This window comes from Ruditapes philippinarum, unplaced genomic scaffold, assembly GCF_026571515.1.
Source record: "Ruditapes philippinarum isolate M1 unplaced genomic scaffold, ASM2657151v2 ctg1495_1_1_1_1, whole genome shotgun sequence".
NCBI classification, from domain to species: Eukaryota; Metazoa; Mollusca; class Bivalvia; order Venerida; family Veneridae; genus Ruditapes; species Ruditapes philippinarum.
In genome coordinates, this window is record NW_026862737.1 from 1,552 (window position 1) to 73,640 (window position 72,089).

General features: G+C 32.3%; 2 protein-coding genes and 1 long non-coding RNA gene across 4 annotated transcripts in view; 2 read left to right on the top strand and 1 right to left on the bottom strand.

The window, feature by feature from the left end:
- Nucleotides 1-2,437: 2,437 nt before the first annotated feature.
- On the top strand, nucleotides 2,438-19,827 carry LOC132720038 (annexin A4-like; the record flags this gene model as incomplete). 2 transcript variants are annotated; one of them, XM_060704024.1, is given in 10 exon segments in its annotated part: nucleotides 2,438-2,532; nucleotides 3,005-3,118; nucleotides 4,631-4,721; nucleotides 5,656-5,735; nucleotides 6,253-6,309; nucleotides 7,270-7,459; nucleotides 10,203-10,261; nucleotides 11,385-11,507; nucleotides 13,754-13,827; nucleotides 17,389-19,827. In XM_060704024.1, coding segments are annotated over 9 exon segments (869 nt in total), but the record flags the coding sequence as incomplete, so codon positions are not given.
- A 2,856-nt stretch (nucleotides 19,828-22,683) lies between these two features.
- Nucleotides 22,684-57,018, bottom strand: LOC132720039 (WD repeat-containing protein 90-like). Its single transcript, XM_060704025.1, has 39 exons — nucleotides 56,881-57,018; nucleotides 55,730-55,821; nucleotides 55,011-55,323; nucleotides 53,890-54,060; nucleotides 53,212-53,403; nucleotides 50,985-51,103; nucleotides 50,215-50,364; nucleotides 49,492-49,554; nucleotides 48,540-48,608; nucleotides 46,336-46,446; nucleotides 45,927-46,072; nucleotides 45,205-45,262; nucleotides 44,607-44,725; nucleotides 43,899-44,060; nucleotides 43,196-43,320; nucleotides 42,330-42,517; nucleotides 41,783-41,947; nucleotides 40,872-41,011; nucleotides 40,351-40,612; nucleotides 39,878-40,042; nucleotides 39,186-39,314; nucleotides 38,583-38,710; nucleotides 37,639-37,856; nucleotides 36,915-37,021; nucleotides 36,113-36,310; nucleotides 35,003-35,105; nucleotides 34,636-34,757; nucleotides 33,868-34,024; nucleotides 33,252-33,493; nucleotides 32,364-32,514; nucleotides 31,577-31,776; nucleotides 31,070-31,159; nucleotides 30,370-30,489; nucleotides 29,641-29,845; nucleotides 28,607-28,737; nucleotides 27,691-27,864; nucleotides 27,163-27,285; nucleotides 26,324-26,408; nucleotides 22,684-23,921 (listed from the first exon to the last, which is right to left on the bottom strand). The coding sequence occupies exons 1-39, from the start codon at nucleotides 56,888-56,890 to the stop codon at nucleotides 23,767-23,769; spliced, it is 5,658 nt and encodes a 1,885-aa protein (XP_060560008.1). The 5' UTR covers nucleotides 56,891-57,018; the 3' UTR covers nucleotides 22,684-23,766.
- Nucleotides 57,019-69,796: 12,778 nt separating this feature from the next.
- The window catches only part of LOC132720036 (uncharacterized), a 2,807-nt gene continuing 514 nt past the window's right edge, over nucleotides 69,797-72,089 (top strand). Inside the window, exons 1-2 of the long non-coding RNA XR_009624296.1 lie at nucleotides 69,797-69,856; nucleotides 71,373-71,570. This is a non-coding gene — a long non-coding RNA (uncharacterized LOC132720036). The remainder of the gene's footprint in view (nucleotides 69,857-71,372; nucleotides 71,571-72,089) is intronic.

Consider the following 72,089-nt stretch of genomic DNA (forward strand, 5'->3'; position numbering starts at 1 on the left):
ACCTTGTTAACACTCTAGCGGTCATATTTTTGCATCAATCATCATCAAACTTGGTCAGGATGCTTATCTAGTTGATAGCTTGGATGAGTTCGAACATGGGTCATCTCGGATGAAAAAGTAGGTCACCGGAGCTAAAAATAGAAAAACATTGTTAACACTCTAGCGTTCATATTTTTGCATCAGTCATCATCAAACTTTGTCAAGATGTTTGTCTAGGTGATAGCTCGGATGAGTTTGAACATGGGTCATCTCGAATGAAAAACTATGTCACCGGAGCTAAAAATAGAAAAACCTTGTTAACACTCTAGCGGTCACATTTTTGCATCAATCATCATCAAACTTGATCAAGATGCTTGTCTAGGTGATAGCTCGGATGAGTTCGAACATGGGTCATCTCGGATGAAAAAGTAGGTCACCGGAGCTAAAAAAGAAAAGCCTTGTTAACACTCTAGTGGTCACAATTTTGACTCAATTGTCATCAAACTTGGTCAGGAAACTTGTCTAGGTCATTGCTGGGAATAAATCGAAACATGGACATCTCGGATGAAAAAACTAGGTCACAGGAGCTAAAAATAGAAAAAATCTTGTTAACACTCTAGTGGCTACTGTTGTGATCCAAATATTCTGTTAATTGGTCTGAAAGTTTGTTTTGATGATTTCTAAGTCAAGATCGAACATGGGTCATCTTGGATGAAAAACTAGGTCACACCGCCCAAATATGGAAAAACCTTGTTAACATTCTAGTGGTCACATTTTCGACTCAATTATCATCAAACTTGGTCAGGATGCTTGTCTAGGTAATTGCTTGGATGAGTTCGAAATCGCATGTGCTAAAAATAGAAAAATCTTGTTAACATTCTAGTTGCTACTGTTTTGATCCAAGTATCCTGGAAATTGGTCTGAAAGTTTGTTTTGATGATTTCTAGGTCAAGTTTGAATATGTGTTACCTGGGTAAAAAACTAGGTCGCACTGCTCAAATATGGTTAATCCTTGTTAACACTGTAGTGGTCACATTTTTGACTCACCTGTCATGAGACTTGGTCAGAATGCTTGTCTATGTAATTGTTTGGATGAGTTTGATAAGTCAGGTGAGCGATCTAGGGCCATCATGACCCTCTTGTTTATGAGAAGATGTTTATAGAGTAATTTTAGGCCAAACTTGTTATACAGTTTGTTTACTGTGCACCCACTGTATTTCAATGCATGAAGAAAAGATAGGACATTAATAAGGCAGTATCTTATTGCAGAATTGAAAGAGATTGGTGCAACTTTTAATCCACTTTTTATTTAGTTGCAAGTTAAGCCAATTACATTACTTACATCGCAATATCATGTAAATTTCAAAAAAGTATTAACTATTATCAGAAAAGTATGTTTTAGGGTGATCTGAAAATTTTGCTTATCATACAAATTATGTGTATTTAGTTTTTTGATGTGTTGAACTGATTGGACTACCTATATTGGTAAAGTTGTGTTGGGAGACTGAAAACAAGTACTTTTTTAAGAGGCCTAAATATAAGTAATTAGTGTAACTCATTAGTTAAACTTTCACTAATAGCTTAGTTGACATGTCTGAATTGTAGTTAATTTATCAAACTGTATGTTAGTGTTGCAAAACTTATGAATAATTTAGCCTTAATTAGGTGAATTAGGTAAAATAGTAAACTGTAATTAACTTATTTATGCAGAATGCATTGAATGTAGAAATAGAGACATGCCCTTGAGAATAATTGTCAGCTGTAGGTCTTTTTTTTTTCTTCAAAATACTGGTATGTGGTGACTGAATAATGAACAGTGCAGATCATAATCAGACAGTTAATCTTGGTTTGTCACTGGTTACATGTGTAGAATCATTTACCTCCAGTAGGGCTTAGGGTTTAATATTGAAAATTGTCTAAACATATCTAGTTATATTTTAATGTATGAAGTAAGGATTGGAACAAGGCTTTAAATACATGTTATCCGGAACTCAGCAAGTATGGGTTTTCCCCAGCTAATCCATAGGTACAAACTTTAACTATTATCACTTCACGATGGACTTCCAGGTCAACCTTTTATGCTTATTTTCGAACTCTATAAGCTTGTTACACCTACAGATTAGCTGGGAAAATGCAAAATTTTCTTAATTCCGGAGTAAGTCTATTGAAGTAGATTAGTTTGGTTCAAGCCTTGCTAATATGACACCAGTAATGTTTAAATACAGTCAAGAGTATAGTGCCTTACTTTTCTAAGTAAATTCGCTACTGACATTAAAGTACTTACAATAATATATAATTATTATTATTTGTAACCATACTAAAACAAAGACAATCATTTTAAAAAGTCTACTCAGAACTATACATATTTTAGATACCATTAAGCCACCTTTATGGGTTACTGAACTTACACATTTCACAATATACACATATGCATTCACATATTTCTGCATATTTTCAGGCACTGATGAGAAGGCCATTATTGACATATTGGCTTATAGAACAAATAGTCAGAGACAGGATATTAAAAAAATGTTTAAAACTTGCTTTGGAAAGGTAAAATATGAGATTTATCATTTGCATATTGATCATATAAAAGAAGATTTGAAAATATGAAACTGAATGGATTTTGTAAAATTTGAAAATATGAAACTGAATGGATTTTGTATTACTGAGATAGTTTTGTCTGGCATTAAAACTACTGATCTACTGATCTAAAAGTAGTTTTTATTAAACATAACAGTTGAGTGGAGTTTTGATTTGATTATTACACTGTGTTATTAATGTCTACACACATGTAAGCATTTTCACAAATACTGAATGTTGGAGTCAACTTGAGCCTTATGGATTAAATAGTTTTGTTGACTGAATGAAATTAATATGTTTTTAGCTTTTTTAATGCCTTATTCAGCATAAAGGAAAATATAGAATATACATACATCATCTATGTATTAATTGCTAAATGTAACTTTAAGTAAATATCACTAGCTGTTCTGACATATTTCTCAACTATCATATTTTATCATAGGATTTGATTCAAGAATTAAAGAGTGAGTTAGGTGGAAAGTTTGAGGATGTTATAATTGGTTTAATGATGACACCTGAAGAATTTGATGCCTATGAACTCAAGAGAGCAATGAGGGTAAGTGATAGTAAGAAACATTTAATTTAGATTCCTTTAAAGCAGCATGCCTCCAGATTCATGTTACTTTTTTCATACAAAAATGAATTTAAAAGTGAAATATTGTCAAGTGAACAAAGAAAAATAATTTACACATTGCAAACAGCTCTTTCAATCTACATAAATTACCAAAAAAAAAAGAGTTCTAAATAAGCAAAATTAGCCCTTACTACGTACGTAACACAGTAGAAATATGGTGATAGATACCGCTTTAATCAGCCCTTAATCGCATATAACATGTAAATCATTATTTGAATCTTGAGGGGGCCTCCATAGCCGAGTGGTTAAGGTCGCTGACTTGAGATCACAGGTCCCTCACCGCTGTAGGTTCGATCCTCACTCGGGTCGAAATCTTTCATGTGAGGAAGCCATTCAGCTGGCTTAAGGAAGGTCGGTGGTTCTACCCAGGTGCCAATGTGCCTGAAATAATGCCTGGAGGGGCACCTGGGGTCTTCCTCCACCAATAAAGCTGGAAAAAATCGACAAAAAAATCTGGGCGGGAAGCTCTAGGATGGCCCGACTTGAGTGTACGGTCGCCCATATGGGCTTTTTGCCGGAGACCTTAAATAAACGCAATTTAAAAAAAAAAAAAATGAATCTTGAAACATTCTTCGTTCCTTAACATGTCAGCAGAATTTTCTCAAATTTAATTTTCTTGAAATATTTTGGCTCATCTGGAGGCATGCAGTTTAAAGTATTGAAATAGGCCTCTCCGGTGCAATTGTTATGGTCATTGACTTACAATTACTTGAACTCTTCACTGTTACAAGTTTGAATTTCTTTTATTTCCAGTATGAAAGCTGTCCTCTTTACTTTAAAGAGATCAGTAGTTCTACTTTAAGCCCTACATTGTCAGAATTAATGTACATGTATAATAAGGGCACTTTACTTTAAGTGCCCCTCCAATATTTAAGATGAAATCTCATCATAGCTCTGACCTTAACAGTGTGATTGTAACCTAAAACTAAAAGTTCATTTGTTAAGTTGTCTTGACTGCAAATTAAAGCCAATTAGCTGTTGCTCTTTCAAAATATCAACTAGAGTTATTACCCGCTAACATAAATGTTGATAAGTCTACAAAGAATTACTGTTGGTTTTCACTCTAACAACCAACTGAAACAGTGAACAAATTCTCTTAAACAATAAATTGTCTAACTGAAGGAAAGTTCACTGGAAATAGTAACCTATTTGCACACAGGATCCAGGATTTAGTTACCAGAAGAAGAACCAAATGTCAACAAGGGGTAATGCATATTCCAGAGGTGGTTTGACATTTGATCAGTTTTCAAAAAAAATGGGGTCATGATTCCAACCTCATTAAAAGTCATGAAGTAATATTAAAACTTTATGTAATATTCTATTTTAAATCATACATCTATTTTGAAACAGAATAACCAAATCCCAGAGGTACCCATTAAGAACCATTCATTCTGGATACACAAATATGTATATATAAATGATATATATTTTCAGGGTATTGGTACAGATGAAGATGCTATGATTGAGATTTTGTGTTCTAGAAGTAATGCACAAATACAGAGAATCAATGAAGCATACCAAAGAAGTAAGTGCTATTGTACCTGTGTAATCTCTTTTTATCTTCCTATTCTGTAAGTGGAAGCATGGCCGGGTGGTTAACACAACAGAATAGTAATCTAAGGATTGCTGGCCATGTGGGTTTCAACCCAGTCAGGGGCAAGTGGTTGCTTCAGTGAGCAAGACACTTTACACTTATTGCTAAGTACTGATTGGTTCCAGGAACGGATTTGTGAGTGTTTCAATAAGTGTATATATAGCTTATTACACAATCAATCTAGAAAAAATTTCGTATAAATTAACCTTTCTTATGCTAATTTTGTATAATGAACTAGTCCAGTGTTGATTTTGAACTATCCATTATTAGTTTAAGGGATTGTAGGATCAAAATAATGCAATTTACTGTTAGTACATTTAGTCTAGTAAAATATCAAGGACATCCAGATTGGCTTTCAAATGTAAATAATATCTCTTGATGAATGGCAACATTGTTATTATTTTATTGTTTTACTTCACTATGGAAGTTGATAACTTAAAAAGCTTTATTGAAAGAAAGTGTTTCTGAAAAAGGTAATCCTGAACAATTAAAAAAAACTCACTAAAATGTTGGCAACGATTCATGCCATATTTACTACAGATATTCTTCCTGTAACTCTTAGACCTGCTACCTGCTACAGAATCTACTCCATGCAACAAGTGTCAACCAACGCCAGCCAGCTTAGCTGTGCCATCTGATTTTGGTCTGCACAGTTTGTTATTCCGTTTGTTCATAATTTGAAATTTTTCTCGAAAATAAGGAACATTCTTGTCCAGATTGAAAGATGGACAAGTCCATTAAAAATATTGGGCCAGGTAAGGGTAAAAGATGGTGTTTAACATAAATTTGGCTGCATATCAGATGACATTAATGTTTATTATGTTTCATTAAGTGTTTTCTTAATTGTTTAATATTATAATTTCAGTGTACAGGCAGAAATTAGAAAAAGACATTATAAGTGATACATCAGGTCATTTCAAACGACTCATGGTCTCCATGGCAAATGTAAGTGTGTGAATAAACATGTTTTATTATATATTACCTTAAGTTTTACACTAGCATAAGATGTGAAGTCTCTTAAGTTTAATTGCTTTACATGATGTTCTAAGTCTTGGCCCCTCACTACTAATTAACAATTCCCGCTAGTAATAATGGATTCTTTATGTGACATCAGAATACTATTCATATAGCTTAAGAAAGATTATAGAATTTACTCAGGCACCTGATTGTGCCTGAAAATATGTACATTGGAAAGCTGATGTGATGAAACTTTTGTATGACCTTTGCAGACTGTGTGGCCATATAATAGAGAAAAATAAATATTTGTATTTCCTAATGGTTTCAACATTTGAATTAAAGGGATTTTGATACAATGTACTTTTCAATCTTGCAATTTAAGATTATAATTCCATTAAAATTGCAGTGATATTTGAAAGCATATGTAAGAACTGTGTGACAACATATAGTTATGTACATGATAGTTATTTGTATTTTGTATGTTTTTTTTTATTTATTTATTTAGGGTGGAAGAATGGAGAACCAGGCTGTAGACATGAACAAAGCTAATTCTGATGCTCAAGTATGTAATCTCCTCTATATATTTATATAAAATCATCAGTTTGCATAACTATATTGAATCTAAATCTATAAACCGAGAGATAATGCATAAAATATGTGGGAATTTTAAATAATGTTGCAAAGGCAGTTTCATAAGCAGCAGGTCAGTTGTAGAATTTTTGTATTTTGACCAGCAGAATCTATATAGACCCTGTAATGATGGAGGCCTTTGACATTTCATGAAATTTAAAAAAATCTGTAGGATAAGTTTCAGCAATGAGAGAGTTAGGTCTCTATAATTTTATTTTGTTGGTTTTATATGCTAGAAATGTCACATGTATTTTCTGTGACATTTTCACTGACAAAATGTCTGATACCATTCAATCTTCACTGTATTTGCTAATAGTTTAATTATAGTGATTATGTAGATAAGTTTGCAATTCCTAACAGATTAATACTGGCACAGCGCCAAAAATCACTAAATGCTTGTCATATATATAACTGAACTAATGTTAAACTGATGGTAAAACCTACCAATCAATCAAAAAATCATTTAAGGACATATTTTACGTAAATAATCATTGGTATAATTTAATGGGAATGTTATCAATCATGGTAAAGATGATATAGATGCTTTTCACACAGCAAATTATTACCTCCCATGGCCACCACATTGGGGGACAACAACATTTTTAGGCTCACTACCTATGAACTATGTGAAATATACATGTTCAATGAAATATGTTAGGTTCAACTTTAGCAATAGGCCAGGAATGGTGTAAAGGTGCCAGTCTGTTAATGGGATAATGTACAGTGAACCAGACTAAGTCAGCTATAGTTGTTTTAGGAGAATCTGTCGACTTTTGTGAAGTATGTTAATAAAAGCTGGAAAATTGCCAAATTTTAGAGAAAAAAATTAATTGATTAAACTTTGAACTTAACAATAATGTGACATTGAATAAAAACAATTATATTTCCACAGGCCCTATATCAAGCTGGAGAGAAGAGATGGGGTACGGACGAGTCACAGTTTAATATAATCATGGCGTCACAAAGTTACGAGCAGCTGAGGGCTGTATTTGATGCATACTCAAGAATCTCTGGCCGAGACATTGAAAAGGTTATAAAGAGTGAAATGTCTGGTAACCTGGAAATTGGAATGCTGGCTATTAGTGAGTATATTTATTTTTCATTTTATGAAAAGTTGTAGGAATTTTTTTAAAAATCTGTCATTGGTCAATTTTATTATATTAAAAGTATCATGCAGTGATGTGACACTTAATGGGACTCTAAATATCTATACGTGATTTGGCCAAAGGATGAGGAGCTAAGGTAGTCATACTGTAATGCTTTTCGCTAAAAAATTCTAAAATCGGCCAATATCGTAGCAAATCGGTTATTTCCGAAAAGTTATTTTTTCAAAATCTTAGATATTAGATTATTTACTATCACTCATTCCTTATTGATATGTACTCAATGTCCTTATTTATATGTAGTAAATTCAGGTTATGAATGGCTTGGATTTATTGAATAACAAAGAATGTAAAAAATAACGTTCTGGAAAAGACCGATTTATTGCGACATTGGCTGATGTCAAAATTTTTTTGGAGGGAAAGCATTTCAGAAGGACTACCTTAAATATTGTTTCTGTAGAGGCTTTGTGGATAGTGAATGATGATGAAGGCTACTTTTAATTAGTATTTTTGTTGCTTTTTGAAACTTTGTTTTCCTATGAAGAAAAGATTGGTGTCTTATTTAACTGTGAGCATGTTACAACAGGAAGCTTTTATATTTTTGTAAAACATTGATTATCATAGTAATATTTCTTTGAGTGGTTATATGGCATAAAGGTTCCAGTATAAATGATTGTAGGCTTATATTGCTTGAACCATTAGGTTAGGGTTATATTACAAACAGCCATATATACACAACCATATATCTTGTCAAAAATTTATGATACTGTTATTATACAGCACAAAGCTGGGGAAAAATGAAATTACTTTATAAATTTACAAAAGCCAAGTATGTAAATAATATAAGTTTCTGTACTATTTTATGGAAATAAACATTAACAAATGCTCAGTACAATGAAAGATAATTATGCCCCCACTTCGAAGAAGAGGGGATATATTGCTTTGCACTTGTCGGTCTGTTGGTCCGTCGGTCCGTAGACCAAATGGTTTCTGAGTGATAACTAAAGAACATTTAGGCTTAGGAACTTCAAACTTGGTATGGTGATTGGTCATGACCAGTAGATGACCCCTATTGATTTTGGGGTCAAAGGGTCAAAGGTCAAGGTCACATTGACCTCTTGGGTAAAAACGGTTTCCGATCAATAACTAAAGAACCCTTAGGCCTAGGAACTTCAAACTTGGTATGGTGATTGGTCATGACCAGCAGATGACCCCTATTGATTTTGGGATTAAGGGGTCAAAGGTCAAGGTCACATTGACCTTGTAGATGAAAACGGTTTCCGATCAATAACTAAAGAACACTTAGGCCTAGGGACTTCAAACTTGATATGGTGATTGGTCATGATCAGTAGATGACCCCTATTGATTTTGGGGTCAAGGGGTCAAAGGTCGAGGTCACATTGACCTCTTAGGTAAAAAGGGTTTCCGATCAATAACTCAAGAACCCTTAGGACTAGGTACTTCAAACTTGGTATGGTGATTGGTCATGACCAGCAGATGACCCATATTGATTTTGGGGTTAAGGGGTCAAAGGTTAAGGTCACATTGACCTTGTAGGTAAAAACGGTTTCCGATCAATAACTAAAGGACCCTTAGGCCTAAGAACTTCAAACTTGGTATGGTGATTGGTCATGACCAGCAGATGACCCCTATTGATTTTGGGGTCAAGGGGTCAAAGGTCAAGGTCACATTGACCTTGTAGGTAAAAACAGTTTCAGATCAATAACTAAAGAACGCTTAGGCCTAGTAACTTCAAACTTGGTATGATGATTGGTCATGACCAGCAGATGACCCCTATTGATTTTGGGGTCAAGGGGTCAAAGGTCAAGGTCACATTGATCTTGTAGGTAAAAATGGTTTCCGATCAATAACTAAAGAACCCTTAGGCCTAGAGACTTCAAAGTTGGTAAGATGATTGGTCATGACCAGCAGATGACCCCCATTGATTTTGGGGTCAAAGGTCAAGGTCACATTGACCTTGTAGGTTAAAACGGTTTCCGATCAATAACTAAAGAACCCTTAGTCCTTGGAACTTCAAACTTGGTATGATGATTGGTCATGACCAGTAGATGACCCCTATTGATTTTGGGGTCAAGGGGTCAATGTCATAGTGACCTTGTACTTCATGACCATTTCTGACCAATAACTCAACAACTCAAGTTGCCTTGGTAGATATTTTTATGTGCTTTTGGTATACACATTTGAAGGTCTTATGTAATATAACAACTTGGCTGTCATTAATGAGGCCTATGTGATTCATAAAATTTATGTATATATTATTTTGTAAGTTTTTTAATAACTTTAATTGCTGCACACAACCTATGGGGTCACAATTATATTACCTTGTGACTAGTCATGACCAGTAGATACTAGATAACCCTTATTAATTGCTTGTTCACTTGGTCAGAAGTCATGCATAATAACCTGATCACATGACAAATTGGCTGCCGATAGGGGGCATACATGTTTTGCAAACATATCTTGTTAAGGAATAGAGTTCTAGCTCACTAGAACAAAGACAACAGTTTGAGCAATAAAACTAGGGTAATAAGCATTCTTTATTGCTCATGTTTAACTGCATTATAGGTTTTAAAATAGTTCTAATTAGCAACTACTGAAAGAAGTTGGTTATAAAACAAGCCATTATTCACTATTGTTATTTGATTAATTTTGTTATTGTTTAAAAATTTTAAATATGGGCCAACTTTTTCTTTCTTTACAGTTAAATGTGTCCGAAACAAGCCAGGATACTTTGCAGAAAAATTATACAGATCCATGAAGGTTTGTACAATAACATATTGTTTTGTCTCTTTGTTTTACAGCCAAAATATGTTTGTTAATTTCTAAAGACTGACTGAAGTAAAATGTTCGTAATTCTTGTACATGTACTTTACCTGCTTGCAACAACTGAAAATACTCATGCGACTGGTGCAAATTAAGATTAGCTGGCATATCTGTGCCAGCTAATTATGATTGGATGTCGTCAATGACGTCATTTCCATATACATAACATAGTGTAAGATAAGACCTGTAAGAAGATAAATATCTGATTTGTAAAAATAAACAGAAACTTCTTGAAAAAGATTGGTTTAACCCCTCGAAACGGGTTGTCATCACAGACGTCATTTCTGTATACTGGTACATTACATAGTGTAAGATAAGACATGTTAGAAGATAAATATGTGATTTATAAAAATAAACAGAAACTCCTTGAAGAAGAGGGGTTTTACCCCTCGAAACGTTGGAGATAGAAAAGTTTGTGTAATAGATAATTATCATCTGTTTATGGTCTGCAATGTTCCATGTGTACAAGTTTTCAGGTAAAATAGTTTTTAGGCATTTGCCTTAAGTTTCAGATTTTAATACACTTCAAAGCATTCTTTTTCTTTATATAATCATTAAAGTAATGCTCAATTTAATTTAGGGGTTTCAGGTATCTTACATTTTGAAGTTGGACCTGTGCTGCTTCAGTACATGTAGTTATTTTGAAATGTCCCTAAAGATTATGAGGGGCGTCAGTTGCTCAGTGGTTAAGGTCGTTGACTTAAACCCAATCTTTCATCCGGCTAGCTTATTGAACATCATCGGTTCTACTGAAGTGCCTGTTTGTGACTGAAATAATGCACTGAGGGGCACCTGAGGTTTTCCTCCACCAGTAAAGCTGGAAAGTGGGCATATGACCTACACTGTGTTGGTGCGACGTAAAAATGAAATAAAAATCAAAAATGATATAGATGGTGATTGTTTTGTCCAGATTGAAAGATGGACACATCCATTTAAAATATTTATATCCAAACAATACAGATAATAATAATAATAGTAAACCATACTTTTTAATAGCACTATGAATGCACATGTTACTGGTATAAATGAGAATTAATGCTAAGAATATTGACTATTACAGGGTGCTGGTACAGATGATAGAACATTGATTCGAGTCATGGTAACAAGGGCAGAGGTTGATATGGTACAGATCAAACAAGAGTTCCAGAAGATGTATGGTCAAAGTTTGGAACAATTTGTTAGGGTTAGTATAGACTGTATTTATATTTTAACTTGAAATAACAGTCCTGTGTACAAATAAAACCTGTAAACAGGTCTACAGACTGTATTTATATTTTACCTTGAAATAACAGTCCTGTGTACAAATAAAACCTGTAAACAGGTCTACAGACTGTATTTATATTTTACCTTGAAATAAAGTCCTGTGTACAAATAAAACCTGTAAACAGGTCTACAGACTGTATTTAAATTTTACCTTGAAATAACAGTCCTGTGTATAAATAAAACCTGTAAACAGGTCTACAGACTGTATTTAAATTTTACCTTGAAATAACAGTCCTGTGTATAAATAAAACCTGTAAACAGGTCTACAGACTGTATTTAAATTTTACCTTGAAATAACAGTCCTGTGTACAAATAAAACCTGTGAACAGGTCGACAGACTGTATTTCATGTTTCGGCTTGAGAAAAAAAAAACAATAAAAAAAATTATGTAATTTTATTATGTATGTATGTATGTATTATATGCTTAATGAGGGTCCATCCACCCTTTCAGGCACTAAGATTGCAAACCCCAGACATGTTGCCATTCATGTCCTTTCTGTTAACCTCTTCAGGAAATTTTTACTGACACATTCAAGGACTGTTTGATATTTTTAGCCTGTAAAACAGAACAATATGAAATATTTTTTGTTAACCAGTCTACATAATAGAATATTTTCATGTTTTGTATATTGTAAAAGTTTGAAAGTAGTATTATATTGAATATTTCTGTAGAAAAAAAAAATTCTTTGAGATGGTTTTTCAAAATGAATATATGAAATATAGGCTCATTTAGAATTGTACTTCAAATCAGTTTAAAAATGCCAGATATTTCAAGTTTCTTTTCGGTATAGGTGTTATGTATTATTTTATTAGGGGAATGTGGGAAATTGTTTTGAACTTTGTTTTTCAAAATATCATAAAAGTTTCTACTTGCTAGGAAATTGACCATAGATTGTTCTGACAATGTATTCTGTTAGTTTTATGAGGTCTTATAAAGCCGGTTTATTGCCATGAAAGTTGTCTACCTGTACTAGGGTTTTAGTTAGACAGTTAAGCTTGACTGATTCCTGTTACATTATAACAGGTTCATGATTTTACATATTCAAATTTCCCGAAAATGCAGACAAATCTGTGTTTAAGATTAAAATTGCTGTGACTACATGAGGACAAAGTGCTGAGACTTTATGTGATTGCCTATTGTCCATCATATATTGTGTGTTGTTATCCTCAATGTATTTAAACAAAATCTCCTTTTAAGCCAAAGGTGCGAGCGGCATAGCTCAATCAGTTAAAGCATGAGACTTGTAATCTCAACATTGCGGTTTGGATTCCCGGGCTGGCCAACTTAAACTACTAACGAATCTTTCATATGAGACTTTAAATCGACGTTCCATGTACGTTCCATGTACTAGTACTTAAACACTTGGCACGCTGAAAAACCAAGAAAGCTTCTAGAATTGGGGCATCTTTCTGCATCTGTATCTTGCAATATCATACAAAATCTAAATTGACTAATATGCTTCTGTAGGACTCGCCCATATGGGCAACTGGTGGCAGGTATAAATAAACTCAAATACACACATACAAAAAAGCCAAAGTTCTAAAATGGTCTTACCACTAGGATAATGTTGTCCACTTTACAGTTGACTTAGGTGAGCGATACAGACCTACATGGTTCATTTGTAGATTGGTAACTTTAAATCAGATTTGCCTGATTTGGTGTCAGTGTTGTACTTGTTTATTAAGATAGACATATAATTTATAGATATTACCCATATCGTGACTTACTTTTCATTCTAACCAAGTGCTTCAATAATTTATTTGAAGTTTTAAGAAAATGTAACATACTAATTTAAACATTGCTTTCACTGTATAAAGAACCACATATTTCTTGAGACAAGTATTTGAGTTGCCTTAATAATTGAAATAAAAAAAAAAGATAAATTATAAAAAAAAAAGAAGAAAAAATACGCTTTGTCCAAATATTGCTAATGAGTTAATAATCAGTATGCAGAGTTATGCCCCTTTGAATTTAACTGATCTGTTGGATTTGGGGGTTTAGTAGAAGTGGAAGAGATACAGGTGATGGCCTAAAAGCACATTCCTAGTAGCTTGTTGTCTATGCCATGTTCCCCACATACATTCCCTGTATATTTTCTCCATCTTTTGTATGTTTCTTTTTGTGATTTTTCTTAATTGGCACGAAGCACTCTCTGTAAATTTCAGGACGATATTTCTGGAGATTACCGTCGTGTAATACTTGGAATGATTGGCGCAGGCTACTAGAACCACTACTTGATGTATGTGGTTCCTTATATTTTTTACACCTGTCTTTACTCTGTACCTTGTTTTAGTTTATATGTATATAATTATCTACATGTATTGAATGGGCTGTTTACATTATTTTTACAAATAGATACTTGTGTGGTTTCACAGACAGAAACAGTAATTTTGTATTCATCCTTTGTGTAATGGGTGACAGTTCAATTGGAATTGTTTTCATTATTGTGAAATTGGGAAAAAACAAAACATGACATCATCCATGTTACGAATTGTGACACCATTTATGGGAATATAGCATTTTATAGGCATTGTGAACTGGACCTGTATTAGGACTGTCTAAGAAAAGGAAAAGCAAACAAATTAACTTGAAAAATAATGATTAACAATTGATCAGGCAGTTTTATTGAATTTGGTCTTAAGTTGGTTTCAGACCACTATCTCCTGTGTGAAAGTCCATAGACTCCACTACTACACCATACAGTGACCATAGTGGTCAGTAGAGGTTTTTTGATAGAATCAACGGGTAACCATTCTTTTAATGGCAACCTCCTTTTGAGTCATTGTAAATCTGAGATATTTGTACAAGTTCCCTCACTTTGTGCTCTTTAGGTTAAATGGGAATTATATTGTAGAATGGTTTCCCTTATGTACATGTAATTGATTAGTTAATCGAAATGCCAAGATAAGTTACAGCTGTACTGCATACAATTAAAAAATTAAATTATTTGTATGATTATGCTTTACTGATCTTCAAAGATAAATTCCAGCTTTTGTTTTATTGTACCATATTGCATATGGAAAATTATTTTTATAAAACCTTCATGTAATTATTTTATTGTCACCTTAGTGCAGTAAAGGGTTAACACCAATTAGAATTTTAAAGGAGTTAACCCGTTATTGCACTAAGGTGACTTACTACTGCTGAAAATAAGCCTACACTTATTGGATTATTTTAACTGAATTTTGAAGTCATGTATTTTCAAGATGGTTTCAAAATTGAAAGATATGATAAATCACATAAGTGTCAATTTGTGAGAATAACCAATTAATAAAAATGTATATAATTACATACATGTAGTTTTGTAGCATGCTTACTTTCTGCCTTGCTTTTCTGTGTACTGTTACTTAATTCTATAATTTCATAGAGGTATTCAAGCAGAGCTAGAGGATTTTGAAACTTGGGGAAGAACAGTGTTTCTTTTTCATTTCTTTTCTGACTTCACTCAATCACTGGATTTTTTTTTTCATTCCTAAAAAATGGGTTATTTGATAAGTATAATTGTCAACAGATTGGTGAATAAGAATTATCATAATTGGTGACATTTTATGTTATATACAAAATGAATTATCATGGGCCAGGTTTTTTATATGACAATTTGTAAACAGTTAACTAACAGTATTCAAAAATAAAAATAAAAAATTCAGTTTTGGTACCTTAATGAACTAAGCGCTCTTATCTTTTTATTCTCCACATTATCTCCTTTTGTCTCAAGTACAATATGTAAGTAAATAAAGCACATGGTTATGGTTTCATGGAGGTGATAAAAGTTCAAACAAAAATATGGTTGTAGAGTATTTATAAAAGTCAGGCAATTTTTATTCAAATGTTTTACTAACTCTTTTAGAGAGGATACATATATATAATATTTATATTGGACAATATGTTTTTATTAAATCAAGTATATTTTGTATGTTTATTGATGTTGATAATTATCCACTGTTTACATGATTGACATGTATTACATGTACATGTATCTTAATTTGTTGCATGCCCTTAACATTTACACTATCGTTTGTGACATCTGTGGTGTTAAAGTTATAGTGCCTATATCTTAAACCCAGAGGACTGCTTTGGTTATAAAATCTGCAAATATGCAATTTCACAAATTTTACATGTATTAAGGGGAAAAAAACTTTACACAAAATGTTGCAGTTGAATATACAGAACCTGAATGGAGCTTTAAAAAAATCAGTGTGTGAGTGCAAAACTATTTTACCTGCTTTACCTGCATTTTACTTTTATGCAATTTCAACTTTTACAGTCACTTGCTGTAGTGACAATTTCTAATTGTCTACTCACTATTAAGCACTACAGTCTATAATCAGATTTTATTGAAACTTTACAGAAATGTAAAACTATGGAAACAGCTATATAAGAGAATCCTTTCACCTTGATAACATTAATATTTAGGGGGGAAAAGGTATTTGCTATGAAATGCAAACCTGGATACTATTTTTTTCGGTCTTGATTCAAAAGCGCATCCATCGCAGAGTGATTAAGGTCATTTACTTCAAACAACTTGCCCCTCACAGTTGTGGGTTCGAATTCTGACAGGGACTTATGATTCTTTCATATTAGAAAACTATCCAGCTTATTATGTCCAGGAATTATGGTGGTTCTACTCAGGTGCCTGCTTTTGTACCTGAAATAGTGCACGGAAGGACACCTGAGGTCTTCCTCAACCAGTAAAGCTGGAACGTCGCCATATGACCTATACTTTGTCAGTGTGACTTAAAACCCATTCAAACAAACAAACTATAGATTCAAAATTTTTCTGTTACAACTTATGAAAAAGCATAGAGATTTTTTTTAATTATTCCTTAAAAATGAGGATATTTTGATAAATATAATATCAACATATTGGTGAATAAAAAATAATCATATAGGTGACAGTGAATCTAATAATAATAATAGTTTATTTAGTTAGTTAACATTACATTATATGTGTGTTGATATGGATTATTCCTACATGATAATTAATATTGTACAGTATGATGTATGTAAGGAGAATGGTGTTCTAAATTTAACAAAGAATCACATTGCATGAATGTTTTTATAACTGATGTAAAATGTGGTCAGTCTATATAGATATGACCGTCCAGCTCTTAGTGCATGTAGAGACTGTCATAATGTCTGCTGATTTTTACAGTAAAAGTTGATAAATGACAGCTATAAGAAATGTATAATTATATTTTGTTTTAAAACATGTGTGATTTATATTGTCAATTTTAGTCAATCAATATTATTCATATTTCCTGCTTTTTTGACCTGTTTGATGTTGGTTTAAGGTTGTAGTCAAAATCATCTTTCCTGTTTCGGCACCATCTGACGTAAATTGTGTTGGTGCGCTACAAAACATATTTCCTGCGTTTAAGGTCAAGCAGCTCATGCTATAATATTATTGCTTATTATATTAAGAGCCAAAGATAGTGGCTGAAGTCTTTCAACAAGGATTCTCCGTTTGTGGTTATGGTTGCAGGTTTTGAATTACTTGCCCCTTACTGCTGTGGGTTCAAATCCAGACACACACTTTGAATTCCTACATGTTAGGAAGCTGTCCAGCTAGTTTAGGGAAGGTGTCCATTTATAACAGAAATAAAACTTTCATCAGTAAAGCTTGAAAATTGCTCAATTTATATAGGAAAAAGTAATTTCCCCATGACTTTTAATGTATAACATGTGTTTAAAAAAACAAACTGTATGGCTTAACCTTAGACAACTTATGTTATCATTAATTCATATAAATCATATTAAATAACAACTCAACAAGTGACCTGTTGTTTTTACTATATTTCAGGGAGATACATCTGGAGATTACAAGAGGTGTTTACTTGCTCTGCTAGGAGGAGGGTACTGACAGCCTTCACCACCTTAACTCCGCCTACTTTCCCACATTATGACTAGTATATTAATATGTTACTAGATGTTTATTTTCATTTAAAGTCATATTTATTTTTAATCCCTTTTGTTGCCATATTTCCATAGATACCAACTTTGTTTTATTAGTGCTATAATAATATAAGAAGAACAATTCAAGAAAATTGATGACAACAAAGAAGCAAGACAACAAATAATTCTGGATTCTTTCACCTGGATTACTTAATATGAAAATCATGTATTAGATTTATATGTACCAAGTAAGAATGATTTGCTACGCAGATTGATTTGTGACAGACTGACAGAATAATTTAACTTTAATGTTTTTGAAGTCTTAGAAATAATCGATTAGTAATAATTTACTGTTCTGTGAATTATGGGCTTTCTTTAACTTGCTGGAACCAAAAGTGATATCCCTTGTCACCAGTATAGAGCCAGGCTAGCCTGAACATATGTGCAGTCTGACACCAGGCTTTATACTGTTGACTGATCAACTTTGATCTTGATATCCCCAGAATTGAAAATGGACAGTTCCAAAGATTTCAGTTGGAGAAATCCATTTTAAAAATACAGCAGGTCACAGGTTTAAATTACAGTAATGGTAATAACAGTTTTGTAAATGTATTAGTAATTAACTTGCTTTTAAACCAGGTTTATTCCATTCATTTAGAGGGATACATCATACAACTAGACTTGAATTTGAATTGTATGATTTATACAGCAATAACTTCACTTAACATTAGAGATGCATGACATATTATCTTATCCACTTTACATATTGTTAAAATATCTATGTTTACAAACTTAATACTAATAATTAAGGTGTCAATTAAGATTTTTCTCAAAATGCCATTTAGGTATCTAAGTAATTTGAATATGTTAATATACTATACTAAGATTTGATTATGGACTCTTTTTTGCATAATATAATGATATTTGAATCTGAAATTTCCATATATACTCATTTTATTAAAGAAATATATGTTAGAACTCAATAAACTTTTACTCCGAACTTTTAAACTTACTTCTCTGCTGGTTTTTTTTAGTTCATTAAACTGGTTTTATGAAGACATTTTTCATGTTTGCAATAATTGTGTGTTAGTATTTTTTATGTGTATAGATGAGAATAAAAATGAGATAAAGTGAAATATAATTAAATTAAATTAAAATATTAACCTTTGAAACGCATGCGGTTTGTTTCTGGAGGCATTACTTATTCCTTGACATATCTTACTTTTGATATTATTTCCATTCTTTTATACATTTAGTATATAAATATATATTTTCTTGCATATCAGACAGGATTATCTACCGTTTACACAGATGCTAGAAAAACCTGTCTTACACCCCAGCATGTAAGACAAGTCACTTGTTTTAAAAGATGTCAATCCCATGTGACTTGCAAACAAGTATTATATACTTTGTCTATGATTGTTAAAGCACTATTTGGCTGCAAATGTATTTTTTTCTAAGCACTGGAGATGTTAATATTAGGTGATTTGTGACATTGAAAACTGAATAACCCTCTTAATAAATCATTATAAATACAATGTAACAGTTGTAATGTGCAAATTCAATATTTAATTTAGATTTACCCTTTTATAAAAAATTTCATTAAAAATTTGGGGCCAAAAAAGTAAGTCTTCAGAAAGATTCAAATAAAATGTACATTTAATTTCCCCATGTAAAAAATACATTTTTCTGTTGATTTACCATCAAAAAGACACAAAACGAGAAATGTATCTGTTGCTTAAGAACTGTTTTTCTTTTCTTTCTTTTTTTATAGAAAAATATCTTTTTTTAAACTGCATGACTTGTAATTTATTTATATTCAGAATTAGATAATTTTTATCTTCTATTTTATGCCAGGTTAAATTTTGCAAATAATATTTTTCTCTAGATATCTTTGTTGTCTGTTATATATTATCATTTTGTTTATATTTTATGTATTAAATGTTATTTAATCTACATGTATATCGTTAATAAATAAGACAAAAAAATCTTGGAACTATTTCCAGTTCATCAACAACATGGGCTTCTGACATTATCTTGGAAATAATCTTCATGTGTCAAATTGACCCAAACTGTCGTACATTCTGATACAACTCAGATGTTGTTATTTGTGCCTATTGTTTTATTTTTTCTCGGATTTTGTCAAAAGTTGAAGAATTTGTTGATGAATTGGCTTATCTCTACATTATACCAATTACATGTACTACCAATTGTTCAACTATCATTATTCTATTTTACTGCATGTATAATAGAAGACTTTAATAAACTTGAATAGATGAAAGCTTATTTAATTGCTGTAACTATTTTTGCTAACTTGTCTTTAGCAAATAAAAATGGTGACACAGTTGTTTTAGAAGTTGTAATTTTCCCCCCACACATGAGAATGCTGTGTCCAAGGTATCTTTCATGATCAATTGAGAAGGGAATGTTTTAATAGATAAAATTTGTACAGTTGTGATTTTTTTACAGAGGTGTGTGGGGAAAGGGGGAAGTGATAAGTAACGCTGACCATATTGTATCCATCGGGATATTCTTCATAACAGTACCAAGAAACCACCTCGTCCCATTCATTGACCATGTTTAGTTTCTTACTAACATTGATATATTCATTTATTACTAATGGAGTCTAAATGTGCTTCTCTTTCAGACAGAAGCAGGACCCGAGTTGAACCACTGACCTTTCATAAGCTTCTTAAAAACGTTTTCTTACATGACAGAATTTTACGTCACTGATGGGATTTATGATTATTTATTACATGCTTTTCGGTGGTTTATAGAAATATATCAGTGATATAAAACTGGTAATTTCACTGTTTCAAACAGTGAAATTACCACTTTGATAATTTCACTGTTTTGAATTTAAGCCCCTCACGTTGTTTCAGTGAAATACCAGCGTGCACAGTACTGGGTACCAACTTAATGACATCACGTTGTATTATTATTTGGCGCGCTTTTCATTCAGTATTAGGTTTAATGTCTTTTTAAAAACGTTTCTTTGCATGTAATAAAAAGAAAATTTGTTTAGTTTAGTGTAAGATCGAAATATATTTCACCTTGTGAACACCAAAAGTTCATATTTCACTCGTGGCTGCGCCACTCGTGAAATATACCTTTTGGTGCTCACTCGGTGAAATATATTCCGATCTTACACTGAACTAAACAAATATCCTCTATATATTTGATATCGCAACCATGATATAAACAAACTGGTATAAAGGTACTGTTGGTCTTACCTATGATTTACAAGCATTTTAGATAGTTCACAATATATTGCAATGTCTGTAAATATCGCATTGATTGCAATATTTTTTGGAATACCCTGTCCAACTAAGTGGGCTCACAAATTGTTTGAATTCAGTGGTCCGCTGTTGTTCTCACTTAGCTGGGAAGAGGCCTTAGCCTCTTTATTTGGGAGAAAATTATGGATAATTTAAGAAGTAAAATAGCTGTTTCAAGTCAATATTGGAAAAAACTGCATGATTCTAAAGGAAATTTCAATTGAGAAAAGCCATAAACCTTTCATAGGTCTTTGTTATAGAAGGTAAAAAAATCACTGGAAGTTAACCACCAAAATATATCTGACGGAAGACGGACAAAACCCCACCAGTTAAAACCCCACCACTCAAAATTTTATAGAGTGGACAAAACCCCACCACTTAATTTTATAGAGTGGACAAAACCCCACCACTAAATTTTACAGAGTGGACAAAACCCCACCACTAAATTTTACAGAGTGGACAAAACCCCACCACTTACACAATGTACCAATTATTGGGCAAGATTTGATGAATTAAAATATATATAATATACACATTTTTTTTAAAGTTCAATATAACATTTGTGTAATATAAGAATGAACAATTTTATTAACAATGCATTTACATCTTGCATGTGCAATATGCAAAAAAGGTGTACAAACTGTACACAAAAAACTTAATCCAAATCCCTGAAGAACAAAACAGATTATTTATTGATGTTTTGATTGCAAAAAAGGTGTTTCAATCTGTACACACAAATAAAATCTAAATCCCTAAAGAACAAAACATGATAATTATAGCATATAGCATTTATTTCAATAGCAATATAATATAATGAATGAGATTATACAAACAATTTACAAACTGTTTTAAATCAACATCAAAGAGTAGTCGTTTATATGAGACTGTGCCACATTTATGACCTTGAATTATCCATTATTATTAGTTTCTTCAAATTCATTTCTTCAATTTATTTATATAAAAAATAAACTTCTTACTATTAATCAAGAATATAGCACATTTTCATCAATTAATGATAGCACATTTTGTATAGCACATTTCTAGTTTATTCAGTTGAGTCTATTTTCCTTCATTGTACTTAGTTTAAGCGGATACAGTGGCCGCTAGCCTAAAGAAGCTCAGGTACAGTCTTCTCCTTATTGATGAGTTGTTCACACATTCTTTTGAGTTTCTGATGATGCACAATTGTTTGTTTTTTTAACATGTTTACAAGAAAGTTTTGTCCACTCTATAAAACTGAAGTGGTGGGGTTTTGTCCACTCTGTAAAATATAGTGGTGGGGTTTTGTCCACTCTATAAAATTCAGTGGTGGGGTTTTGTCCACTCTATAAAATTTTGAGTGGTGGGGTTTTAACTGGTGGGGTTTTGTCCTACATTCATATCGGACCTCTTACAGATTTGGTACCCATCATTGATGATGCAGGTAAAATTAAGTACCGGTATATGAACTGAGGTACCAGTAAGAACCATCCAACTTAAACCTTGTGTAATATTAAAAAACCATTATTTGTACAATGAATTTGTCTGAAAAAGATCATAAACTAATATTCCTCAACAATTTCATTCCAGTAAAGGTGTATTTCAAGGCAAGTCGAAAATAAAACGGAAGTATAACCTTATATCCATGAAAATTAAGACATAAAATTATGTACATGATTTTATGCTACAAATGGATTCTAGCGCAGGAATGTACCTACTTTTACTTTTAAAGTAAAACAAAAAACAAGATATGGTTTCTACTTTTATTTAGCACATAATAAATAAATAAATGGACGGACATTAACAAAATATGAGATTTTATCACTATTTTTATACAATACATTTTATACACTTATATTTCTATACACACATAGATTATATAAATATATGCCTGTACTATACATGTATTAAACTGTACAGGAAAATTTTCATGAAATTATTTTTCCCTTTTGCAGTACATGAGAAGTACATGTATGTAATGTTTCCCTACAAAATCCTATAGAAGTTTCATCTACATTTACAACATTGATAAGCAAGTTTTTACAAAACACATGATGCTATAAATACTTGCATGATAACTTGTAAATGGTATATTTTTACAAATTAAATTTATAATCACTGATTTTTGGCTTCACTTCAAACCAAAACCGGAATCAAAACTACTGGTCAATTAGAAATTATGAGTATACATCTACTAGCATATCAAGCAAAAACATTAAAAATTTAGAGGTACATAATTAACGGAATTCTTAAAATATATAATTATTGGAATGGTTTATAAATGTGGATGTTTTTAATACAAAAATATACATAAAACTAAATGCAATTATAAATATCAGACCTGGTTAAGTAGCATCTTAAACATCTTTTATATAAATAATCTTGTATATAAGGTGGCAAATCAATCATTAACTAATACATAATTTTATTTATCAATTTGTTACTAATTGATCAAATACCTTAACTTTAAACATGTATCACAACTTTTGACAAGATGGTAGTGTAACATTACATGCATTATTACCTATTAACACTAATAATAATTCCTTTCTCATGCAAGATTCATGCGGGAATGAAAATTTATTTGAACATAGTCAATAGCTCTTCAAATAACAGACTCAGTAATTCATTACATTTTAAACATTTATCACAGAATATCATCTCAGATGTAAAATAAAAATAACACTGTTAATGTTACACTAAATTTTGAAATAGTAATATCTTTACTATCACAGTGTAATCAGTGTAACATTCTACACTAACTTTACAGCATATCTCACTTATGTTGCACCTCAGATTTCAGTGTAACATTCATAAATATCACAGTTTCCTATCTGTCAAAATGTTACACTCAACATCTCAGTGTAATATTTCATGCTATTGAAGTGTCACATAAAAATGTTACACTCCAACATGTCACTGTTACATCTTGTACAATTAAAATGTCACATCCCAGATGAATATTCAATGCAAGTGTCACATCCTAGATGAATATTCAATACAAGGCCTCAGTGTAACATTCTATATTATCATAGTGCCACATCCCAGATGAATATTTCTGCATGAGAGGCGGAGAAAAGATATTTGCCATCAGGAGAGAATTTTACAGTCTGAACTCTATCATTATGTCCTATAAAGTCCTGGAAACTGCCTTCAAAATAGTCCAATAGTTTCAGCAGGCGCTCTGAAACAAAGGTACAATTAAGCTTTAATTACATAATGTCTGATACAGGATAATTAAGTTCCTATATAATCGTTTAATTATTTCATTCATTGACAATGCAGCAATTGTGTTCATACTTTAGTTTTGTATTTTCTAATACCAGATATCAGATACATGTACGTGTATGGAAATCATAGACTTGAGTGGTTAGGGTTGCTGACTTCAAACCACTTGCCACTCACCATAAATGGTTTGAGCTGAACAAGGGTCTTTGCATTCTTTCTTGTGAGAAAGCTATCCAGCTTGCTTATGGAATGTCCGTGGTTTTACTCAGGTGCCCGTTTGTGTCTAATATATAAACAAACAAGAAGCGCCGCAATGCGACGAAAACCAGGTTTTCAACGACCAAGTTTTGATGTGACAGCAATCAATAGGTCAAAGTGCACTGAAGTTATTGAGTAGATACTGAATATTCTATTGTAAGCAAATTACCTTGACCTTGCTCCCAGATATCTTAGTGGCAATCCAAAGCTGCCACTCAGCAAGTTCGGTGACAAAAGGTCAAAGCAAACTCAAGTTATAACATGAAAACTAAATGCATTAACCTTGATCACAGACACCTGGGTAGCAATCCCAAGCGGCCTCTTGATATAAGCTACCCATTCATCAAGTTTGGCGTCAATAGCCCAAAGCAAACTCAAGTTATTGAGCAGAAACTGAATTTCTATTTTTAGTAACAGTGACCTTGACCTAGATCACAGACACATGGGTAGCAATCCCAAGCTGCCTCTTGATATAAGCTATCCATACACCAAGTTTGGAGTCAATACGCCAAAGCAAACTCAAGTTATTGAGTTGAAACTGAATTTCTATTTTTAGTAACAGTGACCTTGACCTTGATCACAGACACCTGGGTAGCAATCCCAAGCTGCTTCTTGATATAAGCTATCCATACACCAAGTTTGGTGTTAATAGGCCCAAGCAAACTCAAGTTATTGAGCGGAAACTGAATTTCTATTTTTAGTAACAGTGACCTTGACCTTGATCACAGACACCTGGGTAGCAATCCAAAGCTGCCTCTTGATATAAGCTATCCATACACCAAGTTTGGAGTCAATACGCCAAAGCAAACTCAAGTTATTGAGCGGAAACTGAATTTCTATTTTTAGTAACAGTGACCTTGACCTAGATCACAGACACCTGGGTAGCAATCCCAAGCTGCTTCTTGATATAAGCTATCCATACACCAAGTTTGGTGTCAATAGGCCCAAGCAAACTCAAGTTATTGAGCGGAAACTGAATTTCTATTTTTAGTAACAGTGACCTTGACCTAGATCACAGACACCTGGGTAGCAATCCCAAGCTGCCTCTTGATATAAGCTATCCATATACCAAGTTTGGTGTCAATAGTCCAAAGCAAACTCAAGTTATTGAGCAGAAACTGAATTTCTTTTTTTAGTAACAGTGACCTTGACCTTGATCACAGACACCTGGGTAGCAATCCCAAGCTGCCTCTTGATATAAGCTATCCATACACCAAGTTTGGTGTCAATAGGCCAAAGCAAACTCAAGTTATAGAGCAGAAACTGAATTTCTATTTTTAGTAACAGTGACCTTGACCTTGATCACAGACACCTGGGTAGCAATCCCAAGCTGCCTCTTGATATAAGCTATCCATACACCAAGTTTGGTGTCAATAGGCCAAAGCAAACTCAAGTTATTTAGCGGAAACTGAATTTCTATTTTTAGTAACAGTGACCTTGACCTTGATCACTGACACCTGGGTAGCAATCCCAAGCTGCCTCTTGATATAAGCTACCTACACACCAAGTTTGGTGTCAATAGGCCAAAGCAAACTAAAGTTATTGAGCGGAAACCAAAAGTTGACGCCCGCCCGCCGACTTCGGCATTACAATAACCCGGTTTTCGTTGAAAACCTGGTTAAAAACATTTTTTGTAAAAATAAAAGTATTTTTCACAGTAACAAGTGACTCCCTTAGTTAAATGATACACCAATCTTTGTGTTATGGTGATGGTTGTGGTTCAAGTAGCAAAGTGTGATGTAACCTCTTTGAGGAGTTTGGAATGTAGTGTGCAATGCAATCACAAAACATCTTAACTGCCACCATTAAATAAATCACCATATATCAAACATTATTTTAGTCAGTGATATTACTAAAGATATATGTATCATGAACCTTTACACTGCTGGAACAAAAAGTGATAAGCTTTGCCACCAGTATAGAGCCAAGCCATCCAGTACATCCATGCATTCTCAGGCTAAATACTGATGACTGATCAATTTTTGTATGCTGATACTGAAATCCCCTAAACTTTGAATGGACTGTTCCAAATTCAAAAGCTAGACAAATCCATTACAAAAATTTAGCAGTTATAGGGTTAAATATCAAGACAATACATACCATTAGCACCTATAGCAATGAGTGGACATTCAGCGACCAAATCTAAACTTCTACACCAGTGAGTTAATGCTAATGTCCTCACAACCTGAAATCATTCATCACAAATTATCAATTCATTCCTCCTAAATATAAATTTTAATACAAATTTGAATTCATCAATTTTGTTACTTATAATATGATTCATTCATCAGATGCTACTTGTCCTCTCTTAGTATTTGCCACTTATTTCTGAACAATATGGCACAGCATGAGTGACTATAGATAGGTTCATTATGTAAAAATAACTTGAATAAACTTATACCAAAATAAATGTGTGTTTTGTATGATTGTTCTATAACTAAATATGTTTAACTGTTGTTGTTAATTAAATTTTTTGAATCATGAAAATGAAGTAGTAATACAAGTCATAATAGTTCATTAGTGGACCATTAAATAAACAATTAAAAAGCCTAGTTTTTTTATACATTATTCAAACTGTCTGTAGCAGCAGTAAAAATATGAATAGGGCATTGTTCTTTTAATGTCTTGTTAATATTCTTCGCCATGACAAAACCAACATAGTGCGTTTGCGACCAGCATGGATCCAGACCAGTCTGCGCACGCGCGCAGTCTGATCAGGATCCATGCTGTTCGCTATATCGGTTTCTCTACTTATTATATTTGTAAGCGAACAGCAAGGACCCTGATCAGACAGCGCTGATGCGTAGGCTGGTCAGGATCCATGCTGGTCGCAAACGCACTATGTTGGTTTTGTCATAGCGCGGCTCATTTGCTTTTGTAATGACAATTTTTGAAGTACAAAAATAATACAAACAAACGAAAAAAACAGGTAAATTTACCTTTCTTTGAGACAAGCTGTAGAACTGCATATTTTTCTGCATACCATAGCCAGTATATACAATAATATCTGGCTCTTCTGGTGAAAATCTCGCTATACTTGGTGGTAATTTATTGAATACAGCCTGTATTAATAATAATAATTAAAAAAAACTTTTTTGTTTAAAAATAAAACAACTTTATTCAAGAAAACAAATGTACAAGAATTTTTTTAATATTGTCACATAGTAAATAGTAATATATTTAGAAAAACATAGACAAGACATTCAAACCTACACCTTACATAATAACATCCTTACATAATAACATCCTTACATGTAACAATTTAACATAAAGTTTGCAGTATAATGCTTTCTCATGAAGAATGGTTTTTTTCTGATTTAATCAACTGGTTTCTTCACTTGTTTTACGGAATTTTTTATCTAAAAAAATCTACTTCAGTCTTAGGACTTTTAACAATATCACATACTTTTCTTTAAACTCCAAATAAAATGACAAACTTTTCTCTATCATACTATGAAAAACTTCACCTGATCATTTTTTGGCAATACTGAGCCGTCAGGCCCAAAGGCTGGAGCTGGGAATGTCAGCCAATCAACAAGCTCACAAAAATCTTTTGACCAATCAGCACTCCATACACTGACACGCCTATCTGCACTGGTAGCCAACCAGAGCAAAGGGGCAGATACTCCCACATCTTGATCCTTAATACAAAATTCAACAGAACATAATTATATATGTAACATTTTCGAATATAATATCTGTAACTTTATATCTATTCAGTAGTTAAAATTATTGTTGTAACTGTCACGGTTCAGAACTGTTCACTATTTAGGGAAGAAGATGTGTAAACGGTCGGATAACTCAGTCGGTAGAGCCACGGAACCGTGTTCCGAGGGTCCCGGGTTCGAGTCCCGGTCAGGCTGCACATTTTTCTCACCCTGTGACATAACATTTATTCAATGTTTTTGTTAAAATAAAGAAAGAGTAAACATTTGTTGGTTTTTTAGCCCAAATGGCACATGAAAGGGCAAAAGGTGACTCCTTTACTGATGGAGGAAGAACTGTGGAGCCCCTTTATGCATTATTTTAGGCACAAGCATGAGAAGAACCACCAACCTTCCATAAGCTAGCTTGACAGCTTTCTCACATTACAAACATATTTATACAAAGTTTCAACCTTTTGCCCTATTTCAATCTGTTTAGTGTATTCAATTGTTTACAAAAGAAATGACAACTTTTTTTTCTAATTAATTTATAATATCCAAGACCCAATGACGTGTTAAAAACAAAATCTTTTATATATTTACACCATCTTTTATTACTTTTACTATGTTATAATAGATTGCAGACTTCCAATATTGACTTGGAAAAAAAAGACTAAGGTCAAAGAAGTGTAGTTTGGAAGACTTGAGCAGCTGTTTTGTAAGTATAAAAGTATTGTACCTGTTTATTGGTAACATCTAGATTGGTTATCGGCGCCCCTTTATGATCACTGATCACCCTGACTGTCATACCTGTAGTGGGACTACTTACTGCTATCAAACCATCACTACCTCCAGATATTATCATTGTCCCTGATAACATATATAACAATATTTACATTTCTTTACTTCATTAGCTTCATTGAAAAAGTTAGAGAAATAAAAGATATGCTTTCTATGGAAAATATTCAGACAATTCTTATCTGTTTTCTTCAATTCCTTGACTCACTAACATTGTAAAGGTCACTAGTAAAAGAAAACCTCAGAATACACTCTGTGCATAATTTAAAACTCAAACAGGCACTCAAGTAGAACAATCAACATTCTATATGTAAGCTGGTTATTTTCCTCACATGAACAATTTCTTGAGTTCCCTTGCATGATTCCAGCCCACAGTAGTAAGGGGCAAATGATTTCAAGTCCTGTAAATCAAGCTTGGCCTTTTTCATGGTAGCAAATGATAGTGTCGAGGGCTTGGGAACATATTTAAGTGACAGTTACATGTCAGTCTTGATATAATCAGAAACTGTTGCTCTCAGTGAAATCAAACGTTACCACTTTCTTACAAACATACAAGTTTCTTTCTCTTTATTGTTACATAAAATATTTATTTTTTTGTCCCTAAACTAGATACTTACATTACTAAAATATATTTCAGTTTGAATGAGTTTAGGCTTACAATGACATACTAAATATTATAATAATGCATTTATATATGATATGACTGTCGTTATGAATGAATATTTGAGCCGCGTCACAACAAAACCAACATAATGGGTTTGCGACCAGCATGGATCCAGACCAGCCTGCGCATCCGCGCAGTCTGATCAGGATCCATGCTGTTCGCTTACAAAACCTATAACAAGTAGAGAAACTGATAGCGAACAGCATGGATCCTGATCAGACTGCGCGGATGCGCAGGCTTGTCTGGATCCATGCTGGTCGCAAACCCACTATGTTGGTTTTGTCGTGACGCGGCTCATTTTATCAACATACCATCAGATGAGAAGCTTATAGCAGTTACAGCTACAGCATGTGGATGCATCTTGAGAACCATTTCTACCTTGTTCACATCAAACATTCTAACTGTACCATCACTGTAACCAGCTACAATGTTGGGTAAATGATCTCGGCCCTGATGTGTGTCTGTAATTCCATTTTTCACAGACGTCATCGGAGCAAAGCTGACACAAGTACAGGACTGCAGAGATAATGTTGAAAATATTTATTTGATAAACAAAAGTAGTATTATATTTAGATCAAGCAGTTTGTGAAAACGTTTGATTTTTAATCATAGCTATATCTACTTAGCTTATAGACATCCAATGCACCATATTATTTCAGAAGGAGTAAAATTAATCAATAACTTGTCTTGAATTCGTATTCAATTTTTTTTTTAGTGGAGTTACCACAAATCCAGATATTAGAAAAGGTAGTATAAACAGTAACAGATTATCAATAAAACAGTAAAATCAAACTAGCAAGAAGAGACAAACATCTTTCCAATATTTTAAGCATAGTTTCATACAAGTATAGGGGTAGAGATCTTCTAGAAGTTAACTAGATATTTTTCTTTTCACTTTAAAGAATGGGAAATATTTTCCAGAATTTAAACAAACAAAGTGGTAAAAGAAGGTTTCAAGTTTAGCAACACGGGACAGCAAAATCTCCTTGATTTAAATGTGAAAATCAGATAACTATGCAAGAAAAACCATGACAACCTACCTGATCTTTAACTTGGAACTGTAGAGCTTGTTCTCTATCATTGATTGCCCACACTCGTAAACTACCATCGTCAGCACATGATGCTAGTAGCTCATTGTTACATAATGATAAACCATTTACCTAGTACATATAACACAAAACTTCTCATATTATACTAGTAAGTAAAATAAAACTGTACTTCAGCTGACAGCTTGAGATAACTGTTATTTGTAGAATGAGAAAAAAAATATTATGCAGTAAGGATTTAATAAGACCATAATATGTTTGTAAGAAACTATTTTTTGTAGCATTACTTACAATTTAAAACAGTAATGGGTTTAGACAACAATAGCTATTTTTTTATACCAAATATTTTATAAATTGAAAAAAGAAGATTTTATCATTGGTCAATTTCTTTATATTATTATGTTCCTTCAGTGAAAAGATACTAGATTATTCCAATTGTTTGATGAAATTGCATAACAAGTATTTTGGTCACCATCATTTCGCTGATACAATAAGTAGATTACAACATCCATCAATTCATTCTTAAATTACTAACTTTATTCATATATTCTGTTAAGTTTTCAATAGCAAGTTTCAAATGTTTTTTCTTACCTTGAAGTTCATTGACATCATAGAAAATTAACTTACTGCAAATTTATAGCTACTACATAAGCTCAAGTAAATTATTTTTTAAACAAAATGAATATTAATGTACCTTGTTCATATGGCTGGATACCAGCCTAATACTAGTTCTTTCTCCCCAGTTTATGTACCACAGGGTACCAGCTGATGTACCCACAATGCCCTGTAACAACAAAATAATTTTACATCACCATGAATATCCCGCAAATTTTTTTCATTAAACTGCATTGAAACTATTTTTTTATAACTTTATTCTACAATAATTTAAGACTTAAGAGTAAGCCCAAATAAGATTTAGTGTTATAATCAATTGAATCACTCAATCTACAGCAACCTAATAACCTTAGTGAAATGGAAACAACATTTCAGAAATCCGTAACATAGTAGACCTGGTAATAAATCAACAAATTTAATGTTTTCTTTATCTCATATCATGCCTTTACATATATACTCAATTTTCAAATCAATTAAATGCACAGTAAGTTATTTAACCAAGCCTAACACCAAAAGTTCAAAACAATAATTAACATATATCTGCAATCTAAGGAAAACATGTTTAACAACATGTACCATGACTTACCATATCCATGGCTTCATCAAATGCAGCAGATACAACAGCACCATCTACATTCATCTCATCTTCCATTGTTAGACCACCTGTACGTACATTATAATGTTCCCCTGGGAGCCTCATCTCCCCCACACCAACAACTGACCACACCCGTACATTCTTCCCCTCGCTACCAGTCAACAACAAGTTACCTCTGTTGATTATCACATCTGTAACATAAAAAAATGTATTATTTTTATTCCATTTCATCATGGGTTCAGAAAAGAGGATTTTTATTCCTTTTCACACCTGGAATATTATATAGGATGAAACATAAACCTTCAGTAAGGTATGGCTAAGTTGATTTATAAATTTACTTTGTTGGAAGCTATAAGCTTATTGAAAAACTCTCGAATCTGTTCCTGGAACCAACTAGTACTAAGCAATAAATGTTAAAGTTCTTGCTCAAGGACACAGCAGCTTGCCCTTGACGGGGTTTGAACCCATGCAGCCAGCAATTCTTATATTACTAGTCTGACGGGTTAACCACTGGGCCACTTGTTGTTACTTAATAAACTCCTAAATATTTCCATGTATACACCCTTATCTAACACAGTATTTCCATTATGTACAGAAAAAAAGGCTGTCAAAAGCAGGGCACTTAGAAATCATAGCCATAAAAATGACCAGACTGTAATAAATGTCCAAAATACATGTAAACATGTACATGTAGTTGTTTATAACTTCTAAAGGATTTCAGAATAAAATGATTACATCCCCATGTTATATAGTCAATAACCATTTACAAGAGGTTCACCTATTTCTGAGGTATCAGCCTCCCAGTGCATGAAACAGCTGTTATTGTTGGTATCCCATGCTGCCACTTTACCATTACTGGTTCCCGTATACAGAGTACTGTCCCCTGCATATACTATACATGTAAACTCAACACATTCCTTCTTCATGCCCTGAAATAACACAGCTTATATTACAGAATAAATCATTTACAGTCAAATTTTTATGCAAACTTGATAATGAGATGTTAACTATTCTTCACACATTTGATTATTTTACATACATTGTTACTTAAGATAAAAAAATTCAAATCCCTATATTATTTTTAAAGGACAAACTTCATCAAATCGAACACTGAAAATTCTACCAAATCTCAAAGAAAGAAGCTTTAAAGTTGTTCAAGGATTTACAGTTGCAATGCTTTGCAATCAAAATATGAAGGGCTCAAAAGGTAAATGTCAGTAGCTTCCAGAGTTTGAATTATAAGTAATTCAATTTTCTGCTTTGGTAATTTTGTAAAAGACACTCAAGTCAAGCCATTAATCTTCTATTAAAATTTCACTTGATTCACACACAGAATTTGGAATGTAAACAGGTCTAATCTAGAAATGGTGATATTGTTAACTATCTTTTTCTCATATGAAACTGTACTCCAAACAATCTAAAAATTTGAAACATAAGTTTATTTTCAATATTCCATAAGGCCATATAGCCCATGAGGATATACAATGCATTATATATGGCAAGTAAGACAGTATCTAGCATAAATGTACAAAACAATTTAAGGTTTACAAATAATTACATGTCTTCCTAATTAGTATATGACATCAGATATTCTTACCCAATTCCACTTGGGTATAATTTTAATTTTACAATGAGACATATAGACAAGAACTAAATGTGAACTTACAGATCCTTTAGCATAAAGCAGATCATCTGGTACTTCCCCTTCATGTACATTCAGGCAGATGTTTGATGTTGTCTCATCTAGTAACCAGAATAATACTGTACCATTCTGGCCTACAGAGGAGAACTCATTTACTGTATATGGATCCCAGCGTAGGTCATGTATAGGACTAGCTGCCTTAGATGTTGTCAGGATACAGTAATTATGTGTACTCCAGATAACAAGAGAGCAGTCTCTGTAGTCACCTGTATGTAGAAATTATCAATATTGATAGCTTTACCTTCAGTAAATTTCTTATTAACATTGTAATATCAAAGTTATGCAAGCTCTTGTAACACTTTCAAGTTTTATTTAGGAAATAGATATCAATTCTGAGTGCATTGTTGGAGAATAATACATGACTTGAGTTCAAATGTGGAACATAAACACAAAGACCGATAGGCTTGAGTAATTAATTACAAAGCATTTATTTAGCTATAAATACTCTGTATTTTTCTTGAAAAATATATAGTGAAATAAAATAAACAAACAGCGCATGCAAAAACAGTCTTAACAAGAACGAAACGTATTATTTCTTAAATCTCTAAAACATCTATTTATAGAAAATTTTCAATCTTACCAACTGAGACAAGGAATTTATCATCTCTGGAGTAAGCTAGACATACAATATCAAACTCATGATGTGATAGCACCTTCTTACACACCAGTGACTGTAGATCCCATATACATATCTGACTTCCTGATAGCTCAAAACTACCACTAGCTGATGCTAATGTCTGAAAATATATACAAAATCTCATTTTCCTCTATTTTTTTTTTGATTGAATTGAGTGAGGACTGAAGACAAGTTTCAACTAACAAGCTTAACTAGTGAAGAAAAACCTTAGAATCATAAATAATAATGTATATTCAATCACACAGTTACAAAAAGTAGCTTGCCACATGTTTTATAGCTTTGTCCATTTTATAATCTGGACAAAACCATTCACTATTTTTCGGAACAATTCTAGTACAGTACTAGATGAATAATCAACAGTGCAGACCATGATCAGTTGACACAGTATACTAGCTGATCTTGGTCTGCACTGGTTGAAGCAGTAGATTCAATTGTCATCCAGCAGTGTATAGGTTTATCAGTGTTATTGTATCATTCTAATGCTCAGAACTCCTGTGATCATATCAAGGGTTTATAGTTGCACTTTAACATACTTGTGTGTGTGTCCCTCTGTCTCAACTTTGTAATCTAAACTTTAACTTGACCACTAAATGAGATAGAAGTTTATGTTATACTTAGAGGTCAAATATGATATTATTTTTTATATTGATAATGTTTGTAACCCCTATGGGTAAAGTCTTAGATTAAATGAACATAACATTAAGCTCATACCTGACAATCATTTTGTAATGCTAGAGTTGATATTTCCTCAACATGTCCTGTTAAATGTTTCTGTGAACTGTTATTCAGATCTTCTATGATGATAGTGTTGCCAGTTGTATACACAAACAGTCCTGTAAAAAAACAGCCATAGAATATAGGTTCTTTATAAAAAGAATTCTTTATAAATACACAAATGTATAAGTTTCAAAATACTTATAGTTATTTTCAAATACTTCAAACTCATCTAGACTACATGAAAATATCAATTACATTTCTCATGAACACTTGAAAAGCTGCACAAAATATATTATTTCTTCCCTTTTAAGTTGGCAGGACAAGATATGAAGTAAGGTAAGGAAGCAAATAGTGATCTTACCAGTATCCGGATGCCAGACCATGTTATTTCTAGCGTTACCATTATAACCTATGACAGACTTTAATTTTATACCAGCTTGATTAGGTGGTGCTGTATATCTTCTCTGAAATATATAATTATTTGGTTTACTTTTCAGGCACACCAGTCATTATTGTATCATAACTATTGAAGACAGGAGTGACCTCATGGTTTAAGTGTCATTTTTTCAACACAAGAATTGTAAGTTCGAGTCCTTATAGGTCACAACCATAGTTACTTCCAGATAGTGGACTCTGAGAGGTTTAAATCAATAAGCTTTTTAAAGTGACACTATGCTCAAATTTTCAAAGTCAAATTGAGCTGAATAGACATTTTATTTCAAAAGATTGAATATTAAAATGGTGTTTGACCAACAGTTTATTTGGGTAAATGTTTAAAATAAAATTTAAAATCTGCCTAAAATATAAAAAGACTGCCCCACTCTTTTATTAAACTAAACGTTTCAGGTAATTCTAATTGATATTTACAGAAATTCCGTTTCAATCCGTTGGTTATTTATTGTTAATATGAGGTAAATTATTAAATCAAAAGGAATTATGGCTATATTAGATCTTATTTTGACTTTCACCTGTTCACTCACTGTATACCCTTGAATGAGCATAATGTCACTTTAAATTAATACGGTTTAAACTAAAGCATACTTTTTACGACATAGGTAAAAGGAAGTATTTGTCAGGCACTAGACTGATCACGTATTGGTCTGTTGACTCTTTGGCAGAAATTTCTAATTTAGTAGAGGAGGAAAGTTAGGACTTTGTTTGAACCATCCATTGTTGACTATTATAATAGTGTCATATGAGAAAATATTGCTAGGCAACTGATAGAGCTCAAAATTATAATTCCTAAATGCTTAACCACCTCTTCCCTAATTAACTATCAATTTACTATTATCTTCTTTTTTGCTTTGATTTAGTCATATCTATCTTACTTAAATCAAACATCTTTTTTTATCATTTAACATGTGAACAACTGCATATATAGTTTTCATTACAAGGCTTACTAAACTAGTCCTACAATTTCAATGAATTGTAACAGTCTAATGTTGATATCTAGGCATGATTAACAACATACCTGTGCCATCGCATGTGTTTTCTCTCGTTGAACAAAATGTTTAAATGCCCCTGGTTTAGTGACTTTGGTCTCCTCGTGTTTCTGTCTCGGTGTCATACCCATGGGTGCTGCATGTCTACACGGCATCCTGGCTGGGCTGGTATGTCGGATAAACTGTTGACCATACTGGCCGTTGACCAGAGTTTCACTCTCAGTATCCTTCAAATGATAAGCAGGGAAAAGAAGTGACACCCATAAATAGTATATCTTCACACACTATACTCAGAAAGTCAACACTATACAGACTTCTTTCGGTAAGTGCACTATTCTTCAACATAGGAATTAGATTGAACATACCAGTAATTCACCACAATATAAGAGTTTTTTCTTTCACGATGCACACCTCCAAAAATTACAATTAAGTGAAATATTTCAGTTTGTCACAAATGAAAGTGTTGCAGCTTTTTTAAATATGACTGTCTTTTACATTTTACCACCATATTTTTTATATTACTAATACATGTGCATTAAAAAGAAATGGGGTAGGTTTTTTTTCATATTTTGACCAATTTAAAGGTTTCTGCCTTACTAAAGTTAGGCTAACTAATATCACTGTATGTGTAAACATGACAATTATTTTACTACCTGGAACATTGGAAATTTTCAGATTAGCATGAAACACATTTTAGGCTTCCTGACTTTTAATGACAACTCATATAACATAATCATGTCAAACATTTCATAAAGAACTTCTATTATGGTTAATGATAAACAAGGGATATTGCTACAATTAAATGGAAAGGGGAAACAAATTAAAACATACTGGTTCTAATTCATCATCATCAGAATGGTTGTGGGTAACTCTATCTTCAAGTCTAGGTGCTCTTGCCAACACAGGTTCCTTCTCTGAACTTACTGACTCTAAATCATCTAGAAATATAAAGTTACACTTCCTTCTACATTCCTAATATATATGCTGTTACAGAACCAGATTACAGATTTTTATGACAGTACCTCTTATGATGTGAATAAAAACATTTAATTGATCTTCGATTGTTTTGTCTATAAATTTTGTAAAATATTTTACACAAATTTCTATGGATAAATTATTGTATACCATTAACTGGACATCAATTAAATGTCACTATACCTATTACATTTTACTTATTACTTAATCAGCAACAATTTTTTGAGCTATGGAAAGCTATTCGACTCAAGAGGCATCAGCGCCCAGATAACAGAAGAAAGGTTTTATGCAATAAGTTACATGTTTTCTATCTCTTACTCATTTCTTTATGTAAGTAAACAACAATTACTATTCATCAATTACTATATAAGGTTTAACACAGAAAATATCAGAAAATATAGTCTTTTCCTTTATTTGGCATCAGACTACTCATAAATTTGAGCCAATTTAGCTATTTATGGTTTAACCAATTAAGTATTCTTAAAATTGCTGATTTTTATGTAAAACTGCCAAATTAATGGGACTATGATCACCTTATGTACATATAAATCACATGTATCATTTATCACAGTCATCTTACCATCGAACGGAAATTTTCTGATAGAGCTAAGATCTCCTATTCTACCAGGAGAGTCTTCTCTTGCAGGCCTAGGTGGTGTACGGCGTGGCATGTCAAGGAAGGACTCTCCCAGACTGTCTCGGCTAGGGCTACGAGTGCTAGGGTTACTTCTAAATGAAACTGCAGTGGGTTTGTCTGTGTGTCCAGTGAGATAGTCTTTTTCTCTATATTCACGTCCCCTGAAATATTAACAATAAATTTATGAAATTTTTCATCATGCATGTTTCTTTTATCTATAACATGGCTCATTATACAACAGATAGCCCTGAGGTTAAAGCTAAACGAGGGTTCATACGTCCCTTCAGACACTTTTTTTTAACATGAAAATTGAAAAAATATTAATCACATTATTTAAAATCTATAAACATTTCAGCCATGCCTTTGTAAATTCAGTAAATTTTTCTGATTATGATATTCAAGGGACCACCAAATTTGTTATATCCAATAGGCAACCATTTAGAAAATAAGAGTTTAGATCGTGGAAACAGCATCGTTATAAGCAGTATATTTGTTATATGTGAATATTACTGTAGAACGATTACATGTTGCTCTCTGACAATTTAATAATTAATCCTAAGTATCATTTTGGTTGAATTTCTTTTATACTTATATTATTGTTATTTGGCCAGCATTCACCTAAGGTGTCGTTTTGTGTATTTTTTCATGCAAGCAACCTATGAAGAACCATGCATCATCTGACAGCACTTTTATATGTACAAGCTTCATAATACAATACAGTAGTGATGTTTCAAAAAGATGATAGTGACAGTCACAGACAAGTTTATCTTATAGGTACAAGGAACAACATTGGATATCATACTATTTAGGTGTAATAAATTGCAGTTTCTATTTCTCCTGTGTTACATCATAATCTAAAAGTTTCCCTTATATCAATATAAACTTACTCGGAGGGTGAAGAAGGTCTATAGGCCAGGAAGTCCCACAAATACAGAGCTTCTCCAACACTTAACAAGTTCTTACTGTCTGGTGTAAATATAATCCTTGACACATTCTCTGAATGACCAATAAATACCTGCAATAAATTCAAACAATTAACTGCCAAACACAGTGAAAGAATGACGGATTACTAAGGTTTATTACTGGTACAGTCTTTCTTATTTATTTTGTTTTAAGAAGTGACAGAAAGAAATTCAATTTTATCCAAACATTTTTTGGGACACAATCAGGCACCTGGTTAAAACATTACCTTTCCAAAAGCCAACCCAATAGCTTCACACTTAAGAATTTGGTCCGTTTCGGGAACAACAAAGAAAAAACATTTATCATGAGGCCTTTTGAATATACCACAGACAAAAACTGCAGTTTATTTCTCTTCATGTGTTGTGAAAACATACATTATTTCTATCATCATATCAAAAATAGAATATATTTCTAAAATTAATTGATGTAATAAACTGTCCTTATCATGATTCCCTCCCTTTGCTGACAATTTCATTATCAATGTTATAAATTATTAGATATACATTAAACATGATAAGATTTTTTACCTGAAAATTAATATCTAATCTCATATTATAATCCCATACTTTGATCACCTTGTCACCTCCTGTTGCTAGATAATTACCATTATCTGTTAGAGCTATAGAGGAACAACCATTCTTGTGTATATGGTCCACCTAGTAATACATATAAATACAAAAAATAATATAACCTTACACCTAGAACCTTATTACATAGATCGTTTTGTACAGTATTACTTGTTCGTGCCTGAAATAATGCATGGGAGGGCACCTAAGGTCTTCCTCCACCAGTAAAGCTGGAACGTCGCGATATGACCTATACTGTGTCGATGTGACCTAAAACCCAACAGTATTACTGAATAATGTTTTGTACAGTATTACTGAATTACATATCATATAGAATTTTAATCATCTCTAAGGCAAAAGAAATGAATAATATATTCTTTGAACACAAACCAACTGTTTTGTTTTAGGAATATTTATATTTGCCATTTTTTCTCATTTTGTGAAGTAATCTTGCTATGTATTCCTTGAGAATAAACTATAAACATAGTCACAAAGACAGCTGTATTCTGGGTTGACCTGGTATTTCTTTTATTGAGATACAAGGCACGCTCCAGTTTAACAATACCACACCTTACTTTCTGAAAATTGGCTTCAGTAGTATGTTTTTTTTCTTCTGATTTATATATAGATAACCAAACACATATGTTTCATACCTCGGACAGAATCCTGCCAGTTTTGGCCTCAAACTTGAGTAGTTTATTGTTTCCTGTAACAACCAGAAGATGGCTGACTTTGATGGGTGAATAGTATATCTTCGCTGCCGTGTCTATCCGAGATTTACCTCCCTGTCCTATACTAGATACATCTATCCTCATTGTCTAAATGTACAGGAATAATTCATATAGCATTTCAAATTGATCCAGAAATATAGAATAATTGTAGCAATAGTTCTTTATTAAAATGTTCTTTATTAAAATGTCTATAAGATTATTTTGCATTGCACTATTTGCATTTTACTGTTTTGGAAAAAACAAAGAATCTACAAATTTTAGAACCCACAAAAATGTACTTTTGGCAAAACCAAGAATCTAATGCCCACAAACTTTAATAAATTCACATTTAAATCCTTAAAAAAACACAATAAAACTGTTTGTTATTCATTGTTACTATCAGAGAGTCTACTCACCTCATCTAATGATTTAGAGTCTACAATGGTCACTGTGTATTCTGACGGTCCTATAAATGCCACACGACGTCCATCAGGACTTACAGCCAGGGCGTCAGGACAATATCTTTCTCCCCTAGCAACTGTGTTACCAAGGAGACGTAACAACGGATAACCTTCCGATGTGGCATCATACATGGCTAGTGAGCCCAGTGAGCATGAACTATACAGGAAGTCACCGTTAGGATTAAATGAGAGACCAGTTACCTTGCCCCGATGTTGTCTGTAAATATTTTAATAAACATGTAAAACAAAAACATACAATGAAATCTCAATAACTTGATTTTCATATTATTCATAATTTTTGGTAACTTTAGCTTAAGATAACATTCTTATAATTTAAAGTCTGGCTTCAATCTAATTTTCACAACCATGATTTCTTGACTATTTATGAAGAAATCCATTTTACATTTTACTAACACATGTATCATTGTATCACTATTATATAAGACATACAAATTAACAAAACTAAATATTCATACTTGTGTTCTGCTAGCAGGCTGGTTGTCTGAACATTAAACACTCGTACAACTCCACTTTCAAACCCACATGCGAATATCTGCCGTGACGGGTGATAACTGATGGTACATGGACATTCATTCGGTGCACTGAAGTCATACAACTGAAATAAAAATCATTGCAAATATAAAACAAAAATATACAGATGTCAGAATAAAGTTTAAAAAGTTCAAACATTCATACTGCAATGAAAATACTTCATTAGTTGATTAATTACATCTAAAAATTTCTGTTCCACAAAAAAAACTTGCTGAACATGGATAAAGTAAAGGTAAATGAAATGAGCCGTGTCACGACAAAACCAACATAATGGGTTTGCGACCAGCATGGATTCAGACCAGCATGCGCATCCACGCAGTCTGATGGATGGATCCTGATCAGACTGCACTGATGCGCAGGCTGGTCTGGATCCATGCTGGTCGCAAAACCCATTATGTTGGTATTGTCATGGCGCGGCTCAAATGCTATATCCCTCCCTACCAATTGGAAAAATTCAGAAGCTCATATTTTCATTGTATTATTTGTTATATGTTCACACCTTTACTCTAAAAGTCATATGAGGAATTTTCCAGCTTCACTGGTGGAGGAAGACCTCAAATGCTCCTTCATACATTATTCAGGCACAAGCAGGCACTGGAGTAGAACCATCAACCAAACATAAGTAAGCTCGCTGGACATCTTCCTATTGTGAAAGAAGTCCAAAAGTCCCTGACAGGATTCAAACCAACAGCAGTGAGAGGAAAGTATTTTGAACTTGGAACCATTAACCTCTCAGCCATTTTTTCCTTGTATTTTCGACAAATACTACCACTATATCCCTGAAGGGGTCTTCAACTATGTGGTGTAAACTGAACAAGTTGACTTGGAAACATACCTGTTGTAAAGATTCAGAATCCCACACTCTGATTGTGTTGTCCTCGGACACTGTAGCAATATGTTTCCTGTAGGGATCTACAGCTACACTCCGTATACTACCTGTATGTGAACGCATTAATGTTGTATATCCACGAGATGTTATATCTAACATTCCTAGATTTCCCTAAAATACCAATAATAAATTTCTACTACTATAGTGTAATTATTAATGAAATAAAAATATGTTAATCAATATAATCTTCAAACATTTACTTGTACATTACACATGTAGTTCTATTATTAGGATATACAATTCTTCCCTATGTGTCTATATAACTACCTGAAATGAACTCAACAAAAAATTCAAGGATTTAGGATTTTAGGAAAGGTATCAGTATCAACAAAAGTGGGGGAAAAAGTCATGCAGTTAAGCATGTAACTGGGTAAACTTTTTTTTCAAAAACAAATATTTACTTTTAATTAAATTTTGTTCAGTACTTTTTGTATTGATATAAACTGTCACAATTATTTATTTGCAACATGTCCTTTCACAAACATCTACAAACCTGTGCAGTACCAGCCAGAATCTTCAAACCATCAGAGGAGAAATCTACAGCAGTGACTGATCCCTCGTGCTCCGCCTCTAGGTATACATGGGCAAAATCTAGAGGCCACAGTCTCATAAAGCCGTCATCAGATCCCGTTACACAGAATGTCTCATTGATTGACATACAGTTGATGGCAATACCTGGACCTGATAATACATGTAGTTCTTATCTATTACATTCATAAGTCACAAAGAAGATAATGCATTTAGATCTTATCTGTTACTGTATATAACACTTTGAAACTAGCATGTTTTTTAGGTCAGTTCACACAATAACTTCTTTCTTTAACATAGTTGTTTTTGTTTTTGTCAAAATGACACATGCATATTCATATAGCAATTTTACAGTTTTACTAGTGGAAAAATGATAAATTAACCCACTTATATTCATTAGTCAATGCTGGGGCATTTTTATTGAACTTCTCATATTCCTCAACCTAACTAGATAACTTACTTACAAATTATTACTCTTCTTTTTTTAAATCCAACTCGCACTGTTAAGGGGCAAGTAGAACAAAGGAAGCAATATACAATTCTCCAGTATGGATTAATTACTATTTGTCAGTATTTCAATTACATACTAGAAGGTAATTAACAAACCAGTGTGTCTTTATCCTATATTAGGAATAGTTTTTTTATTTTACTATGTTTCTAAACATAGTGTGTGTAAACAGTAGTCTGGCACTTATAGCATAGCGTAACATATAGTGATAAAAATCATTGCAGAAAATCATGAGTGAAGTCTAGGACTTGGACTCAAAGGTGCATAGACCTAGCTATGTTATGACAGAGCAGTGTTTAACTCTATTTCAACATTGAACATACCTGATCTAAATGTCTGTTTATCTTTGTCTGATCTTGCCTCATTTGGTAACAGTCTTCTTACATGTTGTACACAAACTTTCTTAATGTCTATCTCAAATATATGACCAGATCTGCTGCAGGCATACCTGTAACATAAATTAATAATATATTTTATTCCAGCAAAATTACTGATTTAATATTCATTGCTTTGTTTTGGTATTTTTTGCTTTTGTTTTATTTTTGTCTTTAAGATTAACTACCCTCTGGTTGAAACTATTATTTAAAGACTAACTTCCCTCTGGTTGAAACTAGAAATTCTGGTTGAAACTAGAAATTCTGGTTGAAACTTGAAATATTGAGTGACTATAACTGAAGTGATATAATTTACAGTCTCGTATATTACTAACATGTTCAATATCAATCAAGTTCCAATTATCATAATACCAGTCTAGTATTATAATTCTTTAATTCCAGATGAAAGTTTGAAAATTAATCAACGTTGAGCCAGGGATCTCGTTTCTGAGCTGGCAGACCGATCTCAAAATGTTTAAAACCTCGGGACCTGGTCTTTTTTTAAATGCAGGCTTTATACCTGAAATTCCTGAAGTTTTATAATAAAATTCTACAATATGGAAAATATTGACGTATATTCTTTTTCGTGGACTCATTTTTTAAAGTTATAATGCTTATCCTAGTTTATAGTTATAGATATATTTATACATACACAATCCTGTCAGCAGGATCTTTGTTTGTATGGTACCCAGCTTCAAATGCCACATCAGTTAACTCCATATTGTGGTACTCTCCTAGATTGACAGGTGCTGACCTTAATGACCCCTCCTTCACTCTCCATAACCGTATATTGTCACGCCCACATGATACCATTCTACAAAAAAATAAATTTAAATTGGTCATATGAATTTCTTAATTATACATATTGTAACTGATAAAACATACATATCAGCCTGCTAAAATACTTCAAAATGAAATAATAATATGCCAGCAGATGCTTAAAGTATTACTTTTTATTATAAATATTACAAAAGGACCACAAAACAGATAGTGAAGGATCAATTGTCCCTAGTTACATAAATAAGAAATCATGACTGCATAACAAAAACCATTTTGAAATTGTTTTGTTTTATTTAGATTAAGAAGCATCCATAAACTCAAAATGTACACTTGTTTTGTCTTGTTTTGAATAACACCAGCACTGTCATATGATTGACTTGAAAGTTTTCCGCTACTGGTGAAGGCAGACTTCAGGTGACCCTATGTACCCCATTTCAGGAACAATGAAGCATATGAGTAGAACCACCGACAAGAAATCTTACAGGCTCTCCTGAATCTTTTCAATCTGAGTGACGGGAGGCCCAAGTCTCTTAACACTTAGCTTACCGAGGGCCTGAAGAGGAGAGTCTGTATACATTACCTAGTATCATCAAATGCTGCCACTCTCATCCTGCAGATATCAACATCCGAGTGTGCCTTGGCCATTACAGTGACCTCCCTTGTTTTGCTAACTTTACTGGTGTTCCATATCACTACCATCTGGTATAGAAATAATAATACAATTTTGATAACACAACATACTGCTGAGTAAAATAGCTGACCTTTTATGAAAAAAAAAAAGAATATGGGAGATGTATCACAAGTGACCATTTCTCTCTGAAGCATTAAATTATACTATAGTTGAAATGGTTTTTACAAGTTGTCAGGACAAATTGTGCCTATCTTTTCCAGGTAGAAACACAAAACTTTCAACTTTTTTATTTTCTCTAATATGAAAATGGCTGTTGCTTTGCCCAATGTCATTGATTTGATAGAAAATGATGCAATATCTTAGTAGTGGATAATAAAACTAACATTGAAAGGAGCATGATCTTAGATGAATTTTCTAAGCAGTATCAAATTTAAACAAGGAAATAACCCTTAAATATTCATTATTTTTCTACTTTGGTAATACTAAACAGGCAAGTAAATAAGCTCTTATGTTTTCTGTAAATAATAAATTATATGCATATTCTTACATTTTTTCCATGGCTGTCTTTCCCAACACCACATAAAATAGTACCTTTGTGTGAAAAACTGAAAAGTCAGGTAAAGATGTACATATATAACAATCACAAAAAAATATACATGTAGGACATATAAAAGAAGTAAAATATGTATTTCATTAACATCCTTTTCAAGTGTACTGTTATCAAAATAAAGTATTTAAAGAAAGGAAAATCATAATAATTATCATATTTGAATAAACATTTACAGAAACAAATTGTTTATTGGGTTTCTAAGTCTTATGACACCTGCATCTTTTCATACTTCAAGTGTAAATGAGCATGTCAGATGCCTCAATGCAGAATTTTTTTTTTTTGGGGGGGGGGGGGGGCTCAAGCTGATACCCAAAAAAAACCAACTTACTTTTAACTTAGCTTCATTGCTGCTTCATTTATAAGAATTTAAAATCTGTGGAAGGATTGGAACACAGAGTGATGTTGGACATGCCTATCCATTAGGTGATAAAGAACTGATCTAAAGCACAACACATCTTTGACTCTTACCATTTATATTTTATAAAGAATATTAAGTTATTTCCACTATTGCTTAATCAATGAAAAATTTAGAAACAATCTTGCAAACAGCAAGCCTTTACTTGTACAGAAAAGCTGTTGAATACATAACTTCAGAAAAATGGCTTAATTATTTACAATATTCTAACAACTATTAAGAACAATGATGTTCGGCAGTTTACCTTAAGCATGACAATGAGTGGGAGTGTGTTTTACACAGGGCGAGACATTCACCAGTCAACATTTTCCAGATTCTCACCACACTTAGTGGACCTGTCTGTCCACTGGCTAATAACTCAGAGTTGCTGGTCATTGAAATTGCTGAAACCTGTCGGATAATAATGAAATATACAGGTACATAAATAAGCATATGCATTTCTATTGCAAGATTATCCTTAGTGTTTCTCCTATAGATTGTAAAATAAAGGTTTTATGAAAATCCAAAAAAACAAATTTACACCTCACAATAAGCTTTCAAATGCAAGTGATTTTCATGGGTTTAAGTTAAACTTTGTCTTCTCAGAATATATTTACTGACATGTGATATTTAGCTAGTGGTTTATAGTGAATAGAAACCTGTGATATACTAACCTTGTCGGTATGACCTATAAAGAATCTCTGATGACCATTGGATATCTTCATGGCTACAACAACAGCATGGCAAGGATATACTAAACAATGTCCATCTTCTGTCCATAATGCCTGAAATATTGTTATAGTTATTAGAACAGTACAGAAATGATAAATTGACAGGTCATTGCAGGCAACAAAATGATCTGGTTCTTATAATCTGTCTGTTCACAGAATATCTTCATAGAAATCTGTATACATTGTACGTTCAGATTTTCATATTGCCTATGACTCATATGTATGTAATAATGTCCTAGGATGGAATAGTTTTGTACAAAGTAAATACTAGATAAACTTCATAATTTTTCCTCAAGAACATGTCTGAACAAGCATTTGATAGTATTGCGGGCAATACAGTAGTCCCCTACCGGTCCCTCAAAAAGTTCTTTAATTGTCATACACTCCTGTGTATTGCCATTTATAATGAATTTGAGGATGAAGTCTGTATTTGAAAATATCGACCACAAAACATAATAAAATAAGTTTGTCTATATCACAGTAATGTGTTAAGTTTCCATGCTTAGTAAGGAAATTATGTTTATACAACCTTGTCATATTATTACGATGTGTGATTTTAAAGTAAATCCTATAAGGAATGAAGAAGTTGGAGTGAAAATACCAGTTTCTCGAAAAAAATCTAAGTTCAAGGGGACATAATTCTGGAAATAGTCTTGCTAGAGTATTTAACCTTCTCAAAAAATGTTGAGTGATAATAAGAAACATATATATGAAGTTTGAAGTAGATACATTAGGAAATAAAGAAGTTATTTAAAAAAAGACAACATTTTTTCCCCTAAAAAATCTAAGTTCAAGGGAGGTAATACTGATATTTTTTGTGCTAGAGTTATAAACCTTGTCACATATGATGTGGTTAATGACCAGAAACTTATATTTAAAGTTTGAAGTAAACACCTTAAGAAATGAAGAACATATAGTGAAAAATCTGAAAAATTTAAATCAGAAATCTTGAAATTCAGGCTATTTGTTGCCATAGCAACCAGAATTTTCAACATAAGAAGAAAAGAAAAAGATGTGCATAACCTCCAGACTGCCATCTACCCATATTTCAAGTTTCATAAAAATATTTTCAGTACTTTTTGAGTTATCACTGGATCCAGTTTATGTGTTAAATTTGCCATATTTTCAGACTATTTGTTGCCATAGCAACCAGAATTTTCAACATAGGAAGAAAAAAAAAAGACGTGCATAATCTCCATACTGCCATCTATCCATATATCAAGTTTCATAAAAATATTTTCAGTACTTTTTGCGTTATCGCGGGATCCAGTTTTGTGGACGGACGGACTGACGGACTGACAGACAGACAGACAGACGGACAGACGGACAGACAGACAGACAGACGGAGGGTAAACCTAAAGTCCCCTCCGATTAAACCGGTAGGGGACTAACTACTATTAATCTTACAGCATAGTTCATACAATGACTTTGAAGCATCAATGGCAAGAAAGTTCTTACATGTCCCTCTAGTTTTCAACATGCATTTAAGACATCTTGATGAAAGCACTTAATATCCCTGTTCAGATTCAGACTAACAACAGTAAGGGGCAGCTTAGACTAATAACAGTAAGGGGCAGGTTAGACTAGCAACAGTAAGGGGCAGCTTAGACTAATAACAGTAAGGGGCAGGTTAGACTAATAAAAGTAAGGGGCAGGTAAGACTAACAACAGTAAGGGGCAGGTTAGACTAACAACAGTAAGGGGCAGGTCAGACTAACAACAGTAAGGGGCAGGTTAGACTAACAACAGTAAGGGGCAGGTTAGGCTAACAGCAGTAAGGGGCAAGTTAGACGGCAAGAAAGACTAACAACAGTAAGGGGCAGGTTAGACTAACAACAGTAAGAGACAGGTTAGACTAACAACAGTAAGGGACAGGTTAGACTAACAACAGCAAGGGGCAGGTTAGATTAACAACAGAAAGCGGCAGGTTAGACTAACAACAGTAAGCGGCAGGATGGATGGAATCATCCTTAACCACTAGGCCAATGAGGTTCTCTTGTGTTAAATAGAACTGTCAAAAAGATGTTTTTCAGCTTTCATGGTAAAAGTAGTCCCAAGCAGCCTCTCTATAGCTTCATCACAATGGTTTAAAACATCAATTGTTCAATGATCATATGGTAAAGTTAGTACAATTCTGTTCAACTTACATCTCTAAATGAACTCCCACCAAACCCTATGATCCTCTTCAGTCTTAATATTGGATCTGGTTCTAGTATCTGTAAAATACATGATAAATAATTGTAATGGCAAGATGAAAAGGACATTATCTGAAAATTAACACATGTTATCATAAAAACACATCTTAAAAGGTAGAGTATCTAAATAGATATACCTCACAGTCATAGCAGTTTCTTTTAAGTGAGAATTTTAACTTTCAGAATGCTACCTGCAATAAGGATCTGCATATAGCATCACTATGAATTTATCCTGGCTAAATACACTAGGCTGATTTTGATATTTCAATCACTAAAGGAAGTCCAATGTATACAGTTAGGTATAAATTATAATTAAGCAATTAACAATTGATAGAGCTGTTATCCATAGAAACAATATCGATGTATCATTGATATTTTTCTGTCGATCAATTATCAATACACATTTAAAAAAATAAATAATTTTGACTTATTGAATAAATATCTAGAAATTAGGAAAATTCACCCAAAACATTTACAGAAGCAGGTGTCCATGCCTTACATCACCTTGTTGTTACATAGTGGAAATATTTCACAGTAATGATGACAAACAAATGGTCTGGATGAAAATCATGCAAAAGGCTTTTATAAACAAAGCACTGAACAAAAAATGTTTTCAACTGAAATCATTTAAACAGGTATAAATGTGAATGACAGACAAGTAATTTTAGGTAATTATTGATATATCGGTGTATCTTTGATATTTGTCATCCTATATCAATATATTGTTGATATGCCTTGCCTTGAATCAATGACAGGTCTGACAATATGGATAAATATTACATAGTTTTATATTGTTGGATTCTTAGTCATCTGATGACATGACTCCAAGCTAGAGAAAAACTCCAGTAACCATGGAAGCAACAATAAAATCTGAACAAAAACTCAAATTGAGATTTCATATTACCTTGTATGATGGTTTCTTCACTGGAAATATATCAGTGGGTTTATCAATTCTGGCTACAAGACTCTGAAAATATATGACATTATAGACAGGTATTATATAACTTAATATTTAAATGTATATCAACAAAACAGGTATAGTATATCTTTATATTCAAATGTATATCAACAAAACAGGTATCGCATATCTTTATATTCAAATGTATATTAACAAAACAATCAAACTTCTTTTTAAGAACATCCTATAATATAAAAGGTATTTGTATCATAGAAGAAGTGTATCCATAACATTTGATATAATCCAAAATAGTAATTCAATAGAAAATACATACAGGTAAATGTACTCTCCCCATACACAAACAATGGTTCAGTTATTCAAAGAAACTCATTACTATTTATGTGAATTTTTTTTATCAATCTGCTTCAGACTGCTTTCTATAATCATGTTCAGCTACTAACAAGTTTACTTTGCTTCCATTACACAACTATTGTCTCAAATAAGAAAATAGTATTACATTACGAAAGCACACCAACCTATTCTTCCATCAATATCTAAACCTGACAACTTTTGAACTTCTTGTGTTCATATAAATTTATGCCTAAGAGACCATACGAAAGCACATCAATCTATTCCTACAATCAATGTCTAAATCTGACCAACTTTAGAAATTCTTGTGTAAATGTATGCCTAAAAGACAATGATTTAAGCAAGAGCTTTAATATATACCTCTCCAGTGTATTTATCATCTTGATGTAAGACAACACTACTGTCTGGGTGAGCAAACACGTGTATCTCTCCCTCTCTGTCCTTCTCTACCTCAATATCATCTACACCAACAGATGGTAGCTCAGATGTCACAGGTCGTCGACGATGATACTAAATATTTACATAAAATGATAGTAAAATTGAAAATATCAAAAAGAGAGAGAGATAAGAATAAACCTTTAAGCTCCCTGAGTTTATATTATTCACATCTAAAAATAGCATCATCATTTTAGATTAACAATATCAATTAACAGTTTAACACTAAAATTAAAGTTGTATTTAATATTTACAAACGCTTATTTGCTTACATAAAACACTTATATGTTACCATCTCTACATTTCATCAGCTTACATACAAATATTCAACACTACATGTATTATTTATACTCATGTGTTATATTATGTAACTTGAGTTTGTAAAGATATGTTCTGTTCCGTTCTCTTCATAAACATTACATAATTTGACAACATTATGACATAGCAGGTATTCCGTTACATGAAAGTTTGAGAGTCAATTACTCCTTGGTTTTGGCATGTGACTTAAAATGTAGTGCTTTTCCTTCTCTACCTACCAATGTCAGACATTTTGCAGACTCTGTCTTTCAAAGTTTGGAACTTTATGGAAGCGCTACATAGATGATCTGTTGTATTTCAATGGACATTTTTATAAGATAACAATCATTCATATATTCTAAACATAACGGCTGTGAAATATATATAGACTGGTTTACCTTGTTAGAAGAGTCCTTTGTTACATTATGTAAGATAGAGACTCGGTCTGACATACATTTACTAGCATCTACCTTCTTTGACTCGATTCTTTTCGGTCCACTTGATGTTGGTCTCACAGCTGTTAAAATAAGAAAGGAAATTATCTTATTTTAAAACAAGATTGCATTTGAGAAAAATGCTATGCCACCGCATGGTTCAAATTTCATAGCTGTACATCAAAGGACAAGAAAGTAGGTCACATCATCAAAATCTAGGTCACCTGATATCAAAGTTCAATTTTACAACTAAAACTGTGCACATGGTCAAAATGTCATTGCTGTACATCAAAGGACAAGAAAGTAGGTCACTGTCCCCTTGGGCAAGGCATAATTTTGACCCAAGGGTTTAATTCAAAACAATTTTGATACAGGTCAAGTCAAATATCTAAGCTATAGCTTTCTCCCATTCAGAAAACATTTGTTTTATTTTCCGTTTTTACTATGTGTACATAATGACAATCACTGCCCCCGGGCAGGGCCAATTTTGACACCAGGGGAAAAATTTGAACAACTTTGGTAGAGGACCTATAAATTATATTATATATCAAACATCAAAGCTCTATGCCTTGTTCCTTCAGACAAAAATATTTTTTTATTTTTTCACTATATGTACATAATGAAAATCAATGACCCCCGGGGCGGAACCAATTTTGACCCCAGGGCTATAATTTGAACAATCTTGCAAGAGGTTCACTACACAATGTTTCATGCAAAAAATCTTAACTCTAGCCTTTGAGAGATGATGATTTTTTAAAGTTTTTACTATATATATATAAGGAAAACCTATGGCCCCGGGGGCGGGGCTAATTTTGACACAAAAGGCAACATTTGAATAACTTTTGTAGAGGACCTTTAGATGATATTATTTAACAAATATTAAAGCTCTAAGCCTTGTACCTTCAGACAATAAGATTTTTTTTTTTTTTATTATAATCAATGACCCCCAGGGCGGGGGCAATTTTGACCCCAGGGCTATAATTTGAACAATCTTGCTAGAGGTTTACTACACAATGTTTCATGCAAAATATCTAACCTGTAGCATTTGTCAATTGCTAGAAGAATTTTTTTGAAGTTTTTACTATAAGTTTTTACTATATACATATAAGGAAAACCAATGACCCCAGGGGCGGGGCCGATTTTGACCCCAGGGCTATAATTTGAACAATCTGGGTAGAGGTCTACCAGACAATGCCTTATGCAAAATATCTAAGGTCTAGGCCTTTTAGGTCTTTACAAGAAGTTGTTTTAAGATTTTGCTATATGTACATCTGGTGAAAGTCAATGACCCTGGGGCGGGGCCGATTTTGACCCAAGGGCTATAATTTGAACAATCTTGGTAAAGGTCTACCAGACAATGTCTTATGCAAAGTATCTAAGCTCTAGGCCTATTGGGTCTTTACAAGAAGATTTTTTCAATTTATTCTTATAATTCCTTTTGGTTGCCATGGCAACCAGATTTCTGTATGGAATGAAATTCTTTGAACAACTTTGGAAGCCCTTCACCCAAGGAACAATCCTGCCAAGTTTTGTTGAAATTGGACTAGTGGTTTTTCACAAGAAGATTTTTTAAGTTCACTATATAATCTATATAACACACACACAAACACACACACAAACACACACACCAACACACACACACACACACAGGTGAATCGCTATATGCCACCGCATCGCAGATGCTGCGGTGGCATAAAAACACCAACATATATTTATTTTAAATGAAATCACAATTCATTTTCCAAATAATAAAACAGAGAAATTTATCAAAATTTTAACCTTCATTCTCTTTCATTATTGTCTGTATGTAACATTCCTTTGGGAGCATTAAAAATTCAAAAATGTATCTTACAAACGCTTAAAACTGGTTCAATTACAAACGATACATGTTGTAAATATGTGCCTACAAAAGAACTGCAGCAAAATAATCCAAGAAAATATTTGTATCAAACAAAACCAAAAACAAAGTTTCAATAAAGAATCATAGCTTAAGTTTTTTCATATCTACTATAATTTAATAGAGTGATTATTTCATCCTATTTCTTTAATTAACATGTCATTTGCAGGAAAAAAAGGATAAAAATCGGGCAATTGCTACAGAGCTACAGACTGGAATATCTGGCTCTTGGGTATAAATATTCTTATAGTCTCCCATCAATACTACAAGTGATCCTATGTTACAGTAACTAACCTTTACAGCTAGGTTCTGATGATGTAGATTTTATAGTGTCATGTGGTTTATTGCTGGCCTCGGCCGGGAACTTTATCATGTCATACAGATCGTGCCATTTATCTCCCTTCATTACAGGATAATCTAACTCCCTTGGTATTGGTGATACTCCTGATAGACCACCTGATCTTTTCACCTGTTCAACAGTCAACCCTGAAATATTCAATTATGTACATAAATATATTCCTGATTTCTTGAAAAGTAAGAAGATTTGTGAGATAGCTCAGTGGGTAGAGCTGTGAAATGTTATTCAAATGGTGCAGAGTTTGTGTCCCATTTAGACTGCTTATTTTTCTCACCCTGTGTCACCTGAATTTTCTACTTCACTAAATTATAATTGTTTTTTTTTTACCGTAACTGTGGATAATCATATTTCAATTCAGCCAATTTGGCTTTCAATACAACTTGGAGAGTTCAACAAGTATTAGACAGAAGACAATAAGATTCAGAATATAAACATACACTGTAGATATCTGAATAACACCAAGCTAGCTAGCTCGGCGTAGTTCGCTATCAAATATTTAGTACCAAAGCAAATGACTCATCATCATGCACAAAAAAGTCACCATGTTCATCAATAAAACATGGTCCCTTGTTCAAATTTCTAAAATATAACATAACAAATCTCAAACATTTTACCTGGTTCATATTGTATATCACTGGTAAAGATATTTTTGACTAACATATTAGCACACAGACGGACACCTTTGATATATGAGTACTTCCTGTTCAGATACATGGCCAATATGTACTGAAAGTCTAGACACAGTATTGTCCAGCGTGTGGACAGAGGAGCTGGACCACTGTTTTCTGTAAGATAGATATATAAATCTTTAATTTAAAATGTCTTAATGAATAAAAACATATGAGCCGTGTCACGACAAAACCAATGTAATGCGTTTGCCACCAGCATGGATCCAGACCAGCCTGCGCATCCACGCAGTCTGATCAGGATCCATGATGTTCGCTTACAAACCCTATTACAAGTAGAGAAACTGATAGCAAACAGCATGGATCTTGATCAGACTGCGCGGATGTGCAGGCTGGTCTGAATCCATGCTGGTCACAAACCCATTATGTTGGTTTTGTCATGGCGCGGCTCATATACACCTAAAATCAAGTACTTAGCATATAAGCTTTCAGAAACCAAATAATTATCACCCAACAGCTAGAAAGACCACAGGAACTTGAAATTCTATCAATATCAATGATAATATCAAAAATATACCCCCTATACAGTATAAATAAACACTTATACTGTATAGGGGGTATATTTTTGATATTATCATTGATATTGATAGAATTTCAAGTTCCTGTGGAAAGACTTAGGACAATTGCATTTTACTTAAATATTGAATAATAATAGAACTACTTTTTTATTTAAAAACAATTCAGTATAAGGGTATGCTTACTAGCTTGGAGATTGTTGATTGTTATAATATTGTACCATTATAATGTATATGTGAAAATCTGCTACTTTATATAGCATGATACATGTTAAAACATGTCATTTAATATGATAAACAAAATCTTTCATAAACTACAGAAACTTTTCTTGCATAGCAAACTGGCGTTTCCGTTAGTTTTGGGGGGTGCCAGATTAGTCTTGTGTGCCATACACGTGGCAAGCTTAGAATGACGTAATTTCACGATTTTGAATAAAGTTGTAATTTCATACACTGTTGTAAGAAAAAAGTTGCAAATTTCCATGGAAAACATATCAACAACATGACAGATATTATTATCTTAAGTATACTCACCTTTACCAGTCATTGCAGTTACTGCATGCACTGACCCTCTAGTAGCTTTACATACAAACGGAAACTGTAACCATGTGGAGGTGGATTTAAACTCCTTAAACAGGTTGGAAAATGATATTCTCACTACAAGATTGTCTTGTGTAGCTACATCTATATGAACCACAAAATATTTTGTTGGTATTGGTTTAATCAGGAGGTACATATAACGTCCAGTGAGGCCGAGTGACTGGGTGCTGGTCTTTGGTAACTGAATATAGTTTCCTGCAGGTATCGATCCAACAATCTTGAAAACTGTTGACTTGACTGCTTTGTCCTGGAAGAAATATAAATAAAAGTATAAAATATTGAAAATGTAATGATGCATAATTTCAATGACAAAAGAAATAGAGTTCACATCAAGAAATTATAAACCATGTATAATGTTGGATATCCTAAAGGAATGGTTTAAATGCCTTCTTTCATAAGGAACAGATAAATTAGATGTGTTTCCATTATTTTACTATTAGATGTGATTCCAATATTTAACTATTAGATGTGGTTCCATTATTTAACTAACATATCTAAGGCAATTATTTATTTTACTTTTTGATGCAAAAATTACTATTTCAGTAACCATTTGGTTCACATTATCATTATGACATATAACACAAATTACAAAAATAGAAAAAAATATAAATTCAGAAATAGCTGCATAAAATAATCCATAAAATAAAACATACCATTGAAGAGGTTACCTCTCCTTCCTTTGTTGCCTTCTTCCATGATGATACATTAAAATGCTTAAAAACATTTACATATGGATGTTGCCACACTGAAATCAGAAAATAAATGACCATACTGAATTCTTTACAGTAAGTTTTAACTGAAAGAAAACATTTTAAAATTCTGTGTAAAGGCAAAATTGTGTAGAGGTGTTTTTTTTTTTTTTTTGATTATTTGGAAAATTTTGTTTAGGCCAATATTTGTACTTACTTACTAGTTGCTAAGCTTGAAAAAGAAAATTTAAAAGCAGACATGCTTTTGTTCGATTACAATGCGTTATATCATGGAGCTAAATATAGATGGAGAAGAAACTGTGACGTCACACAGTTAAAGTCAGTATTGGCTGAATTGTGTTCGAGCAAGTTATCATAATTTTTCATATGTCGCGGAATTTTGCCAGTTGAAAAGACTAGCGGATAAACCCTATTATCACCGAAGCGCGACTGAGTCTGACAATCGTATATTTTCGGACCTTCCTATCCATTGTATATGTATCTGTGGTTATATATATTTTAATATGTGTCAATTATAAAAACATTGCAATAGGAAAATAGTGTGGTTTCTCTTGGATTTAAATTTACTGGACATGATCATCTTGACCAAAACTTTACAAATTTCTTTGGACCAAGAGTATTTTTTATTGTCATGTCCAATGCATTTCACAAAGTGTCTGCACTGTATATGTGGTGATAACTACTTTTTACTATGATAATTGCAAATAAATAAATTAGTGATTGCCTTCCTTATATCTATCATTGAAAAAAAGGTGTTTAGCTAGACTGAAACGTGTAGATCTCTATATGTGATAGCCCAGCTAAAACTTTTCAATAGCAAGATCCATAGAGCTTGCAATGCTAACAAAAACATTTCAATTTTAAGCACATGTATAATTTTATTCAACCATAACAGATAATACCCATAATGAGAATTAAAATGCTCCATACGTTTTATCTTTTCACGAATATCATTATTATGAACGTTTGTCACAACTTTTTTCATTACCCCACCACAAATAAAAATGTTGTCAGAACAAGTTTTAGCACGAATTTATTGCTATTTGTTAAAATGACTGACTTTACAAAATTTCGTGATTTCTTTCAATACTCACATTGTGCCATACTAAAATTCTTAAACCTAGCTGCACTGTCAATATTGAAAATTCCTTTAATGTTACGGAAACGCTGAAACTTTAAAAAAAAATTATTTCATGTTTTGTTTTGCCGCCATGTTTGTTTACAACACATGCGCAGACTGTCTCAATGTTATGTACACGTCGTGCAACTAATTTACCTTAGTGGCATACAGTATCGACTTCCTACATAAACACATAGGCTTGTTACATGCTTTATAGCACGTACATCAACATGCATACAAAACACACAAAAATGCAACAAAATATAATTATAAAATTAAAAAGTATGTTTTATGTTATCCTAGGTTTACAGTAAGTCTACTGTAATGCGAAATGCTTACGGAAGACCATTAAAATTAGTGTGTGTTTTTAATTAACACGAAATTTCGAGTTACTAACTCGAAATTTCGAGTCATTTATCTTGAAATTTCGACTAATCAACTTGAAATTTCGACTTATTAACTCGAAATTTCGACTTATTTACTCGAAATTTCGACTTACTATCTCGAAATCTCGACTTACTAACTCGAAGTTTCGATCGACTTACTTAATTGAAATTTCGACTTACTAACTCGAAATTTCGACTTCATAACCCAAAATTCCGACTTACATAACTTGAAATTTCGACTTATTACATTGCAGGACTTACATTGGTTGCCGGTGAAAGCAAGGATTGAATTCAAGATACTTTCTTTCATGTGTAGCTGTTGCACATTGACAGAGCAACTATGTATTTTGATAGAATCAAATTGTCCACACAGACCGAACATATCCTTCCCATTTTCTGAGATTTCTTTTGTGTGTGGGGGTGGGGGCAATAATAAGACTTTGTTAACCGGATGTTTCTTGGGTCTAAAACACACATACAACCATCATGTGGAGATACGCACAAGTCCAAAACCCTACTATTGTAAACTGTGCAATATTCATGTGCAAGCTAAGTTTTAAGTGGCATGTATACGGGTATACGCCAGTTAGTCTGTCAAGTTTCTTTATACCAATATTATTTTTGAAACATTTTTAAAAGATGTTGTCAAAATTCTCAAAATTCTATTTTCTTTTAAAATAAATATATTAAGGGAATCAAAATATATGTTTAAATTTTATGTCTAATCAAACATTTTATATATGTTTATCATGCGATTAAGTAATAACTTATAGTATATCGAATTCGACTGTTATGTGAAAATATCATGGCCTGGCGAGGCATCTTGGGTTTTCCCTACAGAAAATGTTCTCGGCTTTACGGCTCCGATCATTTTCTGTAGAAAAAAAACCCTCGATGTCGCCCCAGGCCATGATATTTCCACATAATAGTCTCGTCGCTATACCATAACTTGAACTAAACTCTGGGTAACTCACAACTTTTTTGGCCATTCTAGTAATGAAACTAAGCCGAAATTTCAAGTTACTTAGTCGAAATTTTGGGGAAGTAAGTCGAAATTTCGAGTAAGTAAGTCGAAATTTCGGGTTTATTAGTCAAATTTTCGAGATAATTAACTCGAAATTTCGAGCTAATAAAAATACACACATCTGGCACTAATGATCTTTCGTACGGACTAGATCTCTATGCTGACCTTAAATTTAATACACATATACATGTATATTGTATCTAGAATAACTTCCAATGCAAACAGATCCTTTGGCTTTATAAAACGGAATGTAAATGAAAAAAAATGAAAAAGTGTAAGAACAAGCCTACAAGTATTTGGTCTCCCTTCACTAAAACTAATAAATTGACAAAGTTGAGATGGTCCAGAGACGTGCAATACGATGGGTAAAAGGGGATTTTCACAGCCATGCAAGAAGAACTGGGCTGGCGATCCTTTGAACATCGCCGGCTGGACTGTAGACTCGTCATGTTTTATAAGATAAATACCATATCTAGTTGCAATTAATCTCAAACCATATGTCAAAAAAATGAGAATAAAGATTAACGAGGCAAGGCAACGTTCACGGAACGCAGCCCCGGCACATTCCAGTCACACCAGTAGGGCACCCAGATACCCCGAACTGAAAATTTTGAGAAAACACAAGGGCGGTTAAAGGATGGGAGGGATATGTAATTAGTAAAATAATTAAAACTAAATGGGCCAGTACAGGAAACAAAGGGACAACGAGTATAAGGGGTAAGGCACAAAACGGGATAAGAGGAAAGAATATGCTTACACAGGATCTTTTAATTTGAAAGACCCTGGTTTACCGTTAACGACAATTTAACAAGATAGGACATCATAAAACGTGCAGACACGTTTGAAACATATAACAATACACAAAACATACATGTAAATGAACACAGAGGGGTACCGCCTTGGAACGGTCAGTAATAATAACATTACATGGGAGTTTAATCCGGTTTTAGGACTATTTTACTTTTCTTTCACCTCTACTAACACTCAGATGCGCATTTATATCATATAACACTCGCGAGAAGAATTGGCAATATTCTGATAGGTAGGTGGCTGGGTACGTTGGCCGGTGTGTCGGTTGGTAGGTTACCCATTAAGCTTAAAGCTTGAGTCCAATTATTGTAATAATAACAATCTAAATTATATCATAATTATGGTAAAAATATTGATTCAAATTATTACAAAATTAACCACGACCGTGTTTTAACTAAATTGCTTTGTTATAATTATGTGATTGAATAAGAAGGTATAAGGATCTCAAAATTGATGATTATACTTTTGAAAGGAGATACTGTTTCTTATAGAAATGAATCGCGACATCAATCTGTTTAGTTATTGTAAAGGACAGGTTAATATTTAATTTAATTTTTTATTGTTAAATTTCTTATACTGGCCACCTAGCTAACAGTAACCAGTCTTGGGTTTATGCAGGATTGCATTATCTAGTGTTATATGTAACTGGAACTATTAACATTAATTATTCACTCTCTAAGACATTTGATAAAATTATAGTTAAATTTAAGCGCATTTTGTTTAAGATTCTGGTCTCCAACAAAAATTGATAATAAAATCTATTACTAGAGTAACTAAAGATTCGTCTCTAAAATTGACCATTTGTACATATCTTCCCTTCCCGATATTTATGATGTGGGTGTATCTAATTAAATTAATTAAAGTTATTTATCACTATCCATTGTCGTTAACAATAAATTGTGTTTTAAAAGAAGTAAGGCAATTGCTTATTCGCATAAAACGTTAAATTACCGTTCTGGTTCTTTTTAAGAATTTTACTGAACAATTATTTAAAAATGGTATGAATGATAATGTCCAATGAAAATTAGCCTGAACCCGAATACATGCTAATTTAACAATTTATTGTGTTGGAAAGAGTATCTAATTCAAAAACTTAAACATATTTGTAAGCAATTTGACATTGATTTAAATTAAGCAGATATATTTAAACCTTGATGGAATTGGTCCAAATACGTTAAAATTATGTAAAGACAATTAATATATAACGGGAGCAATAAAGTCAATAATTAATGAAAGTATTTCTCTAGGAATATTTTCAGATAAATCGAAACTAGCATGTGTTATATCTTTACACAAAAGGGAGAGAAGTCAAACCTAAATAATTATGTGCCAATATCTATTCTTCCAACAATTCAATAATATTTGACAGGCTATTGCAAATCACCTTAACACTTATTTCCTTGATGTATCATTTGAAAATTCATCAAAAATGATTGCAACTACAAGTTTGTCATACCTGCCCACTACATATTAAAATGAGAGATCACGATATTTAATAGCATTTAAGAAGAATCATTCAAGTTAACTACAAATCAAAATAGGACAAATTCCAGTTGTTACAATAAAATCTATATCTATTACGTTTAGAGCTAATTGCGTTTTGTTTTCATTGTTGTCAATGGACCCTCCGTTCCTAGATTTTGTGAAAACCAAAGGTGATTTCGCTGTGATTGGATTGGTGCAATGCATGTAATTTGATAATGATAAGACATTTGTTCACATCCCTTAAGAAATATTTTCGTCATCATCTCATCATTTGCTTCAAACATGCATATGCAGTTATTCTAACTTATCATCGACTTATAATAATCTGTAGATGCTATCTATAGATATTAAAACATGCCATAATTTAAAAATATTTATCAGCATTTTGTATTTGATATCATTAACATACATTTACCTCATTTGATACAAGTTTTCTGTGTGTGTACTGGCCTCATTTGGTTTTGGTCTTCTTCGGACTTATTAATTTTGCTCCACCTTATCCCAGCAAACATTGCATATCGGTCCGATGTCAGGCTGATTTCAACAGCAATGTTTGCCCAATTCCCTTTACTTACTTAAAGCCGATAAAAGGGATACATTCATTAATAAAAATCTTGAAACAAAGTGATCCCTCGGAAGCATTAATCACAAAAAATTACTTGAAAATTGCAGATTTGGTTTGATTGAGTCTGTACATGAGGAATAATGAATAAGTGCAACATCCCCCACGCCCCCTAGCACCGGCTTGAGCGGTACTCAATTCTAAACACTTAATAGTGCTGGCATCACTCTTTTTCCTTTTAAAAGTATATTGTTTTGCTTTTTTCCAAGGAGGCCTTAACATTTAACCGAAGATACATTTTTTGCAAAACCCTTTGTTACACCAAGAAAATTGAACTTTCATAAACATAACATATGAAGACAAACTTTAATGTTTAGCAAACGTATACAAAATGTAAAACAAAAAGCTGGATAATGTTAAAATTAACAGAGAGGAATTAAGATTTCATTCACAAAAATATATGTTAAAAGACTTGGATATTGACAAAAGATTTTGTTAAGTTCACAAAAGGCCTTTATTTCATTCAAACTTCATACGAGAGTTATATAGGTATTGATATATGATCATGAATTGTTTTTTCAAAAAGCATGAAACAAGTTTTGATTGAATACAATTAGTAGTTTTATAAAAGATATGAATGTTGCAAAGCAAAACTTAAACCAGAACTTTAAAAAAAATCACAAAGGGTCATAATTCAGTCTAAATCCATGTCAGAGATTTGGAATTAGGATAGTAGCCTTTGGTTATGATCCCGAATTGATGATATAAGTTTCAAGTGAATTATGATCCCAAATGCATATTAAGTTTCAAGTTTAATTATACCTTCAACAGTTATGAAGGTTGAGGTTGCTAAGTTTAATAAGGGCAATGATTCAGTCAAAATTCATGAGAAAGTTATAGGCCTTGGATAATGACCTGCAATGGTTGTGAGACTCACAACAGATGTTAACATGTTAAATATTGAAAATAGAGTAAAACAACTAAGACTTAATCATATGCATAAGATTTTTTATAATAAGTGTCCAACTTATATGAAAACAAACTTTGTTAGGATGTCTGATATACACAATTACAATAGTAGATCAAATAAGTTTAATTTTTCAATTCTTTAATGTAATAAGACATGTAATGGCACTTTTTTTCTATAATGGTATTAAAGATTGGAATAGTTTGCCAGATGATGTAAAATGTAATTCAAATTCAACTTTATATAAATCTTCTGTTAAAAGCCATCTTGCTTCAATTTGGGCTGCGCAACATCAAAGTGATTTTTTATATTACTGAGTGGCGACATATATGTACGCCAAACTTTATTATATTTTTAGTCATCTTATGTTTTCCTGTGCCTTTTTTTCTGTGATAATGCAAAACTACTGTGATAATAGAGCAATTAAGTGTTAAGATATTGATCCAGTGAGTATTTTTTCCACCTTTTTTCTGTGATAATGCAAAACTATTGTGATAATAAAATTCTAAGATTAATTTGTAGTCTATTTCATTTTCTATTTTTATCTGAGAAATGAATGTCTCTCTGGTTTCATCTTGTTCCCATCTATTTGGTCAACAGGACCCAATTTGAAATAAGTACACCAGCTTAATGGGCTATCCTTGTAACCAAGAGCACTCTTAAACAAGACCAATGTATTGAAATTTTATTATTACTATTTTTTTTATTTTTTTTTTAATCTAGGTTAAACTATTTAGTTTTTATATATCATGTCTATCAGTTACTTTAAACAATATCCTGTGCTAATTATAATTCTGACTTGTTGTAGTCTAAATCTGAACTGTGATTTTTTTTTAAATAATTTTATCCAATGTCTCATCTGATTTCAGTAATTAACATAACTTAATTTATTTAATTTATTATTTATATGAAGTGATATTTTAATTTGTTAAACTGTTATTTTATATATATGTATATCTTATTATGTAACTGTGATCTATGTTGTTGCAAAAATAAAATTAAAAAAGCCATTACTGAAGTATACATTTAATGAAGAATAAATACATATGTATACATGTACCTGCCAAACCTGTATTAGCTGTGACCTATGTAGGTTTTGCAGCTGTGTATGAGTACAATATAATTCAATATTGTACTCAACGATGTATAATAATTTCATAATATAATAAATGCAACATATAAAACCATATATTTTTTAAGCGAACTGTATCCGTTTCTTTTTCTTTTATTTGCTGAATGCTAATTTTCATTTTGTACTGTAGTCAGACTGCAAGCCGTGATTAATATTTTGTCACCCGGAAGTGATTGCTTGCTGGTTCCAGTTTTATAATTCTGCGGTAACATTGACAGGTAAATAAACAAGCAAAGGTGTGTTTTAATTGTTTTTAATGAATGTCACTTAATTAGAATCGCAAATGCATGTAATAACTATATATGCCATAATAAAGTTTATCCAGTTAACTTTTCATGACAGGCAATTTAAACTTAGAAACAAAAACTTTTGATAAGTTGTTTTTTTTTAAAAAAGGTTTGTAAACTTTTGTAAAGTTTTATACTTCCGTTTTAACTGTTTTTAAGTTTTGTCAGTACTGCATTGGAGTGCTATGCAAGATTTTATGTAGATTTTATCTAAAATTTCAATAATAATTTTAATGATACATAGAAATTCCATACATTCATGACTTTATTATACAGTGAAAGCTTACAAATATGTTAAATCTCACTACATGTGCTTAAAGGTAATGGCTATATCCTTGAAAAGATATCGGGGTCTAAACCAGGAGTATAATATAAGGTTCATCGTGTTAATTAAATACAGGTTTTACTTCTGAAAGTCTAATCCTGGAGATTGCCATGTTAATACCAGTTAAAATTAGAATCCTTATACACTGTTATAGCCAGGTGATCAGCAGCAGAATTTTCACACTTCTGTGTTCAATGTTCTAGGTTTTCAGTGCTATTCTGGATAAAATTTACAAGATGTACGTATAACATCTGTATAAGTAGCTTATTCAAAAAACTTTGCAAAAATTTTATATATCCGATGAAACCAATTTCAAGCTGGACTAGTTTTTGGACACACCTATTCCTAATATCTGCTTGTTTTTATGCGTTTTGAAATTATTTGATACAATGTATGTTCAATATCCACATTATGCTAATGCTCCCATGATCTCCCACACCCTGAAAAAGGAAATAAATTTAAAAAAAAACTTATTTAAACTAATTATAAAACAATATTGTATTCAAAATACACACAAAACTGATTTTAAGAATATTCATAACTAGAACATACGTATTTTGAAATAAACTGTAGTACTATTAAGTTTGATTTTTTTTACCTTTTTCATTAAGCTATTCAAGTCCTGATTGTATGTGATAAATTATACTGTAAAAATGTTATATAATGTGCCTATTTTGTGTTATGAACTGAGATTTGAGGTCATTTTCATCGCTCTAATACCAAAAACAACACAATTGTGGACTAATGTCCTGCTTAATTACTTAGTGTCTTAGTCAAGAATTAGAAATTATCAGGGCCTTTTCCAACTATTTTGGACAACTAGCATAAATTGGTGAAAATTATTCAAAATTTTGGGAAATTTGAGAAATTTTAAAAAGTTGAACATCTACGTTACACATGACTTTGAAGTATTTTTTAGCATGTGTATCATCATATAACCTGTCATTTCTTTCAAGAATCAAGTCAAAACAGTTCAAATTTTCTCAAAAGTGTAAACACTTTGAAATTTTGGACTGCTGTTTGATTTTTTTTAGATTGGGGGAAAAAAGGAAGGCTATTTTGGATCATGAATGGGGCCTTGCCTTTTTTTGGCCCCTGGTGACAAGGTGAAATTGCCCTGAATGTATAAATTTAAATGTACAGGAAAATATATAAAACACATATAGTAAAAAAAAAATTTCTAGTCTGTTTATTTGTCTGAAAGAACTATTGACCATTTTATGGAGACAAAACATAAAATGTTGACTTTTGGAAAGCTAAAGGACTGTACTGTAACTTATAATAGCAAAGAAATGTCTGGGTCAAAATTTAGAACTACTCCATGTAAAAATGACTGAAGTTGAAGTTACATATCTGATACAGACCATTTTTGCAATACAACATTCTGTTTTAAATTTCTTTTAGTTGAAATTAGTCCTCAACTCACTTCTACTTCATAGACCAGTTTGAATAGTTTAGTTTTTAGTAAATTTATGAGAGATTGTTTGTTATTAGCTCACCAGAACCGAAGGTTCAGGGTGAGCTATTAGTATCAAAGGGAGATGCCCGGCGTCTGTCGTCATGCTTCAACAATCGTCTTCTTCTCTGAAACTGCTGGGCAGATTTACTACAAATTTGGTCTGTAGCATCCTTGTGACAATCGTCACTATTGAAGTTGCTCATGTCATTTCAATTGGCCCCTTTAAGAGGTCAACAGAGCTAAAAATAGAAAAACCTTTAAACATCTTCTACAGAACTAATGGATGGATGATCCCCAAACTTTGTAGCATTCTTAGGTAGTCTTTTATCAAGTTTGCTCATATTAATTTGATTGGCCACTTTTGGGGGCTGCTAAAGTTAAAAATCGAAATACCTTTAAATGTCTATTTCTACAGAACTAATTGATGAATGATCACAAAACTTTGTCTGTAGCATTCTTAGGTACTCTTTTATCAAGTTTGCTCATATTAATTTGATTGGCCCCTTTTAAGGGTCTCTAGGGCTAAAAATAGAAAAACCTAAATCATCTTCTTCTACAGAACTAATCGATGGAAGATCACCAAACTTTGTCTTTAGCATTCTTGGGTAGTCAAATATATCAAGTTTGCTCATTTTAATTTGATTGGCCCCTTTTAGGGGCCGCTTAAAAACTAAAAAAGGAAAAACCTTTAAACGTCTATTTCTACAGAACTAATTGATGGATGGTCACAAAATTTTGTCTGTAGCATTCTTGGGGTAGTCTTATATAAAGTTTGCTTATATTAATTTGATTGGCCCCTTATGGGGGCAGCTAAAGCTAAAAATTAAAATACCTTTAAACGTCTATTTCTAAGAATTAATTGATGGATGATTACCAAACTTTGTCTGTAGCATTCTTGGGTAGTCTTTTATCAAGTTTGCTCATATTAATTTGATTGGCCCCTTTTAGGGGCCACTAAAGCTAAAATAAGAAATACCTTTTAATGTCTATTTCTACAGAACTAATTGATAGATGATCACCAAACTTTGTCTGTAGCATTCTTAGGTACTCTTTTATCAAGTTTGCTCAGAATATTAATTTGATTGGCCCCTTTTAGGGGCCACTAAAGCTAAAATAAGAAATACCTTTAAACGTCATTTCCTACTGAAATAATTGATAGATGATCAGTTCACTTTGTAGCAGTCTTAGGTTACAAGTCTTTTATCAAGTTTGCTCATATTAATTTGATTGGCCCCCTTTAAGCTAAAGCTTAAATGCTTCAGGTCATGGCAAATATTGACATTGGATAATTTCCAACACTGAAAAGCAGTTGTTTCTGGTGAGCAACTCAGGGCCATGATGGCCCTCTTGTTTGTTGTTGTTTTTTTATTCAGGAATTTTCATATAATTCACATTTTATTTGAATATGAAATTAAGTCATTTACATGTATGTAGTTGATGTCCTAAGGTAATTCCGCAAGTTTACACATTTTGTATGCTAATGATTTTACAAGTGTATTTTTTAAGATCCAAGCATACAATTATGAAAGCTTTCTGTAAACAAATATAAAAAGATTATTTATTTGATAAAAGATATTTACTGTGTAAGGATTATTTACCTAATAGCTTAAAAAGCTGCATCAAATGAATACAATTAGACAAGACAGTGTCAGGGCTGTTATTCATAGGAAGGAGAATACTAAGGCTTGCAGTATTTGCTAGAGGTGGAGAAAAAACTTGATGTAAATTGAATTTGAAGTGAAAACTGTATTATAGGGGATAGACATTTTCCTAGGGTGCAAACAGCAGTGTTCAGCTGGCTAATCTAATCATGGTCTGTACTGTTTGTTATTCAGTCAACACATATTTGAAATTTGCCCTGAAAGCTGTGGTTCGAGATCCATAGGTGATTTGGATTTCTTATAGGGTGAGGAAGATTTCAGCTAGCTTCCCAGGAAACGTCGTTGTTTTAATAGTGACTTTCTTAAATATTGGGACAAGAATTTCCCCATCAGTAAATTTTGGGAACGTTGACTTTATGACTATAAATGTGTGCTGTGTTAAACCAATTTAAACAGATTAAACAAACAATGAATATTTTGAAATTGCCTGAAACATAATGGTTTTGTTTCAGAATGATGATGGTTTTGACAGTTAACATGTTTTAGGTATGGGAATAAAAAAAATCAGATCAAATTTGAAATTGTAACTGTTCTTGTTTTTTTAATAATTTAAGTGTTCTTATAATATTTAAATTTATTTAAGTTTATAAATTGTAACTAAAATGGTTGAATGACTAGATATAATATCAAAATACAAGATAATTAGATTTTAGAGTTCCTTCACAGTGGTTACTGTTAGAAATACCATAACAAACGAATTTAACTATATATAAGTTCAAGGTCGGCGAGTGAATATCCTTGCTGAAAGAATGGTTTTAAAACACTTTTATTTAGAAAATGTAATTTGCTTGGGAAAACATTAATAATGTTTTAGGTATAACAATACAAAAATAAAAGTCATTATAAAATTTTGAAATTTCTGTAGAAATTTGATAAAAAAAAATTATTTTTGTTATTATTTTAATACGGGTTAAAATTTGAATGTTTTCTTGTAACTTTTTAATTATGATTATTTCATGTTATTTTAATTCTTAAAGGAATGGTTGAAATGACTGAGTTTAATGTAAAAAAGGAAAAGATTATCCTTAAATTTTAATTTGACGGGGTTCTCTTTAACGAACAACTGACCATAAACAAAACGCAGTTTAAAAAGGTAAGACTAGTATCCAAGAAGTTCAAGGTCGTGAATGTATCCCTAACCTAGCATTGAATGGCAACTGTTTCTTATTGACATCTGTGAAATTATGCTATAAAAAGTTTCAATTTGCTAGAAACATGAAATAATTGAATTATTAAATAAACTAATTCTATTCAAAATAAGAAGTTCCACTGTTATATTTAATAATATATATAAATTAAAGTTAATTGATTTTAAAGTACTAGTGTTATGGTTTAATAGTTTATTAGCTCGACTATACGAAGTATATGGAGAGCTGTCCTACTCGCCCCGGCGTCGGCGTCCGCGTCCAGATTTTAGATTAAAGTTTTGGTGCAGTAAAATGTTTTTCACTATAACTTTGTCATTTCTTAAGGTATCAACTTCAAACTTCAAATATATGTTCCTTATCATCAACCACATCTTATGTGACAAGGTTCATAACTCTAGCACCAATATTTTCAGATTTATCTCCCCTTGAACTTAGAATTTTCCTTAAAAAATACTATTTTTTTACTGATACTTCTTTATTTCTTTAGGGATAAACCTCATACTTCAAATATATGTACCTTATCATCATCCCCATCTTATGTGACAAGGTTCATAACTCTAGCACCAATATTTTCAGATTTATCTCCCCTTGAACTTAGAATTTTCCTCAAAAAAATACTATTTCTTACTGTTTCTTCTTTGTTTCTTAAGGGATCGACCTCATACTTCAAATATATTTACGTTATCATCATCCCCATCTTATGTGACAAGGTTCATAAACTCTAGCACCAATATTTTCAGATTTATCTCCCTTTGAACTTAGAATTTTTCCATAAAAAATATTATTTTTTACTATAACTTATTTATTTCTAAAGGGATCAACTTCATACTTCAAATATATTTACGTAATCATCATCCACATCTTATGTGACAAGGTTCATAACTCTAGCACCAATATTGCAAGAATTATCTCCCCATAAACTTAGATTTATTTACTAGAAAAATGTTATTTTTTATTTTAACTTTTATTTTTAAAGGTATCTACCTCAAACTTCAAATACTTATACCTTATCATTAATTACATTTTATGTGACAATGTTCATAACTCTTGAAGCAATATTTACAGATTAATCTCTCTTTGAGAAATATAATAACTTCTTTACTTTTTAAGGTATCTACTTCAAACTTCAAATATATATTTCTTATCATTACACAAATGTTGTGTGGCAAGATCCATAACTCTAGCATGACTATTTCTATAATTATTCCCCTTGATCTTGGAATTTATGTTAACAAATGTTATTTTTTTTACTATAACTTAATACGTAATTATACATAATTGATTTTTCTTTCATAGTTTTGTCCTCCTTACTGCGTCCAGTATTTTATTAGTCGAGCTTCGCTGTCTCCTGTGACAGCTCTTGTCTTGTAGCATTATTTCCATGGTAATATGTTTAATCATCTTTCATTGTTGATATTGTATGTATACATGACTTGTACATGTAGACATGAATTGAAAAAAAGGTTAATTGAGTATTATACACAAAATGTAGCATTTTATAAAGTATTGTGTGCAAGTTCTGATGTCTTACACTGTAAGCATTACATAAATTACTGGTACATGTACATGTATATATTGCTTTATTGTTGGTACATGTATATATTGCTTTATTGTTGGTACATGTATATATTGCTTTATTGTCTCATTTATTATTACAGTTAAAAGTACAGCTAAAACAGTGTTCAACAGCTGATGGAAGCAAAGGTAATAGATATTTATAAACCAGTAAAGTACTGTACTACTTTGTCACCATTGTTTATTTTCAAGGTTCATGAAAAAAATACATGTATATCTATACTATTTATGCTATATATTCAAGAAGTATGTGTAACACCAGGAAGTATCTGTTGATAAAATACAATGTAAACAATAGAAGAAAAGAAAACAATGTGACTCATTTCATAACAATAGAATAAGATGTATTGGCCTTTAATTTCTACAATAGAAGAAAATAAAAAGGATAGAACCCTTGTTTTACATTCCTTGGCATGTCTGTGCATATGTTCAGTCTGGTTTTTGTTGGGTTTTTTTTTTGGTGGGTCATTCTTTTTAGTATTCATGGTCAAATATTGAAATAGTTTTGCATGAAAGTTTAGCACATTGTGAAGATGTGTTGCAAGCACATGATACCCAGGTTTGTAGGTGAAAGGTCAAGGTCACACTTAAACGTTTTGCCACAAAAGTTCATTGATAGTAGTGTCCAGTCAACTACATCACTGTATTCTGAATTCATGGATGGATTTTAAAATGCTTTTGGTGTAAATGCATTGGGAATAATGGCAATATGTTCATCACATGAATTAAAGGTCAAGGTCACACATTTTTGTCTCTAAGATTTTTTTTATAGTAACAATGCCTTCATTGTTTGTCAAAAGTCATGATACCTTTACAGAGGGCCCAGGTTTGGGGTTATTTGTCTGTTTCCAATGAAAACTGTAAGTGTAACTCTCAGTCCAACAATATATAAATGATAATTATATGATTTCTGGTGAATTAAGATTGTTTTATTTCCTGAACATTGTAAATAATAAAATCTTTAAAATTTATTTAAGACCGGAAGAAAAAAATAGAATTATTAAAACAAATATAAAAATTGAGAAAAATTTACCTTATTGTATCAGAACTATAAAGTCTGTATATATTTTAAATTTGATTATATAACTTTCTTTACTAGTACAGTGTCATTAAATTGTAATAAATCACCAGTTGTAACCTGAAATTAGATATGAGGTTGAGAAATAAATACCAAGTTTTGTTTACCATCAGATCATTACATAAACATAAAAACTGTTATTATACAGTCTCAGTCATGCATGAATTAGTAGTGTTTTTACTTTAAGCATTTCATTTTTTAAGAGGAGGCAGATTATAAAACTAGGTTATTAAGTGCTAACTGAAGATGTAAAATTTAAAGGAGAGAAGTGTTTCAACTAACAGCTGATTCCTAAAGCTGCTTGTTAAAAAAAGTACTGGTCACTGCATAAATGTTTTATTTTTCTTCTCTCACAAAAGGCACTTTAAACACTATACATAACCTCACGTGCTTTTTTAGTCACTGCTGTTTGTTTTTATGCGACTTTTAAAAGCCATTAAATGATGTTTAGGTATTTAGATAGCAAAAAATACAAAACTTTTAGGACAAAAAAACAAAGCATAGTTGAGTATGATTAAATACAAAAAACAATTTGAGCAATAATTCTACAATTTTGTATACTTTCAGGTTTTAACTTGGATATCAAGGGAGTTAATCACAAATATCACTTCCAGGTAGATTTTACAGCACATGAGTTATGTTTCATGAGATTTGAAGAAATCCAAGACAATGTACATGAAACCTCGTGCATTGCCTGTCTTGATAGAAATTTCTATCCTTCCATTGTATACTCACGGTTGCTGATGCTGTTATACTCAGATCCAGGTAAGATAACTCTTGATAAAAATATTTTTTCCTTCACATTTTGGAGGAAAAAAACATAGACTGTACTTATTTGTTTGTATCAATGAAAAGGTTTCTAAGCAAGGATGCTGATTTTCAACCTTATAGTTTACAGTACATCTGTATTAGTAATCACTTATGTGTAATGTGAATTGCTTTAACACAGATTAGCAGATAGGTTATCTGAAATTGACAAATTCTGAATACAAAAAAGTGGTAGATTATCTAAACTTTAGCTGGTACTTTGGGTGCTTTTATTCCCAAGAAAATAACTTAAAAGAACAGTTTAATGAACCTATTTACTCAGAATTGAAGGGAAAGGAGATTAATCATACAAAATAAAGTGATAATATTCAAAATGCAGTTACATTGTATATTCAGTAAAATTACTTGATTTTAACATGAATATATTTTATGATTATGTCATCAGAAAAAAATGAAGATTATTAATCATTTTCCCCTATCATACTGCAACTTTAGATCTGGCTTAGGATTTTCATT

Bases quoted from the DNA above. Each gene is read 5' to 3' on its own strand.
- LOC132720039 (XM_060704025.1), bottom strand. The intron at 38,711-39,185 runs GTAAAAAATCTT...AATTTATTGCAG, and splicing joins GATTAGATATTAATTTTCAG to GTATTTATTGGTCATTCAGA. The intron at 33,494-33,867 runs GTAAGATTGAAA...TTCTACATACAG, and splicing joins TAAATTCCTTGTCTCAGTTG to GTGACTACAGAGACTGCTCT.